The sequence below is a fragment of the Catharus ustulatus genome, chromosome 4 (genome assembly GCF_009819885.2).
Source record: "Catharus ustulatus isolate bCatUst1 chromosome 4, bCatUst1.pri.v2, whole genome shotgun sequence".
NCBI lineage: Eukaryota > Metazoa > Chordata > Aves > Passeriformes > Turdidae > Catharus > Catharus ustulatus.
In genome coordinates, this window is record NC_046224.1 from 72,687,070 (window position 1) to 72,748,017 (window position 60,948).

The 60,948-nt window shown below is 43.0% G+C and overlaps 1 long non-coding RNA gene across 1 annotated transcript; it reads right to left on the reverse strand.

The window, feature by feature from the left end:
• Positions 1–33,179: 33,179 nt before the first annotated feature.
• On the reverse strand, positions 33,180–43,160 carry LOC116995395. Its single transcript, XR_004417719.1, has 6 exons — positions 43,080–43,160; positions 41,483–42,116; positions 40,878–41,001; positions 38,151–38,360; positions 33,603–33,881; positions 33,180–33,456 (listed from the first exon to the last, which is right to left on the reverse strand). It is a non-coding gene; the product is annotated as an uncharacterized LOC116995395 (long non-coding RNA).
• Positions 43,161–60,948: the final 17,788 nt, after the last annotated feature.

A 60,948-nucleotide genomic window follows, 5' to 3' on the forward strand; every position in this document is an offset into this window, starting at 1 on the left:
AACAGACCTGGAGACCTTATCCTGAGCTCCTGCCTTCCCTGTTCTGGGAAAATTCCCACACAAATCAGATTCTGCATGCTCTGTTCACGTTTCACTCATCTGTTTCCAACACAAAAGGTCCAGTTTGCTTGGCACTCTGTTTCCTCTTAATCTGCAGTCATCATTTTCAGATATATGAAATCATGCTGATTTCCAAAGTGACTGCATGCCACGGCAAGAACATGGGCTTATAAATCGCACTGAAGGAACAAACAGGAGAAAAGAACCTGGCCAGGGGAATTTTTCCATATTCCTAAAACATGTGAGTCATTCAGCAGTTGTTCTAAACAGCATCTGACAGGAGTGCAACACTAAGGTCATGTAGTTAAAAACACACAGAAAAAACCAGAGATGCTTGCAGCAGGAAATTCAGTATTTCTTGATATCTCAGTACTTGCAATAGCCCTCAGAACTTTAATGTAAAAGGCCCCAAAAACCATGAATGGATTTTACCCCCACATCACTCCTGATAACAGGGTTGCCTACATTTTGCAAATAGAGAAACCAAACTAAGAAGTCAAAAGAAAAACAAACAAAAAAAAAAAGCTTCTTGAAAGCTACAGAGAGGATATGATGAATTAAATGTGATTACAAATCTCTGGAATCTGGCGCTTTAAAGCTTTAGGAAAACATGAAACGGGGCTAGATTTACTTTTCTCTGAAAATATCAAACTTCCAGAATGAAAAAAAAAAAAAGAGTTTACTTATATATCTGCACCTTCTATGATATTGATGTCCTTTTTTTCATGTAAAGCTCCATATATTAATCATGATATTAATCACAATCACGATGCTGTTGAATTGGAGAGCATACCAAATATTTATGTGGTTTTGCTGCTGATTCTTGCTTATTACAAGATCACAGTCCCAGCCCTGTTGGTTCCTCTGGTGTTGCCCAAATTCCTATAGAGCACGAAGAAAGACAGGCTTTGTCCAGGGAACCCACAAAGTGTGGTTTCAGTGGCTTTAGTGTCAGTCCTGCCTTCAGGAATGGAATATATTCACTATCTCAACTCTCTGCTGTGTTTCTGCAGCCTTAGCACAGCCTCCAAGTTTGTCTTCCTGTTTCTGAAGTTACAAAGCCTCCCACAGCTTTAAAATCACTGCCAGGGTTTTTTTCAAAAACTTCTAGCAAAAGTAAAAATCAGAAAAAGCAACAGCAGGTGTCTTATTCTTGATGTACAGCTCATTCCTTTGTTGAGACAAAAAGTATCTGAGATTCTTCCCACCTCCCTGTTGCAAAGGCATTGCAATCCTCAGGTTTGACATTCATCTTGGCCAGGGAAGCCATCTAAAAATGTTCCCTGTGGGGAGAAAAAAACCCAAACAAACCTGAAAGCAAACAAATAAAGAAGCACAACAAGAACAATAGCAAAAGCCCACAAAAATTCCCCCAAAACAGTAAGAATATTAAAGAAGCAATTCTTCCTGCTGTAAAATACTATTTCAAGAGAGGAAAGGAAGGATCAGAGGGCTGGAGCACCAGGGCTGTGAAGACTGTGAGAGGGCTGGGGGTGCTCAACCTGAGAGAGAGAAGGCTCTGGGAGACCTTTCAGCATCTCTCAGTACCTAAGGAGGCCTGCAGGAGAGTTGGAGAGGGGTTTTCCAAAGGAAATGTAGGGATGGGATATGCAGGAACGGCTTTAAACCCAAAATACCAAGTTTAGATCAGAGATAAGGAAGAAATTCTGTGCTATGAGTGGGGTGAGGCCCTAGCACAGGGTGCCCAGAGAAGCTGTGGCTGTCCCTGGATCCCTGGAAGTGTCTAAGGCCGGGCTGGATGGAGCTCTGAGAGCCCTGGTTCAGCCAAGGTGTCCCTGCCCAGGCGGGAGTATGGCACTGGGTGACCTTTAGGATATCTTCCAAACCAAACATCCTATGTCTTTTCATCCAGGCATTTCTTCCTGTGAGTTTGACAGCAGACTGATGACAAATTCAGATTGCAACCTTAGGCAGCTAATATGAGGATTCATCAATCCCTCCCCAAGAAATCAGGGGGAGGTTGCAGATGCGTATTCTAATCTGGTCAATCTTCCTGGTTCCTGCAATTGTGCTTTTCAACCACAGATAGAGAGAAAAACAAAACAAAACAACAAACAAACAAAGTAGAGGACTGGAATCATTTCATATACAGCTTCTCATGAGAGATGTCTGGATCTATAATTTGCTTTTTTTTTTTAAAAAATGCATTATCCAAATTCAAAGTTGCAGAGTGATTGCCCTAACCAACAGCACGTATGACAGAACCACCAGGCAAATCTTTAAACTTCACCTGATAAAATGAGAATAAACATCATTTGAACCTAGAAATTCAAAGTGACTCAGTCTGGTTCCTTTTTTAGCCTTAGCAGGCCTGAATATTCCTCGGAGGTTCCCAGCTTTACTGGAGTGGTGTTGCTCCTGTGTTTTGGCACACACTGGAACAGGGCTGATGCTCAAGGGCAGCCTGTTCCTTTTGGGTTCCCTACCTGGGAACTGCGGGTATTAGCAGGCACAGATGCAGGTGAGCAGGCAAACCCACCTGGGGAGGATGGGATGAAACAGCGGGAGCTGGTCAGCCCCTGGGAGAGAGAATGTCCGGGATGGACAGCAGGGATACCCGGGATGGACAGCGGGGGAATAGCCTGGATGGACAGCGGGGAATGTCCCGGGATGGACAGCGGGGGATAGCCGGGATGGACAGCGGGGAATGTCCCGGGATGAACAGCGGGGAATGTCCCGGGATGCCCGGGCTGGGAGCAGCGAGTCCCGGCTGCCCTCTCGTGGGTCCGCCTGGAACAGGATGAACGCGAAAAATCCACTTAAACTGCAAGCACAACACACGGAATTGTTGAGTGTTTGTCCTAAAGATGTGTAAAAAACAGGTCTCCAATAGCGTTTTGTTTATCCCACCTCCAGAGTTCACAGCGAGCGATGTTAAAGGACCAGAGTGGCTTCCACTAAAATTAAATGCAAAATGGTTTGATAGCAGTCTGAACAGGTTGAAGCCTCATATGTCTTCCCACATTACAATGCAAACTGTGTATTCAATGTGTTATAAAATAAACCAGCATGGAAAAAGCCAGGATCTTCTATGTGCCACCAGAAATAATTGAGTTTACTTCTCCCAGCAGCAGGGATAAGGACAGATTGCTACAAGGATGCTGTGTTCCTATATTGACAGGTCTCAGCCAAAAACCTAACCCTGGACAGGCTAAATCCCAGAGACCATGCCCACAAATCTCTCCTGGAATCACAAGATCAAAATCCAGCCATTCAGCATTGAGGATCTGGAGGGGAAGCTGAGCTTTCCAAAGTAAGGAATGAGGGCATGGTGACAATTAGTCGTAACTGGCAATCACAGAGCTTGAAGCTCAGTGCTTCAATGGACAGGATCAGAATGCTTCTATCCCAACCAATCTACTGTTTCTCAAAACCACAGAGTCTTAGCTCACAAGCTCATGGTGTTTGTGTCCATAGGAACATTTGTTAAGTCACAGAATTGCTCGGCTCACCAAAGCAAATCAGAAGAATTAGAGCAGAAAAGCACTCCCGAACAAGCTGGAGGCTCAACAAGAATATATGGTTTGCAAATACTGTGCTGGCTTTCTGCTATTCCTTCAGAGAACATGATCCTTCCACTTGATTTAATTACTTCCTCACAAAATCACTTGCACTGCCCAACAAGAATGGGCATGGGGTTTGTACAGCCAGCAAACCTCAAGCCCCTCCCATCACATGTCTTAGTGCTGCAAAGGGCATCCTGAAAAAAAGCGTTACTCCCTTTTTCAGGGCATCAGGGAAGCAATTTGACCCTGGCCTGCTCACAAAAGGTAGGTCTGGATTATATGACTGCCGCTATCCGCGTAATTGGGTGAACACGTAGGGAATGATGGTTCTATCTCTTGGAATCTCTCACAGTGTGCCACCTCTCAGTTAAAAGCTGTGCAGTACCAAACTCTCCATATATTTGGTGGTAATTTTCCAGTACACTTTCTGCTGTGAAGCCATAAGGAAGGGAAAAAACCAGAAATATCCTCTGCAGCAGCATTCTAAGGGTGTAGAGGATGCTGAAGGACCACTCCAGGGCTGATTTTCCACCACATACCCCCCCAGCTATCAACTCACCCTTTGCAGATTTTTAATGATGTGCAGCCAGCAGTGCATGCCTACATTATGTATAACATTTCAACCCTTCCAACCCTACCTTGCTCATTAATCAAACCACAAAAGGCGCAGGATGGTCCCCAGCACCAAAGCAGCAGCAATGTCTGCCCTGGAACCTGAAAACTTTATGCCCCAGTCATCATGTTCTCACTTTTCTCTTTGGAACCACAGTAAATATATCTTTTCAGACCTTTCACCCTTCCTCTGCAAACCTTCACAGGATTCTTCTGGCACCACAGTTGTGAGAACAAGTGTCTGTCCACAACTCTGCCTTAAATTCACCTAGTGCTTATTAAAAATTACATTCTTGACATCTTGCCCCAGTGAAATGATGTTTGACAAGACAAAATTATGTAATTAGGATTAGGTCTGTATCAGGCTTGGTTCCAGAGTGGCTCCACAAATTACTGGGATATTGTAGGAATTAAGTGAGGTTATTAATGCCTGCATGAGCATGGACTATGTGTTCAGATAACATTAAATCCTGGATGTGCTCAGTTACCAATCCCATCTCCTTATGTCCCTGTTTTACAAGAATTACATTTGGTTAGGGCATCCCTTCTGTTTCCTCCATGCTCCAACTGCATGATGCTGGGACAGATGTATAGGAAACTGGGAGGGTGCTTATTTTGGAATTTTTTTACATAAAATCTCAAATTGTGGGAGCATATGACACTGAGCAGCTTATTCACTTTTGGGAGCATTTAATGACTTATGGTCATAGAGATGGCAGCCACTGCAAAAATCAGAGTTCCACTATTGTTATCACTTATTTACCCAGTTCTCAATATACCAGTCAAAGTCTTGTAATGCTCTTTTTCCTTAGAATCACACTTCCTGAAAACAAGTAATGATGTATTTGCTTAGTGCAAGGTTAGGTTTCAAGTCTTTGTACTTGTAGGCAGGGGGTTGAAAAATGAGACTTGAGGGAACTTTAAAGGCTGTATAAAAACACCCTCAAAATTCAAATTAAAAGAAGCAAAGGCATTCATTATTATAGTGTTTTTGGTTTTTTAAGCCTTAAAACTGAGCACAAAAGCACCTCTGCAAAAAGAGATAAAGTGCTAAAACTACAGTTGATAACTTGAACAAGCTCATGAATAAGATTTTAAATCTACATAACTACAAAATATTAATAGTTATCAATGATGGAGTGGACAGAAATGCTTCCCAAAGGAAACTGTTGCTCACAGCTCCATTTTGCACACCAAGCACCCCAAGCTGGAACTGCAAACTCGCTGCTCCTGTGCTATCCATGACTTTTCTGCGGGATACTTTCTCTCTCTGAAGGCATCACAGCTCCCTGATTTCTATCCTGCCATCTCCAACAAAGGATACTGACGGATGGAGCAGATTGATTAATGGAGCCTGGAACAAAAAATATAAGGGGTCATAAAAAACAAGCCTTAAGCAGTGCCCTGGAACAATGCAACAGTTTTGAGCTATTTAACCAGCTGACCTAAAATAAACCATGGATTTCAGGATGACTTGACAAAAAAAATAAAGGTTTTTGGGGTTTTTTTTCCCCTTGGCAAAAGTGATGCATTTCCACAGAAAATATCAATTTTGCTGTAACCACAAGTGTCTGTCAAATCACTGCAAGGGAAAAGTTTCCAACCGGCGCTAATCATTAGTCACTTGAAAATGTACACTAAAACAAAGGACATTTTGGTGTACATCTGCAGCCAATCAAGAGATTAATTTGAAACAAAAGACGTCCATATACAGTTGGAAAAACAAAAAAACCAGCCAAAGTGTGCAGCTGCCAAGAATGCTGCCCCGAGAGAGCATCTGAATGATACAGAGATATTTTGTTCCACACTGATCTTGGAGAACCTCCTTGACTGCCATGAAATTCTGCACTGTATCTTTGCTTTTACACTTTTATCACAGCTCTGCAATGCTCAGGGCTACCTAAACCTGTGACCACCCAACTCCAGCTATCCTGTTCCTCAGTGGTTTTTGGCAAAGATTCTATTCCGTATATCAATCCTGGAAAACAAAACAAAGGGAAAGGGAGGAAAGGAAAGGAAAGGGAAAAAGTACCACTTCAGAAGAACAATTTTAAGGTTCTCAAGGAACTGTAAATGGCACCACATCCTAGTCCTTTTGATGATAGCCTTTTGCTTGAAAAGCTACATTAGCCATCCTAAAATATTAGCTATGAAAATGTAAATGCCTTACGAAAAACAAGTCCATTGTTTGAAAAAGCCAAACAACATAAAATATCCCTGCTGGGAGTTCAAAATTTCTTCCTTGTGCCTGTCATTTTAATAAAACAGAGATCTGCTTAACTAATAACTAAAACAACTGGCAACCTCTATGTTTACTCAAATTGACCAGCGATATGAAAACCAGTGTGAAAATTTGCACCAGCCCAGTCAGGAAGAAGGAAGATGTGAAATATCCATCTGAAAGCTGCAGTAGCACCCCAGCACACTGCACACAGGGAGGCTGTAAGAGTTTGGAGGGACATGCAGTGCACAAGAGGCCAGCAATATTTCATTTAAAACTGTTGCCTATGTGGATACTGCGAGAAATGGAGACTGAACTTGAAAATAGATGTCATTTTCCAGAGGACAGCCATCATTCTAGCAGGCAAAAACAAAACTCCAAAGGTAATGTAGTTTCTAAAACAGGTCCTATGAACTGCAAGAGATATTGAAAAATGTGGCTCTCACTGAAATGGGAATTATCCACACCAGCCCAGGCTTTCTGTGGGATGTGTGGTAGTGCAATACAATTTCACTTCCGGGAAGGAGGACAGTTCTTCACAGGAACATTATAAATTTCAGTTTCCTGGCCTGACTGTTGACATGTTAATTCTGAGAGATAATTCAAACTTGTCCCTCAGTTTGGCAGCTTTAGAGAGCCAGTCCTGAGGATGTTTGTCAAGATCTCTAGGTCTAAGCCACTCTCCAGTGCTGCTGATGGGTCTGTAAACCAAAATCACTGTGCCTGGATTTAACTCCTCTTCCAAGAGCTGCCTTCTTACCTCTTCCTCTCCTTTCTCTCCCTCCCAAACTCCTGGGATACCCCAGCTCCCAGTTTCACTCCCCATGGCCCCTGGCACCCTGACCCTTCACTGGGTGTCTACTGTGCCTGATGACACCAGGAGTGGGAGCTCAGGGAAGAGCCTGATGGTTCTCCCCATCAGCAACATCTGCATCCCAAACCAGCTCTAGGATCAAACAAGCCAGGCTTTGCCACTTAGCCAGGACTGCAGCAGTTTGGGGAGGAAGAGAAGGGCTTGGGAATAGAACACATTTACAAGAACACCTTCCAAAATAGCATTCTCCTCTATAACCTGATTGAAATCATCATCACACACTCAAGCATAGTTTGTGGGTTGCACTCAAAGCAAAACATGCTTCCAGCTGTGAGAGATAATTACTATTTATTGACTGGCTTTTGAGGACTTCTATGCTATATTTAGTTTTAGGGCTGTTTGGGGTTTTTATTTGCATCAGAGGCATTGAGGAAAAAGGCTGTTGCTTAGAGCAGTCAGCTGCCTTCTCATGATTAACCTCTTGTTTCACTTCAGAATATGTTTCACCTGCAAATGTGCTGGGAAATCAAAATTAATCCTGGGCAAATTCCCACAAGTGCTCTGTTGAACCAGTAACTGCATTCATCAGCATTACCCACTGATAGCCCTTTGTTCCTGGGTAGTGGTGGGGGTTTTATTTGAGTATCTGCACAAACACCAGGAAGGACAGCTAATGATAATCATCCTGCTACAGAGGGTTGCTTTTAGAAGGGGCTGTGCCAGCTGGAACCTGTGTTCTGTCCAGTGTTAAGTGTTCCTACTGCCTTCAGTGACCAGCACAGCTGCTCCAGGGCAGAATCAGAAACTAAAAAACAAGCAAGAGTTTGACCCCTCCATCTCCTTCAGCTACAGTAGGGCTACATTCTAAAACTAAGAATTTCTAAATCTCTGCCAGGAGCATTTTCTTGAATGTAATTTCTGTTACCTTTATTTCATTTGGAAGTGGTTTCAAGTGGGACTCAAGGTCTGTGAAGGCACTGAGGCAAACTGACTGTCCATGCTCTGCTTTCAGTGCTGTTTCCACTCTGATATGATGTGAGGACAGTTGCAACTGGAATGCTGCAGAGCTCCAAACTGAAAAGCTCATATACATATATATATGTATATATGACCTACAGCTCTAGTGTCACAACTTTGGGCAGCTGCAGACACACAAAAGGGAAAAGAAGAAACAGTGCATCAAAAATAATTAAAAGGTTTTGCTAAATATTCTTTCTTAAATCAAGATTTTTTTCTTTGGAACTGGGCCTGAACTTTAAGTCACCTAAAACTGAAGCATTTCATTTTGAAGCAAACAATGTCGCAACTGAAGAGCTGAAAACAATTTTTTTTCCCCCCCTTATTTTGTTTTGTTTCACTGAATGGGTCCAAAGATGTGTTCAGAGAAATCCAAAACGGTTCTCATGTCCCCCAGCCTGTTTAATATATTCATTAGGGTCCCAAATGGTCTCATCACAGCATGCCAATTGCAAAATTCATCCCCTGTCTTTACAGAGAAGTTATGGAGAACACATGACTAATTTCAGAATTAAAACAGCCAGAAGAAGGAGCAAGATCAAGCAATAATAATGTTAACTATTTGTAAAAGTACAGGACCACTGGGGATCAAAGAGGGCTGAAAAGCTAAGATTGCCCATGATTTTAAGGATTATTGATTATTGGAATGTACAGGAAGAGACAGTTTAATATGTCCTCCTTGTGAATTTGGGGTGTGGATTCGGACAATATATTGTAAAAATATCTCTTTAGAGTAATATTGCTATCTGAAGGGTAACCTCACAACAATCCACCCCATTTTCTACATTCCCATCCCTGTATGCAGCCAGGAAAATACAGAGAAACAATACAGAGTCAATTTAGGACTCCTATGGGAAGATTAGGGTCATTAGACAGGTTTTTTTTCTGCACTGAATGCAAAGATGGGAGCAATAAAGAGAAGAAGGGGTTACAAAACAGCATTCTTCATTTTAAAAGTGTCAAACAAATTCATTTTGCAGAAGGTTTAAGCATCAGACAAGCAGGGACCTGAACCCCCTCTTAGCATTGAGACTGTCACCTGGGTTACTGCAGGCAGAGGGGTTTATTATCAAACTAAAATCTCAATTGTAATTTCCCATCTGCGGGTCCAGGCAGCACTCCTGTCCACAAACCAGGTACTGCTTTGAAAAGGATTAAATTCTGTCTCCTCTTGAATTTAATGGAAGCCTTTTTTTTTTTTTTTAATAACTTCAGTGGGAGAAGGACTAGACCACTGATGAAAATCATATCCTAGGGCAGAGTGAGATCAAAAGATTCTTAACACTTTGAAAATTAACATATTATTAAAATTACTGGAGACTTTAAAATTGAATTCAGGTTGATTTGCAGGGTAAGGGTAGCCACTGAGTAATGCACCCTAAAGTTTGTAATTCAGGAGAACAAGCAGACAACAATTTTAAGGCAGAACATGCCATTTAAACAACCACCTTGTCTGAACTCAGCCATGCTTGCACAAGACTCTGCCACCCAAGGGAATAAGAGGAAACTTGAAGTCACTGGGAAGCTGGAGGAGCAACGTGTCCCCTCCCAATACCAATTGCTGTGGCAGTTGCTGCAGCAGAAAGAGCAAAATCCTTAAGGCCTATTCTTAAAGATACTCCTTAAAATTCACTCCAATTTGTTTTATCCCTCCATAGCAAAACTTTAAAGGATAAAAGAAATAGTCATGGGGTTGGGTTTTCTCCTCTCTAGTGTCACAGCATTGCTGAGTGCTGGTTTTCCAGCCACAGCTGGTGGCATCAGAAGAAATGAGCCGTTATTTGCTGTGGCCCAAGGGATATCAGGTGGAGCTCAGCCTTTCCCACCCAGACAAAATGCTGTCACTGGTGCAGGGGCAAGATGCACTGCAGGACTGAGAATAAAATGCTGCAGTATAACAAATTCCTCCCACTTGCTCTCTTTTTGGCAACCACAGCCTCTGTTTTGCTCCCCACCTCTAAAATCTACAGCACAGGCATGCCCAAAAGGAACTCATTAAAACATTATTAGACTTGGCAGTGCTGGGGGTCTCAAAGATCTTAGGGGTCTTTTCCAACTAAATGGTTCTAGTTTCCTGCGATTATGAGCATCACACCACATAAAAACTTTAAACTTCTAGCTTTGAGCTAGAAAAAAAATTAATTCTAAATATTCCATGATATGCTCTAGTTTTCATTTGATAAAACTTGTAGAGAAGAATTCATGCTATTAATCCAGTTTTCAGTAGGAAGGTGTGCATATCATCACCAGCATCCTCCTCTCAAATCACCATCAAATGAAAAGATGTTGAGAACAATCTATTTTCATGAGGAGAGGTCAAAGCTGAACTTACAAGTGAGAGTGCCTGTGTGTGTCTGTAGGAGGAACAAGAGAATGGAGAGTTGACTTTACTGCTTCATGCTGCATCTTGCCTTTAAATAAATGACTTGTTCTAATTCACAGTGAAGTCAACCAAACAACTCCCATTGTCTTAAATAATTCATCTAGTCCAGGAAATAATTTCAGAACTTTTCAACACCACTAAATTAATTCAAGAAGATGAAGAAAGAAAATAGATTACCCAAGAAAAATATCAGAACTAAATTCCATCTTCTGGTTTCAATATGAGTGCATAAGATGCTGGCTTGTGACTTTGAAACACTGGCTGCAGTTCCCTGGGTTCTTTAACTTTACAGAACTGAACTTAACAGAACTTCAATACATCAGTGATGAGCTGGGGCAGTTTTTTGAAGAAAAGCACACCCACAGCACATGGATCCTAGTCCCTGGGGGAAGAGACTGCATCCCATCACATCAAAGGCTCCTGACCATGAGACTGCTGTGCAAATTGGAGCTGTGTCCCCATCCCCTCCGTCTCCACACGTTCTCCTCATGAATGCTGAGGCTGTTCTGCACTCCACATGGAGCTGATTCCAGCAGATAAACCCTGAGTGAATCCTGCTAGGAGCCACAGAGGGAATGCACAACAGCAAACTGTTCTTCCATAACATACAGAAGTCACTCAGGATGTGCATGACTACACATGAACAAAACACCTTCACTTGCAAATGCATCTGTAGGACCCCAAGTGCAGGAAAGGAGTCACTCTTAGGTTTGGGCACCTAAATCTCCCCCCGTCTTTTGAATTTATCAGGCCAGAGCTCAGTTTTTCCCATGGGGAATGGAGATACCATGGTTTCCCAACATAACACAAGTGACACAAACACACCAAAACCTCTCCAAAATCCAGACACGCAAACAGGTGTTAAATTTACATCAGAGAGAGAAATAAACTTCAAAGGTGCACATCCCTGTTTCTGTGTGAACCTCCATGAACTTCCCCCTTGGATTATGCCTTTCTAGCTGTGTTTACAGGAACTTGAAAAATGATTGTATGGAAGAACACTACGGAAGAATACTATTTCTTAAGGGCTTCAGTTTGCAGATATTATAATGGATAGCTTTACAGATATTTTAATGCTTCTCTGACTAATGCTGTATTTCCTAGTAAATGTATAAATATATCATTGTTAAATAAGCAGTCCTCTAACTTCTTGTAATTACACACAGCTGCAAAAACCTGTTTGCTCAAATGTCAGGAAGCAACACAGAACTTTCTGCCTTTTCAGATTTTCCCATAACCCCAGGCAATTTATCCTGAAGCTTAAGATGGAATATGTATTTTTCTTCCTTTTCTTTTATAATTAGAAATCAATTGTTATTTTTAAGCTTTTATGGTGCATTCACTAATAACATACTTATGTTTTGGCCTTTCCTTGGAGATCTTTGACTAGGCAAAGGTTTCACAAAGATTTTCCCTAAAGCAAAAATGGTTGCAGGTCAAGGTTGACAATCACAGGTGTCAGCTTCCCATGATACCCACAAGTTCATTATCTGCAAATAACTCTGCTATCTCTGCCAATTTAAATCATTGTGCTGCCTAAAGTGTCTGAAGTGTATGGAGTTTCCAATGAAAAGAAAAACCAAGCAGGGTCATAAACCCACGGAAGCCATTTAGAATGAAAGATGGCCCTAAATTAAAGCCCTGATCCAGACTCTTGGCTGCAGCTGAAATTCAGATCCAAACCTATTCACTCAGAAACTAGTGATGAGAGCCATACAAACACTTTAATACCTCTAAAACATTTCTATACATATAACTTCTTTTCTGGCTTCTTTCCTTGGAATGAGTGAAATCAGGATCCCAAGTTCAAGCTCTCTAAAAATCTGGGAAATGTTTTATCCACCTCCAGACTCTGACAGCGTTACCCTCTGTTTGAATTCTGTGCCAAATAAGAAGTGAAATGTCTTTTTTTCCAAGCAGACAAATATTTAAATACTCCAATGCCACTGAAAGGAAAACAAAATAAAGGGAAACCAAAGATCCTAACTAAAACCCCCACTTCTTTAAACTCACTTAGAAGAGTGTGCTAGATCTAGTCATTGAATAAGACTAATGGGAAGTCTTATTTCCTGCTACTCTGCAGGACAGATTCAGTTATTAAAAAGAGGTTCATTTAATTAAATTCTGATAGTTCATTTATAAGCATAAAATTTAGGAATAAAGAAATCTGAAGACAAGGATAAGCTCTCATCTGTTTTACATAAAATGGTCTCTGGGCCAAAAGGAAAAAGCTATAAATGTTTATAAGTTTAGTTGAGCTCTAGAGTTTTAATCTCACCTGATGAAGGCAAAGCTGTGAATTTTGTCTCAGAGGATACTCACATTTTAACTACACAAACTTGTCACTGCCCATCTCCAAACTGATATCTCTGCCACAGAAATGCAGGTCAGACCTGGGAGGATGTGAAGGGAAAAGGGAACAGGAAAAAAAGCCCGTGAGACTGCACTACTCTAATCCCAGAGCATCCTTTTCACTACTCCAAAAGTTCATGCATAATGCTCTCTCCACACAGCCCAAGAGGATATGGCTGACAAATTCCAGGTGCAATGGAAACCTTTGGAAAGCATCTCAAAAACCACAAATGCTTCCACAGACTCTGACTCTTGACCTCAGTCTTGCCTTGAGAAAGCTGAGCAATCACAGTAAGTACCAAATCAAAATTAATTAGGATTCATTCTCCTGTGTAAAACTGAGCAATAGGAAAATCACAATGGTTTCCAGCAGCTGAAGTACATTTTGATCACAGGGGCTTTCTGTAATTGATAAGCCAGGCACTCTTCTTGTCAGATGCATGGGGAATACAGTGGCTGAAACAAGTTCAAGCTTGTAATAGTCACTATTTCAACCAAGTTCTTTCCTCTCTTTGTATTCTGTTTTTGAGAGCAAGTTAAACAGCATCTTTGTGCTAATATCCAGGTTGTCAAAGGGAGTTTTAACTAGAGCAGGGGAGCTGTATTCTAAAGCAGACGGAGTCAGCATAATTGCCAGAGAAGGAGGTGGGTGCTCACGTTTCCTGACACACTCAGGAGGGCAGGCTGCAGCATTCTGCTCCTGCTGCAGAGCTGGGATTTGGGCCAGGCAGCTGCAAGAGTCATCTTGAGAGGACAGACAGGCAAAATGATGCTGTGCGAGGGGAATATTGTGTGACTTCCACAATCTGGTGCAAACACAGGAACAATGCTACTTCAATGCTATTTTTCACCAGAGAAGGAAACTGGGCTTCTTTCCCCAGATGCTGAACTTTGAGTCTTTCCTCTCTGCTTATCAAAGCCCCAGGGACCCAGGACTGCCTACAGCTATGAAAGGTCTGCTATTTGCAGTCCAGCCATAACAGGATTTGAAGCTCAATGCATTAATGAGCGTGGTGAAATACAGAACATTACAACAATGGGAGTCCTAGTCCTTTTCCTTCATTCATTATTTTAATCACAACCACTTTCTTGAACAAGCTGGAGCAAAGGCTAAGCTTCCCTGTTCCAGGGCCAGTGTGTCAGTCCCAATTACCCCTTGCATAAAATGACATCAGAGCCATGATGTGTTTCTGTGAGCGTCCATGCCAGCCATCTCCTCAAGGCAGGATGAACACATGCCACCGCAAAAGCCTGTTTTGCTCAGATGTAGCTTGCCTCAGGGAACAATTTGTTGGGCAGCAAGTTCCTGCAGCTGACATGGGCTGCAGTGCTCAGAACCCAGCCCTGACACACTGCCTGGACCAGGGACTCCCACAGGAATTTTCTACCACCACACTTGTTGTGGTCACAGCAGTGATGCATGCTCTTCAACAGCCCAAAGCCCAGCCTTGATGTTCTGGGCTCTCCCCACACCCCAGCCAGGCAGGCACAGCTAATTGGGCAGGGCTCTAATTAGGCATGGGCAGGTCTCAGCTTCCCGGTACAGCCATCCATCTATTGACCAACTGGGACATTGAGACACCTTCAAACCTTCAGCTGGTTACCTCACCTGCTTTGGAGTCCAGAAAAAGGTGGAGTTTATGCCATAATGTCCCTCCTAAAAGTGTCTGACTTCAGGACACATGCCAAGACCCCAAACACACACCTTTGGCTCAGACCTACCCTTGTTTCCAGTAAAGCAATGCAGGCATGCATCAGCTTCTCCCAGTTCAGCTTGGAGCTGGATTACCTTGTTCAAGTTTTATTTCAGCATTGCCGCACTGTGGATGCTGCAAACTCATGGATTTCATCCTCAGAGCACCCAGATGGGGATGGGCATTGCTGTGTGTCCCAGCAGCCCAGGACAGAGGCACACAGAAGTTCTGTCAGCTGCCACTGGGGGAACGAGCAACTTGTTCTTGCAGAAAGAACTTAATGTTTTATACAGGGCAGGGTTCCAGGCACTCCCATCAGCTGCCTGGCTCAGGGATTTTGATGCACCTTATCACTGCTGCTGTACTTCTGGGTGCCAGCTGTGGCACTGAGTAATTCCTGGTGTGTTAGGATGACCTGGAGAGTGCACCTTTCACCTGAGCAGGGCAGTCCTCGACACTGCTTTTCAAATTTTATTAATTTCAAGATGAAATCTTCATTACCCAATTCTGTTTGAAGATGTCCCCAAACTCCACCAAAAGCCTTAACAACTGCAGACCTCAGCCTTTCAGGTGAGGTGAGCTGCTATGGGTGAGTAAACATAAACTGACCCCCTTCCATAGGCTCATCTTAACCAGAACAATTGTGTTGAAGCACTGCCTTATTGAAAATGCAAATTATATCCCTTCAGCTGCACTGAGAGTGGGAGAACATGAGGGAGAAATGAATGCCCAGTCAATCCTCCACCACAAATAAGCTTGTTTTAAGAGTATGCCAAGTGCCTGGGCTCCCAGGAGCAGCTCTGGAAATGCATCAGCACCCAGCCATGGGAGCAGTCTGGCCACATATTCTGCACTACCAGTTGTGTCAAGAGCCACAGCTTGCTGCTAAGAAATCTAATTTTTCTGACTTTATGTGTTCTGCTTGATTTTTACACTGTGGAGAAACAGAGCATGAGCTCCCTAAGATGACAGAAAACTTTGCTTAAATTTCAGAACCCCTGAGGACAGAGAGAGAAGTGCTCTCCTGCACTGCCCTGATCAGCTGAGCTCAGCTTACTGCAGAACTCAGCCTGTCCTGCCATTCAAGCCTTTGACCAAACTCATCCGACTCCTGGCACATGGCATCTGCAAACCAAACTATCTGCCAGCAGGTACAGCCCCTGATTTTCCTCTCTGGAATGCATTTTCAAAAATCTTCCAATGTACTTTATTCCCTTATCAACCTAGAATAGAACCTAGAAACCAGATAGGCAATGGATAGAATAAACCTTGATTTTGAAAAATGAATCACACCTTGGTTTCCTATAGCATCCAGTCTCTCATAGGCATTTCTTCTTTTGCTTTTAGTATTCTAGTATTATTTATGTTGGGAAAAGTATAAAGAGAGGCATAAAAACAGAGCTGCAAAGCCTGTGAAACCCACATCCAACAGGTGTAAATGCCTGGAGGAAATTTAAGGAACTGAAGAATTAGGACCAGAGTGTTCAAGTCCTGAATGAAACAGAAACCAGAGCTGGCTGGGGGTAGGCTGTGGGATGAACTCTCCAAAAACAGACAGTAATATTAGCTGCATGCAGGTGCACCTTCAAAACCTCTGAATTTTTACCAAAACAGAAAATTCCATTGCTCAACTCCAACAGGAAAAAAGAAACCCAAGTCCTGTGCTCTGTCACAAACATGGAGATATCAAATTTTCAATGGATGAATACAAAGGAAATAACTTTTTCAGTAGAAACTCCTTAAGTGGGGAGATTTGTTACCTGTTGCAAGCCTTATTTCAAACATGACAAGGAGAGAGGTGAGAAGTCAGCATAGGATGTAAGACAAAAGCAATTTGCCTGCTCATGGATCAACAGCTCTGGATTTTCACCAGTGACCTGATGAGCAGCCTACCCAAATCCTCTCTGGCAGGATGAGAGCCAGTGCTGCTTGAGCTTTGAAGATATGATGAGAAAACAGGACACAAAACACCAAAATCAATCAGTCTTTTGTAGGTGAGGCTGAGGAGTAACCCTGAAATTAAAAAAAAAAAAAAAAAAAAATCACTTGTCAAGTGGAAAAGGCTTCTGCTGTGTGCTAATTCAGACTTTGCAGGTAATCGCAGGAAATCTGAATTCTGTATCAAGGCTAGAGGAGCTTGCATAAAAAATTCTGCTCTAAGAGAGATCAGAATAAAGCTCATTTAGAGAACTTATGTATGTGTGATTGGAGAGAAGCCTCTTTTTTAACTGGTAACTGATGAGCTGAATCCTGTGTCAGGTTTTGAAATAAGTATGGAAAAACAATGAAGCAAACTTAGCAACCCTAGGATAAACCCCTGCTAAAATCTCAAAGCAAAAAGGAAAAAAAATATGGAAGTAACTTAGGTCAGCTTTAGTGCATAGGGAGAACAAGTGCAATACAAAAAAAATAGTTTTTTTGTAGTATGTTTTCCTTCCATGTTAAAGTAATCACTAATTAGCTCATGTGATTGGCTTTACCATCATGTGTGTCCGCATCCCAGATTTATAGCTGGCAAAGAATTCTTCTTTCTTCTGTAAACTTGGACAGCTGCAGAAACACTGACTAATATGAATTGAAAGGCAGTCCTGGGTAATGAGAGGGGCTTGGAGAGAAAAAAGTGCTTTCCTTGAATGATGTCTGGGGAGAAGAAAACACTCCAGGAGCAGTGAGTCTGCTCCAGAGCCTCTGGAAATATCCTTCCCTCTTCCTGCTGGAGGCTTGGCTACCAGAGACAACAAAGATTTTGCTTCCCCTGCAAGACACAGAAGAGATTATTCCATGATAAGGAATAGCACCAGTGAGGACCTTGTGGAGAGAGATAAAACAGGGAAGCAGCAGAGCTGAGATCTTAAAACCAAACACCTCAACTTGGTAAAACCCTTCTGTGGTTCTTGTTATTGCTTCAAATCAGGAGCACAGGATGGAAAGTGACCCAATTCTGGTGTTATTGGAAAAGAAATAATGGACTCGTGATAATGCTACAAAGGGGGATACATGCATTTTATTCTTTAATTTTGTATGGGTTCAGTTTCTGGATTTACCAAACACAATTTACTTTCCCCTAATAAAAACTGTTTCCTATCTGTGTATGCAGGAGGCCCCAGGGAGGATGTGCTTATTTATTTCACGTTTCTGTGCCTGATTTAGAACACATATGGGAGGCAGCCTAAATATTATGATTCTGACCATTTTTGCTGTCATTAACCACTTGAAAACTTACAATTACAATGACAGACATCTGTCCAAATGGGATGCTATTTCCTTTTAGGAAGTTGTCCTGCCACCAGAGGGAATACATCTAAATCAAGTGAAACCATGCCTGTACAACTGCACATCAGCACAGACAGGAGCCAACATCATTGTCCTACCCCATCCCTGTGGATTGCTGCAGTGCTAAAAAGCATCAGTGCCTTGCTCCTGCACCTTCCCAGTCTGGCTGGAGCCTCTGGGTCTAAGGGAGCTATGAAAGCAAGTGGAATTCCACATGGGAGGGCATGGGAATGCAGGGCAGGGACACCCAGGGCTCACAGGGAACAGCAGCTGGGATGAGACAGCCAGCACCTCTGGAAATGGAATTCTGTGTGGAACACCCATCTCTGGAAGTGGAATTCTGTGTGGAACACTCACCTGAGCTGGGCAGGGAACAGCAGCTCTCCTGTCCCTAGAAATCCCTCTCAAGGTATCATCTCACAGGTTGGAAGCCCTGGCAGCTGGTGGTGAATAAATCATGCCCTTTAATCTCTTTAATTCAACCTTGCTCCTGCCTCCTTCTAAACGAAAACACTGCGTTTCCTTTAATACCAAATGCATCAAAGTGTGCCATTCATAAAAAGATTCAATTAAACATATGGAGCATATCCTGCTGTGACCCACATCTCAGTAACAATGGGATCTTTTTATTTTTGTGGCAGTGGGACTTGTTCAGGCAACTTTTAGTTTTCATTTTTTTTTCTGTTTTTCTATTTAAAACACACAATTCATCCCATTCAGAAAAGCTGTTCAAATCTTTAGGAAAACCTTTTTCAAACATAAAATAACCCTCCAGTGCAAAAGTAGTAAATACAACTATTTATTTGAATGAGGCTGCCAAATCATATTTTTTCTCCCTGAAGTAGAAAAATAAAGTCCTTTTTCTTCCTCTTAATGGAAAATATAGGGAAGTTTTGCTATTGGCCCATTAGATCAAAAAGAATAATGGGGAAATGGTTCAAATGAGACAGGTTTTTCTTCCCCAGGCTTTTATCTCCTAAATAATTATATTCAGGCCTGAATATAAAAGACTAAAATGTTAGTTTAAGAGCCGATTTTGCAGAAGTATTTTAAACACCCTTTGCCATCTTTGATTTCATCAGTCTGAGACGGGAAAGTGAGCAAATGAAGGAAACTACTCACCTCAACAAGGAACCCAAGATCATTACCCTGAGAGAAAAGTCCTCAAATGTGCTGCCTCACCTTCACATTCATCTCTTGCACAGTTTGAAACCACAAAAGTGGTTGTTGTGCTGTGCTGAGATGTGCTATCCCAAGCAAATAGATTTCACTGGAAATACTCAAAGCAATCACTGAACATTTATCTTTCTAATGCTTTTGCTGAAGCACAGGACCATTTAATTAGGAAATCAGATAGAATCCTGGCTCACTGAAGTCAGTGGGAGTCTGCAACTCTGCTGGTTTAATTCAGATTTCACAAGATTCTTATTTCTGCCGGTCAGCTGAGACTGAAACAAGCCCTGCAGTGCCAGGGCTTTACCCTCCACTCTCTTTATCAAGTGTCCATTTTCCTTGTGCAGAGACAGAGTTCAGCTGTGCAGGATGCTGAGTTTGCTGAAGGATGGTCAAGAATCTCTCACAGAAATTAAGCCAAGTCTTACCACATCCCAGCCTGCATTCAAAGCAAGCCCCAAAGGCTTCTGTCCTTGTACTGCAAATTTAGCACCAAAAAACACCTGGGGAAAGCATTTTGTCACTAAACACAACAAAGCCTTAATGCCTGTGGGCATATGATCATTTGATATGCCTACAACAAATAAAAATATTTACAGAACTAAAGCATAGCTATTATGAAATATCTGACAGCACTGGTGTTAAAAAGTGTAATAAAAATGGATCAATTTCTAACAAAACTAAACCAACATCATCACAAAATATTGCCACCATGTTATTAAAAATGCATTAAATAGGTTTTTTTAAAATCTAGAAAGACTCATGGAAGTGACATTTTAGAGTGCGTAGCCTAGGGCTCAACAATAAGAAAAGGTGAAAGGAAATTCAGTCTCAAACCACCCTTACAATGACACCGAGTGTTGCAAGCGCATCTCAGCATTACCTGATTAGTTTTGTTCCATGTTACTGTGGATTAATTGAAAAGGTTAGTACAAAAGGCTGTGGAAAGGACCTGCTACACTTCTCAGTTGGACCAAGACACGTGAGAAATGACTGCTGGAGTTTCTGTTCAAAAAATGAGCCTTTATAAAGTTAATGAGTGAGGTCTTGGAGAAAAAGATCATTTATTGCCCCCACAGGTCTGGAAAACCCTGCTGGAGGCAGGCTGCACTGCCCAGCACCAGTCCCAGGCTCCTAGAACATGACAGCAGCCCTAGAGCCTACTGAGGCTGCCCCAGCAGCCACAGCACCACAGCCACACACTGGCAAACTTGCCATCATCAATTCCCATTTTCCAAAACAATTTGACTTTCACAGAATGGGAGAAACAGCTTAGTTCTGCTTGCTTCTGTGGTAAGCTGACACTCACCTTGGACTACATGAACACAGGCAATCCATATTTAGGGTCTTCTATAACATTTTGATCATCTCTTTTGAACACATTCACCACCAGCCAGTTACTGCTACACACGTGTGTGCAACTACCACTCTGCTCTTTGCTAATCAGTATTTTAAGGTCATCTACAGCATTAATCCTGCTTCATATCTCATTAAACTACCATTCTCTTCCACCCAAAATGTTATGTTGATCTCCTAAACCCCTCTGGCTCCAGCTGTAATTCTCTTCCACCACGGATTTAGTCTGTTGGTCATCGTTACAGCAGCACTTGTTTTAATAAAAATAGGAATGAATTAGTTTTCAGTTAGCAATTGTACCAAAGGACAAGGCAGTGAATAGCTAAATAGACATGAGCATATAATCATTCATCTGAAAAGAGTAGTGTGGACTATCTGCTTGAAATCCTGACTAAACTTGCATTGATTTATCCAGCATCAACAGAACAAGGCAGAGGAGTCCACTAATCTTTTATAAGACAGATTTCTACCACAGGCTTAATGCAGGCCCTCAGCATTTCAAGAAAGAGGCACACCTGAAGCCTGAGAAGCACAAGCAGCTGTGTTTGACTCCTTTGGGTGGGGGTTTGAGCAGTGCCGAGGTCCCAGCAGAGCAGCCAGCAGCGTTCCTGCACACCCTGCAGGGAGTGACAAACCCCAGGAGGGGCAGGAGCTATGCCCCAGCTGCAAACAGCTGGCTCTGCACCTCCAGGGCACTCCTTGGACTCAGGAGCTGTAGCTTTGCCTTGCTCCTCTCTGCTGCCTTTATTGCCACTGCCAGCAGAGAAGACACACAGGGCTGGATGGACTTGGCCCAGTTCTGTCATTCTCACTCATATAAAGTTTCACTGGGAAGATCAGGCTGCAGAAGAAACCCTACTTTTCTGTATAATCACTCAGATGAGTCAACAGCAGCTCTCACCATGTACCCAGGGTGGCATCTTTATTCATTAGCCCCGTCTCCAGGGCCTGTCATGCTAAACCCAGAGTTATCATCTTGCCAATTATGATTTTTCATTGTTGTATTGGGATTTTTACTGAGTCACACAGTGCTGACATGAAAGCAGTGTCAGCCTAAACTCTGCACTGTGAATTCTGGTTAATTAAGATATAAGGTTGTTGCATCACAATCTCTTAGCCAAGAGCAAGCATGAAACAGCAAACAATCCCCCACTGGAAATGTTCAGTATCAGTGAGAAAAGTAGCACAGCATAATTTAAAAACTCTGCACTGGACGGGGCACAGTGGCAGCAATGGGCCTTTGAGAACACGGCGAGACTCTTCTGTGCAGAAATGTCAGTTTGGAGCACTCCAAAAAATATTGTAATACTGAAATATCTGGCTTGAAAGAGCTCTGTAAAGATAGAGAAGGTGACATTTTTAAATGACACAGACCTAACATTGGCCAGCACAATCTTTAGATAACTGAAAAATCTGAATTTGAAAATAACTGTTGTATAAAGCCATATTTAGGTATGTATAACACATTTTCTAGGAATGTTAATTAACTGCTGAGTTACTTTAGCAAGACAAACTCAAAAGAAGAGTATCTAAAATACAGGCTTTTCTAAAATACAGTTTTTCTTCATTTCAGCTGCCATTTCACTTCCTGATTTGCCAGGCTTGTCAGATACTTTCTCTCTGTTCCACATCTTGCCCATAAATTTATTTCATATGCACAGTTTTCTCTCTTGTGCTCAGTCTACAAGAATTAAACACATTTTATCAAAAATGGAAAAGCTATAATCAAACACAAGAGGCCAACAAAATCTTCCCCTTAATCTCTCTTTGATTCTCTGCAATTTCATGTTCCAGAACTTTTTTATTCATCCAGCACAAAGCACAACGTTTCGCATCTGTGTATGTTTGTCGATCCACACATACATTTATGAAAATTAAAAGCAGCCCTACCATCAGAACTGAGTAGAAAAAAACGTTTCAGAAACTTACAGAATCTTTTGCAAATAATTGGGGTGCCTGAATGAAAACTTCTTTTCTCACCCATATCTAGGTGTTAGTGGTTTCCATGACAAATTTTTGTTAGCTTTCCATTCCTTCCAGTGGGTCTTTGAATTGAAGTTTACATAGGTTATTATTCAAAGATCAGCTTGAGTATTTGATGACAAAAGAAATAACCAAACCAGCAATGACAGCTTATGCAAACATATAACTGTTACCTCTCTGCCTCAGTAACCTCATCAGAGCACATCACCAAACACAGCCAAGGGGAGAAAAACCTTGAGCAAAATCTTCCATGAGAGGGAGTCTCTAATAGAAACTTGAGCCACAGCAATCAAAATTAAAACTGCTGCAGCTTCTCTGTTTTGCAGCCAAAAGCCTGTGGATACCTTGGGTGTCACAGGTCTTCCTCCTGAGTCACAAAATCCACTTTGATTTCCCCCAGTTCATCAGGGGTTGGCTCATGAGAGTACCTCAGTTTTCAATTCAATGGAGAAAAAAATATAACAGAGAAGAGTTTCTGTACAGAGTAATGGAGGATTCAATGTGGGTAAAGAATTCTGCAACTTCGCTCATTACATGACATTTTTTTAAATTTTCTGCAGACAGTGGTGGGAAGAAATTTGTTACCATAAGGCATCTTATGCTTCCAAAGGTGAAGACTGATAAAAAAGTTCTGCCATGTCAAAAAGGGGAGATATTCCAGGAGAAAAGTCCAACCCAATGCCTGGAATTCTCAGGAGAGGCCAAACTTGCTCAGATGATCTCTTACCATGACAGATATGTCATTCTGCAGTGGGATATCCCAGGGATTTAAAACAGCTGAGGCTGGGGCTTGGGGGATAGGGTGGGTTTAGATTTTGGGGAATTTTTTGGTGTGGGGTTGTTTTGTGGATTTTTTTTGTTGTTGTTGTTTTGAAATGGAACATTTGAAGCGATGTGCAATTCAGATTGGCTTGAATAAAAACATGAACCTGTAAAGCATTCACAATTGGCAAGGAGGCTGGGGTGAGCATTCAGACAGCACAGCTGGGTGCCTGAAAAGGGAGAATCCAATCAGCACTGATTGCACATGGAAAAAATCCTACAAAGATGGGGGGAAAAAGGATACTGGCAATTTTCTATCCTGCTTAGAACAGGGAAATAAAAACCTTTTGCTGACCTCAGGGGGAACAGTAACATTTAGAGATTCAAACTTGAAAGGGGAAAATATTTCCTCTTATGCTTGGTGCTAGACTTCTCTCAAGAAGCATTTGGACAGATGAACTGGAGAAAGGAATGAAAGCACATTTGGGAAAGCCTCAGCTTGTGCCCAACTGTGCACATCTGTGACTGTGCACACAGTTATGCACTGTGTCCTGTAGCCAAACCTCTTCTTGAAACTGAGTATGCAGATCAAGCAATACACAGCCAGACCAAAGTGGAGAGTTTCAAGTTTTCTAAAACCCAAAATAACAGGAGTTTCAAACCCGAAACAACAGCAAGCATTGCCATGGGACAATCCTATTTGCTGTGGGTGCATCAGACACACAATTTGAGGTGCGCAGACAAAGGGCTCTGACCACACCAGAAGGACAAGACAACAGCTCCTCCAGCCAGAACCATCCAAACAGATCTCAGGGGCATTCCAAGTGTTTTTTAGTATTATTCAGTTCTTTAATTGCTGTACAACCAGGAAACAGCATTGCCCAACTAAAGCAGTGCCTTAATGCACCAGGGCTGTGCCACATCTTTGGGTCAGGGGTTGGGGAGAGGTTTTTGTTACCTGGCTGAGCTGCACTCCTGCTGTTCCCAGGAAAAGTCCTTAACCCTGAGTGCAGGGATGCTGTCCAGGAGTTTTCCCTTCAGTCCAAAGGCAGAACACAACTGCAGCAGCTCTGAGGGTCTTTGTTGCTACCTTTGCCATAGATCATTTCCCATCCTTATCAGATGGGCCATCCATTGTGTTCTGTTCCTTCTGCTCTCTCCATCGTCCTTATATCCAATCCAAGTTTCTTCCCAAATCCTCAGAACACCTTGGTGCTAATATTTACATTTGGGGCCCCAAGCAGAGACCAAGTTACTCATTTTTCAGTGTCCCACTGTTTGGCTTTGTAAGCCAAAAGCAAAAAGAGCTCAATGAACTACCCCTCCTGCATGACCAGTACGGCAGGAGCCCATTCCAGAGCATTTCTGGGATCTGGTTTAGTAAACTTATGGAAAAGTTTGGTTCTACACCTTATCCGTGGGGAGAGAAAAAAAATACAAGTTCTCTTGTTCAAAACTAGCAGAGCACAGAAATGCGAGATGGATGAAATTGCTGTCTCCCATTTGTTCATTGGCCATTCCAGAACAAACAGTCCCAATCCTTCCAAGGGCAGCACAGGGCTGTTGTACCACCATGGCAGTGAAGGAAATGCCAGATATTTAAAAGGCTTTGGTGAAAAGAAAGCAGTGTTAGGTGAAATGTGGAGGTGCAGGTTCATATTTCAAACCCAAGTGGGGAGACACTGCCACATTGGATTTTACTACAAAAACAACTTCAACAGAATATTCTGAGAAGAATTTGTACTCTTGTCTGCAGCCAGAGGAGCAGCTCAGTCCCACACGCACACAGAAATTATCTGGGGGAGAGGAGATGCTTAATCAAGAGCCAAAGAAGAGAAATTCTTCCCCAAAAATCTTTCAGCCCTGGCACATGTAACCAGAGCTAAATCACAGCTTTAAACAGATTTCTATCAACCATTATTCTCAAACAAAAAGTTTTAAGTTGGTCAGTCAAACATTTTCTGTCATAAGACTTCTTCAACAAGTTTAGGCTTTCTAATAAATGCTGGGGAGGAACTAGAGAAAGAAATGTAGACTTGCTACAGAAAAATACATACTGCATCTCAAACTGGAAATCTCTTTTGATAACATGTTGTAGTTCAGGAACTTATTGTAGTTCACACTGTCTGAACTGGGCTCCTCAAACAGATTATATCTAACTATGCAAAAATTTCACAATTTTTATTATGAAATCTGTCCAGACAGATTGGGAACATAAGAAAGCTGATCTACAACGTCCAACAGTTTCTTTCCACAGTGTTTTCAAACTGAATTATTTAGTACACAGGCAAACCTGTTCAGTTTTTTTTTCAAAAAAAGACAGATTTTTTCACCATATTCTCTGTAAAAGACAGTGACTTGTTGAGGACAAAAAAAAAAAAAAAAAAAAGGATTTTTTCAGATTAGTTTGTCCCACAGATGTTCAGCTGAAATCCATGCATTACTGGGAGAAAAACTCATAAAGATTTATAAAGCAAAGTCCAAAAGGTAGTCTGCCACAGTCGCAGCCCAGGCCAAGTTGATTATGTGCTTTTAATTATTTTAATCATCCCTTTGCCTAAGTTCAAGGGTCCAGGCTAATCATCTACACCAAGTTGCTTATCACAGTGAGCATTCATCATTTCAGGTGTTTGGTGTTATGCAGCTGAGATGCTGTAAGGATGGGCAGAAGATGAGAAGCTACTTACATCAAAAATGCAAGTTTACAAAAGGGTTTTTTATTGTTTGGGAGGGGCAGAGCTGTTTGTGATTTTTTTCAATAGCTCATCCACATCCACTAAGCTTTTTAACATTTTAACATTGGCTAACAAACTCCACAGAGGTCTTGTAGTCTTTAAACTCATTTTATAATTTAATACATGAGAAATGTTTGCTCTCCATTTTTCAACAGAACTACTACATTTGATAAATGTGGACCAAATACCCTCTTGTCTCAAAATGTCAACTAAGCCTGAATATTTGAGTATGCAAGTCTCTCTTTCATTAAATACAATCAAATTTAAAATAAGAATAAATTTGGTTGTGGTATGTTAAACCTTTTGCAAAACTGTGTTTAAAGTTAATCTAGAGGAAATGTTTTCCCTACCTGCAGTTTTGCTTTGATTTCACAAGCCTCCTGTAGCCATATTTTGCAGCATGCATAATTAACATATGGAAGGCCTCAGAACATATTACTACATACTCTAAATATAATCAGCCATTGTGGATGATGTCATCTGAAACTAATTCAGGGCCCTCACAGCAAGGCTGCACTTTGAGCTCACACCATGCTGGCCATGTGTGTCCAATCTGTCCCTGTCTCCTGCCTCCCCACAAAGGCTCAGGTCACCTCCTGTGTCACCTTCCCTGCCCAGATGCCCCTGCCAGCTGAGCTTCTCCAGCAGTGCTGCTCTCCTGCAGCAATGAGAAGAGCTCAGGCACAGCTCCACATCCACCAGAGAAACCCCATCGAGCTGACAGTGGGGTCTTTCTCCTCCTGCCCTTGTTACCTTCCTGTCTGCAACACACAGTCCGGGGCTTTTGTGTTATTTTACACCAGAGAGCAGGCTCCTTTGGGCCAGAATTCACAGACTGGATACTTGGCTTGCTTCTGACCACAGGCACAGATAACCTTGAACAAAACCAGCTTCATGATTATGGCACCATTCTCAGTTATTTCCTTTGCTACCAGATCTGCTTTTTGGTATTAATAGCAGTTGGTGAGTGCTTGACACTTTCAAAAAGCAATTGTCCTTATTAAGTAAATAAATATTGAGTGAGGAACTTATCTTTGGAGACTCATTTTTTGTAAACCTTGGCCTTACTCTGGCTGCTTTTGTTTTTCAAGCTAAATGAATTACAAGTACTATCCCACTGTTAATATCCACAGCACTGAATGCCAGCATCAACATGAGATTCCATTGACAAGCTGTGTTTGGGTTTCCCCCTCCCTCTATCAAACATGCCAGTGCTTTAAAAATGTCCTTGAGTAATTGGAATTGCTCATTCAAAATGAAACTGCTCTGAACTTTCCTCTGTGCTGCAGATAATTAGTTCTGGGCATCTCGTCCATTCTGCCTCTGGGCATTTCCTGCAGATGCCACTCAAAATCCCAGTAGCTGTGCTTTTCATGAAAGTCACAGCAAACAGCCATGCCAGCAGCAGTAACAAGCCTGCCGACAGCTTCACAACTTTGCTCCATTCAAACAAGTCCCATGCTTTTTCAGCAGAGCTTTTCTCTCAATACATTTCTCTTCCCACTAACAAGGGCTTTGGAGAACACAGCCTTGATAAACAAATCCCACACCCCCTCTTTAACAACATGGAAGAAATGTTCAACCATCTCTAAAGCTTTTCCCTCTCACTCTCGAAAATATGATGCCGGTATAAATGAACAGAAGTTTTATTACAGTACCTTTTTTTTTTCAATTTCCCATCTCTTCCCATTGTAGCAGGTAGCAATAACTGAAACACAAGAAGAGCTTTTTGCTCTTATGCATGGAAGGATATTAAATTCTAAAGATTTTTGGCACAACCAGATAAAGCTGAGCATAACCTAAAATAAATTTAGTGTTACCCAATCCAAGGTAACCCTTTTTTGATAGTGGCTATAGGAGCTACACCCTTTTATGACATCCCAACAATCACTGAAAATAAACTGCAGCAATAACTAACTTTTCTGATGTTGCATTCTGACGATGCCAAGGCTTAAAAGAACCCCAAACACGTATTTTCTACCAAACATAAAGTAACAGCTGTTTGCCAGCAAAGGTTAGGGCTCCATCCTGTTAGACACCAAGACACAGATTTTACCCCACCCAGGTTACACTCTGAAGTTACAAAAGAGAAATTTTTGGGGATAGAACACATAATAGTGATTTTACAGTTAAAAAAACCCAAACACCTATGGATCAGCAACTACAATTATCAGCATCAAATCTGGATGATTAGGTATGACTACTTTTATCTGGATATTAATGCAACACTCTGGAAGAGCCACCACTAATTATTCATCTAAATATAAATCTAGGCACCACTGAAAGAAATTCAGATACTTTCTCAGTGTACCAGATTTTGTCTGGAGTTGAAAGAGAGATGCTGGCAACATTTTGTGCTTCTGCCACAAGCACAAAGTCATTTCTTCTCCCTACAGTGAGGTTATTAGGCTTTTTTTTGTGCTCAGACAAAGGCTCTTTAGCCTTAAAACTCCTTTGCTTTTCTGTTCACAACTTCTACTCAGCATGAGTGGATGGAAAATACATTGATTTAGAATCTGAAGTGTTGGCAGGAAACAAATCCATATTTTATTGCTCTAATCCATTCTAGACTACATTGGAAGCAGCCTAATCTACCTTTCACCTGCAAATCCTAACCTGGAGACTCCCACAGCAGCCAAGGATGCTTAAAAGGGCTCCTCTAACAAGATCATGTTTTCGTTAGACAGTGAGTTGCCATCATGAAGAGGCAACAGACTTGTTAATGGAAAATGTGAAAAACTCCTCTACTGGTCTGCATTGGGATCATACACCTACAATAGATCAATTGAAAAAAATCCAAACTTGCAAAAACATAAACACACTCATCTAAGTTTTAAAAGCCAATTTTAAGTTAAGTCTGAACTGTTAAGAAAAAAAAAACCAAACAAAGAACCCTTGAAATAGAAATGGAGATCAGGCAGAAGATACCACACTAAAGACAAGGTAAAAGCAGAACCATAAAGACATAAGGAATCCTTTACTTTTTCAAAATTTTACTGAGTCTGAACATTGCCAATCTCTACAACAATTGCAGTAATAAAAAAATAGGTGAAGAAGCATAGAATAAAAACTAGGCCACTCTTTAAAAAAAGTATCCAGATCAGTTATCTCCAGCAAATCATATGTTATGGGGAGCTATAATGCCATAACAGAGAGCTAGCAGTGTTCTCATGGAAAACTGTCACAACTATTCTAATAACAATGTTCATGACATGCAATTAGTCATGAGATCAAGGATACATAAATACATGGTCCCAAACCACAACACACTGTCTGGAACAAAATGTCAGATGGAGAGATTGGTAAGATCCAGGACTGGCTCTAAAGAGTCCTCTTGGCAGCCCTGAATGCAACAAGAGGGAAGCACAAGGAAGGCCAGTATTGTTCTAGTTTATTGAACTTTTTAGCACTGATGCCTGAAACGTCACAGAAGAGGTTTACAAGAATAGCAAGAGGAAGGGAAAAGGCCCAGTTCATTACAGCTGAAGGATTTTTCCATAAAAGGCAGAAAGGGGTATAAGGGGATGGGATGGTGCTGCCACCAAAGGCATGGGAAGGAGTGACAAACTTCTAAGCCTGAGCAGCCAAAAATTAAGGTAGAACCTGAGGAATAGTTGTTCAAACTTAATATCAAGGTTGGAAGGAAATCCTGCAGCTTGTTGAGAGAGATGGAGCTTGGCACAGCCAAAGTGGGATCCATTTCCACAGTTCCTGAGCCCACAGAAGACTCCTGAACAATGCTGGAACAGCACTGTCCAGGCACACAGACCTCACTGGAAATCTTGGCAGAGTGCTTTTTGGGAGCCACAGAAGGGAATTGAAAGCACACTCACAAATTCTCCTTATTTTTTCTTTTCTTTTTTTTCCACAATATTTGTTATTTTGGATTCAGGTTCAGCAAGAAGAGAAACAAGCAGAAATCAAGTTTCAAAGGAACAGCCTGAACTGGGGAGAAAATACAACATAGTTTCCAAAGAAACCATATCAACAACCTTTCCATTTCGCGTATTTGGATGAATTTCACTGAGAGCTGGAGCAGAAAGGCATTCTTCAAAAGCCTTAACCCAATTCTCTCCAAATTTGGTCAAAAACGTTCTTTAATTGAATCACATTCAAAGAGGAACAAAAAGAAAATAGGAAAAACCTCCATAAACTCAATTACCACCACCACACATTTCAAAGTCAGCTATCTAGGCTGCATGTTTAGTTTTTCATTTTGCAGCACAGTGGGTATTTACACTATCAAAGCCAGAGTCAACAGTGCTTGTTGTTAGTTGATTTTTTCTCCTCTTCCTCCCCCCGTAAAAAAAGGGGGCTGGTCAAGGCTGTGCTGGTCCAAGTCTGCAGTACAGACTGGGAATCTGTGAATCCATTCTCCACAGGCAGAAAGAAGGGATGAGGAGCACTGGAGGAAACAGAGCTGCCACTTCCAAACAAAGCCCAGGAGCCAAGGCAGCCAGGGCTGGGATGCTGCTGCAAACAGGGGCTGTGCAAGGACCTCCATCTGCACAGGCAGCAGGGCTCCTGCTCTGGGAAATGCCCAGAAAAAGAGCAGGCTGTCCCAGGGGAGCCATCCATGGCACACATGCAAGGCAGCAGAGCCCAGAAGGATCAGGACTCAGCATGGCTTTGCTGTCTCCTCTCCCAGTTCTCCTTTCTCTAATTCTTGCCCTGCCCTGCAGGGGCTCCCAAGACACAAATCCCAGGCTCCTTTGATTTGCAGAAGTGTAAATGCTTTCTCTAATCCCAGCTCCTTTGAAAAATGAGCATACTTCTATCCCCAGTCTATCCACTATCTTTCAAAATAATCTTGACAACACATACTGCCTGATAGAATTGAAAGTGTCATAACTGTTTTTTTTACAATCGAGTTATTTTCACAGTCAGGACAAACAACTCCTCAGAGCTGACCTCAGAGCTCGCTCCCAAGTTTTTTGAAGGATCTCTGTTGGTTTCAGCTGTGAAGAATAGCTCTGCCCTGGCTGCCAGGGCCAGCAGCAATTGCTCACAGCTGTAACAACTGCAGCATGCAAGCAGTGTGAAAGCAAACCACTAATCCCAGGCCAGGGCTGTGCACTGAAAGCAGGGCACAGAGGGAGCCTTGCAGGAGTCTTATTCCTCTAAAGAAAGCACTAATAACTTCACTGGGCCCAGCAGGAGCCAAAGCAAAGAAAGCACTGGTCACAGCTCCTGCTGCTGCTGCTCCTTGCCCTGCCTCCCCTCCCATCCTGCAGACAGCAGCACTCCTGTCTGGACCACTCCCAAGGACTCTGCAGGGTCAGCTATGCTGGAACCCAAACAACTCCTGCTTTAAACTGTGGATGCCAGCAGAATGAGCAGGAAAATCATCTCTAACAAAACCTCCCTTACCTCTCCAGCTTTTCTGCTGATCAGCATTCAAGCACTCAGTGCTGCTTGTCAGAGCCCCAGTCCTCCCCAGCCAGGACTGCCATGGGAAGCAAGGAGGAGCAGGGTTATTTCTGTGGCTGTAATGAAAACAATATCCAAGGCCCTAATGAGCTGAGGAGTAAAGCAGAGGAACCCAGAAAGAGAACAACTGGATGCCCAGCAAGTGCTTCACTTTTCATAGTTGAGCTTCAAAAATTGACCCTGCTCTAGCAGATGTGGATCCACCAAAACTCACATAGTTTCTTGAATTAATCAGAACATTAATTGTTATTGCCCTTTCCTTGTTCCTGAATGTTAATGCCATTGACAGATTAGCAGATTTATGTGCAAAAGCAGGTTAATTTTTAAAAGTGTAGACCCACGTTGCTCTTGCAGAAGTGTAGCACATAGAACAGACCTGAGTGTCAGCACCAGCACACACACTGAGGGAACAGGCCATGTGTGAAAGGACAGAAATTATACAAACAGCTAAAAAACCACCTCAGGCAGGTATTTCTCTACAACATGGGAGGTATATTTTCCTCCATGACATCTTGCAGCTACTACAGTTAGAGGATTCTTCCAGAAGATGATTTCACTAACCCCTTGATGTCATCAAACCCCTTCCATTTACCTCTGGACACTAGGAGAACAGAAACAATCCTGTGAAGCAAGCAGCCCACCCACACCCCACCAAGGCAGAGGACTTCACTCTCTGCCTTCAAGCAGTAAATCATTTGTTCCACGACCCAAACCCCATGCCTGCACTGCTTACAGTAAATCAGTTTGAATATTTACCTATTTGACCACTGTGATTACATTATCTCTATGTGCTCTTATCCCCAGTGAGAGTCTGACAAAGTTCTTTTTGTTTGCAACTGCAATTGTTTTATTTGCAATATGGGAGAGCTGAAGATCTGCTGTAATAGGTTCACATTATGCCAGACACAGAAAAGAACAATAAAAGCAGCCTCTATCCTAAAGATTTCCCAGGTCAAAGTAATTTTCCCAGTCCTTCCTTTGGGTTTAATTTTTGCCATTAATGAAATCCATTTATTATACCCTTTTCAGATACTCAATTTTTTGTGTCTTCCACTATAATTTCCTTTTCCTCTAGAAATGTACCTTTTGTGAATTGACCATACAAGTTCCCTGTATTCCCTTTCCTCAAAACTGTCAGAAATATCTAAAATTAAAGTCTCATTTTTCATAGCTCAGCAATTGGTAACAGCAATCAAAACATGATCTTCATGAAGGATGGAAACCCTTAATCTCATCCCTTTTAAATCTGCTAATGGTTTCAATATTTCCCCAGATACCATCATTACTTCTGTGATGGTCAGAGAACACCAATTGTGTTTACACCCTTGCATAATACTCTCAAGAAGGAAGGAGTGAGACAGAGAGGGAGTTTTTGCCAGAAGATTTAGTGGTGGGACAAGAGGGAATGGTTTAAACTGACACAGGGTGGGTTTAGACTGGGTGTTAGGAAGGCATTGTTCCCTGGGAGGGTGGGCAGGCCCTGGCACAGGGTGCACACGGAAGCTGTGGCTGCCCTTGAATCCCTGGAAGTGTCCAAGCCCAGGCTGGACATTGGGGCTTGGAGAAACCTGGGATAATGGGAGATGTCCCTGCCCAGGATGTGGGGATGGAACTGAATGTCCAAGTCCTTTTCAACCCAAACCATTCTGTGATTTGATGATTCATTCTATAACTCTGTGAACTTCTGGAAGAGTACAGAACTCTTATTAGACCTTCAGTCCAGCAACAACTAATTTGCAATAAAACTAGAGCCAAGGGACCAGGTAGAAGATTTTTTCATTGTTCTGAAAGACATCATTTGGTATGTGAAGCCACCAATTAGTTTGTAATTGCCAGCAGAGCAAAATACCAGAACTATCTGTCTCATAAGAGAGAAATTCCAGCCTTATTTTGTTAGGATTCTCAGAACTCAACACTTACAACAATTATGATGTACAAAAGGATAGGAAGCCATCTCCCACACAGCACATGGGGTCACACATCTTCTATTTCAAGTGGTTCTGTTCCCCCAGTGATTCTCAGGGAATCCTCAAAGACCGTTGATGACTCATCCTGTAAGAGTGGCTGAAAAATTTCCCCCAGTTAAAAAAGAAACATGCATAGGTACTGAGATATCTCAGGGCAGAACACAGAAGGGACCTTGCCCAAGTGAAGGGCTGGCTTCTCAGTCCTTGTTTGTTAGTTACTTGCATTTATAGGCTATTACCCACCTGCAAGACTAATTAATCCATGAGGAAGGGAGAAGAAAACTCCACGGAGCAGCCAAGGGCTCAGGTTTTTGAGAGACACTTGTGTATGAGCCCGCTCTCAGAGTGGCTGAGAGATCCTGAATTGGATGTGCAGACGAGCTCTCCCTCCTGTGCACCGAGTCACTGAGAAGGTGAACTGCTGGGGCTGGAGCAGTGCAGCAGACACTTCACATCTCTCAGGTACACAAACCAGAGCAAGGGCTGGATGTACAGAACGTGACTGACGTCATCACCCAAAATCTGAAAGCACAAAAGGCGTCAAACACCGGCAGCCACAGATGTGCCTGCAGCCCCTTGGCTTTTCTGAAGCATCAGGAGTCAAAGACAAACCTCTACACTTGAAAAGAGCCCCTATCAAAGGTCCAAACACAGATGATGACTAACTTCCTCTTGTGAAGAGAATCTTAAAAAGAAACCAGAAAAAAAAAAAAGGAGAAAAAACAGCTGAAGGGCTTGCAGCACTAAATTTTGTGGATTTATCTGACCTTTATAAAAGCACAGATCAATAGGTCTGACAGAACTTCACAAAAATGAAGGTAAAATATTCCTCAAGAACAGTAGAATGGAAAACTAGTGCAAAATTATCCTAGTGTTGCCAGCAAAACCTGCTACCTGGGGGAAGTCTCATCCAAATCACAAGATGCCTTCTGTGGTCCTGCCACGATACATCTGGGAGTGTGAATGGCTGCTGATGTGTTCAGCACCACACTGAAATATGCTCCTTGTCACAAGTCTTCTGTAGCTCTGCTTTGGTTTTCTGAGGAATTCTGACACAGAAGCCCTGCAGAACTTGCCTGAGAGCACATTGGGATGCAGAAGGCATCACACACAGCACTGACACAGACAGTCTCAGACACACGTCCCCTGTTGTTACACTGAGCACTCAGATTTCTAAATGCTGAACTCAGGATGGCACCTACGGAAAATCAGTGCTCATGTTGGAGTGCCAGCTGTGTTTAGTGTCACCTAGAGCCAGATGAGGCAGGGAGGTGACTTGATTGGAGCTGCAGGGAGTTCAGCCTTTCAGGAGTCACACAGGCAGATTTTCTAATGAAAATGTTATCACTGAATCCACCTCTAATATTTTGAAAATGCAGGATGAACACTCTCATACCAAAAGCCTCAAGGATGTCTTTTCCCCAGAGACTGCATCAAGGGTGGATCCACTTGGTTCCCTCAAGCACTGCAGTCAGGCACAGGAGCAGAAAAACATGTTAAAAAAAGCTTTTGCAGGAGCTTAATGTCCTCAGTCTGCTTTTCTTGGAGAGGGCCAAGGTCTATACAGGTGTATGCCAGATGGGCATGGTTACACTGCTTGTGTTGACAAGCACAATATTTCCAAGAGTTTTCTTGTTTTTCTTGGACAACCTTCTAGAGGATGCCTAAGATTTCTGCCATATACTTCATTAAATTCTGGAAAATTTTAAACTTCCCCGTGGAAGCCAGGAGAAGATGAGAATATTGCAGCTGGGACTGGATGTTGTTCTGCTGGAGTTTGAGGTTTTTTTCCCCAAAAATAGATGTAGAGGCAAACAATTTGAATAGAAAATAAAAGCTCTGGACCATCATTAGGATTGATTTGCTATAGAGGAAAGTGCCATAGGAAGGAAGGTACTGTTTGTGCCTCTGTACCAACACAAGAGTGATTCCTTGCAGCAGAAATGAGCCTGTTCCTGCAATGACCCTTTGCCTCTCCCCACACCTGGCAGAAGCCACCCATGTCCATAACACACAATTTTTTATGCTCCAAAATGGCTTTGTCTCAGAGGGAAGATGAGCATCATCTGCCTGTGCTTGGCACTCAGCTAAAGAGAACTGAGGCTTCACTGGCAGAAGTGAGGATCCTCAAACAGCAAACTGAAGGAATTTTAAAAGTTCTCTTCAGAATCCAGCGAATTTTCTAGCAAAATTTCATCCTTGTCTCTCAGCAGGGCACTGAGAATGTTCACAGATGAGCAGCATTGTTCCATTTAAACCATAGAGAAAAAACTTCTACTTACACATTTAACCTTCAGTTCCCAGGATATCAGAGATGCCTGGAATAGAATTTAGTTTTCATTCAGGTTTTGTGTACATATTTTAAAATTCATACCAGGAATCTCTGTAAATGCAGATAACTGTGTGTTTGCCAACTTTAAAATTCAGTGTATTAGGTATTACTGTTCATAAAAAAGTATTCACCAAGCCTGCCCATACTGAGCCTTTCTTTTAGAGCCCCAGAGAATATTTCTTCCACTTTCTGATTAGTACCTATGGATGCATTCTAGGTTCCTTGGCCTCTTTTGCAAAATTTGGCAATTACTCAATTACTTACGATTTTAAAAGTAGATATTCTTTCTCAACAATTTTCCAATCTCTTCTCTTAAATATTTCTTGCAACCTAAGCAGCTGCTGACAGTTGCTGAATCCCTGCATTTCTTAGAAATTTATTGTAGCAATTCACAGTTTTCAGATATCCTTCTGCACTTTTATAAGACCTAAAACTTTCAAATACATTTATTAAAATGGAATACTGACAACTCAGTGATTCACTTTAAAGTGCAGATTTCCCAAAAACAAATCTTAAGCTGCCAAATCCAGCCCTGCCTTAGCCAGCCTCTGACGTTTTCCCAAGGATATGACTGCCAAGATATGTAAATTGAGTCATTTTATTCTGTCTTTGTCTTCTAGAGTTCAGATTCTGATTTCTCACTGCATTTATTTGTAGGGCACACCCCTGGAAATAAATAAATAAACAAACAAACAAACAAACAAACAAATAAATAAATATGACCCTCTTTTTTTTTAGATGGTTCCTTTGTGTTTACTTGTTCCTGACTGAGCTGTCACATCTCAGATATTCGTGAACCACCAGCACTGATTCCAGTATCTCTTTATCAAATCACTTAATGACTCAGTGAATATCTTCGAGTTTCCTTATCACCAAGTCACTAACAGTGCTGTTTACTGGAGATGAGAGAATGCATCCAGGCTGGATGCTGACATCTACAATAGACCAGTCGTTGAAGCAGACCTCTGTGCAACTTTTTCTGGCACATCACACTGCACAATGTTCCTCAGTGGATTATGGTAGAAGTTTCTGAAGAAAACCCACGAGTGTAGGACTGCTTTCCTCTCCCTTCTGTTTGATGGCTGCTTTGGTGCAGGGATTCTTACAGGAGAAATGTATGCAATTTATGCTCCCCCAGGCTGAAACTTAGGTCAATTCTTTGTAAGGTTGTGTAACATCACATGAGTAGGGCCATACTTCACTTTGATACATAGGTGGTGACATTTATTTAACCACAGATTCCTCCTGGTCCCTGGCTGAGGAGATTCTTCAATACTATTTTCACTGAAGTTGACTGGTTAAAATTACCCAGACTCCCACAAGTCATTTGGAAAGCTCAACAGTGTATTGATAAAATAAATACACTGAACTTGAATACTGCCTACCTGTAGAACTGTAAGATATCTGCAAACAGCGTGCTTGCATTGCTTTATCATCAAAATAAGCAGGTTATCAATATTTTTATCTTTACAGCATATTAATTTTATCCCTTGTAAGTCTCATGAAAAATTACCACATCTGGCATTTTCCTTGTTATCTAAGACAGAAAATCTGAACTTCCCAAGACTTCGCATCTCAAAGTAGCTTGTACAATATTCAGCTATGCCTTCTCCAAAAGCTCTTTTTAAAAGCACCTAAAACTTTCAGAGCACAGAAGGGACATGGGAAGCCAAGCCCTGCTTTCAGAACGTCTGGAGCATTCAGAGGCTGCTGGAAGACAGCAGCTCTCCTTCACCCCAACACCTCAGGCACACCTGCAATGCTCCTGTGCTCAATGCCTCGTGCCAGACAAGAGTTCTACCTGTGTCAAATTGTAATTGCTCGTTGCTTTGTGAATGTCATTGTAATTACTACACTCACTCTGCATTTTAACCTTCATGGTGAGTGGAGAGAAGCAGCTTCTGCTGAGAGCTGATTGTGGTTTGACAATATCTGTCAGTTCTCACACCCTGGTTGTGCATTTCTTGTCCTGGAAGAAGACAACCAGATGAGAATCACTCAAGCCAACATTTTTGTTTCCTTCACTGGATCTAGAAGCAATTCAAGTCCTGTTGTTGATTTGAATAACTTTCTGCTGAGAAATTGGGTAAGGCTGGGTCAGGGAGTGGCAGGACATTGGCAGAGGTGAGACAAAGCTGATTTTCAAGAAATGAATGCTTTGGACAACAGCAGCAAGACCACCAGCAGAGCCCAGATGACAAGGACAGCTGCCAGGCACCAGGATGCTGACCCCAGCCTCTGGGAGGAGGTCAGGCAGGGGCACAGCATGCAGGTCCTTTCCTTGTTTTCCAAAGGGCTGTTGAGATCTCTAAAGCTTCCCAGGCTACAGTCAAAAATTTCATTTTGCTAAGCCTGCTGTCCTGCTCTCCAATCCCACAATTCCCAAGGATTTTTCTGATCAACTCCCATAGTGAAGGTATCTTTCTGCGGTGAAAGGATAGGAAGGGCATCACACTTACTCCAGAACCTGCAGTTTTCCACAGTCTGCAGTCCACAGTCCAAGAAAAGGATCAGGCATTGGGCCAGCACCCAGGAGTTTTTCTGCACTGAAGTATGTTCTGGGGGAGGAGAGGAACAGAAACGTGCTCAGGTTCATCTTCAGCAGATTGGTGTGGGGCTCAAACAGCTTCTGTAAACAGGGCTTAGTTGAAACAGCTCCCAAAGACTACCTAGGAGAGAGCAGAATTCCTCTTGGTTCTGATTAAGACAGAGCTCAAAGCCTGTGATTTATCAGAGTCTTTGTGACTTGGCCTGGTCTGTCTTGTTTGACATAAATTCTGCTCCTTGCTCCTATTTTTCTTTGATCCTGGCCTGCCTGGAATTTTCTTTTTATTTTATCCCTTGCTTATTGCATGATTATTCTGTCACAGAGCTCATTGGTGAGTGAGGTTTTTCCAGGCACTACTGCACAGGGGTGTAAGTAAATTCTCAGTGCACTTGTCACCTCTGCTACTAGCACAGCCCCTACAGCAAAAAGCCAAGTGGCACCAGGTCCCTCCAAGCCTTCACACCTCTTCATGTGCACACCTGGCAGTTTTGCATTTTCACTGCTCCTGCCTCACACTTTGATTTTTTCACTTATGGTGAATATTTACACTCATTCAGGAAAAACACAAGTATGTATTTGTATTTTTTTTTCCCAGAAGTGCACAGCCTCATTTCTCACTGTGACACTGCCTTCTGTCTATCACTTGTTCTGCATTCCCATTTCACCATCTGCCCACTGCTAACCTATGCTTAATCTCTGCAGCATCACCACCCTCTCAGCTGAAAAGCAGAAAATATTTGCTTGAATTCATTTAATTAGGAGCTGCGCCATTCAGGGAGCTGTACCAGAAATAGCTTGATTTATGAGCTGGCAGTTTAAGTAGCCCCTTAGCAGCTCTTAACAACTGCTGCTGATGCAAGATTCCTCTGTGGGTTCAGGACCATCCAGGTTGAGAGTGAGCCAGGTAGCTCCATCTCATGCACCAGAGTGGCAGTTCACATTTGGGGAGTGAATCTTAAACACAGTTTTATGGACAAAGCCAATTAAGAGATACAGCAAAAATCTACTGTCAAATGTCTGTCTGGAAAAAAAAAAAAACCTAACACCCCACATCCACAGTTTCATTACCATTTTTACATTAAATGCCAAGCAAGGGCAGGAAAGTAAATATCTTCACTGTGAACACTTTGTACTCACCTTTCCCTGCTGATATACTGAATTATGGGAGAGATGGAACTTATAGTCTCTGCTTCACTGTTTAAACGCAACTTATGAACTAGTAGCTGTTTCCAGGACAGCCCCTGCAGTGTGCTTTAAGATGCAAGAGAGGCAGGAACAACTTTTGCTCCTCATTTTCAGATGATGCCTGCTCAACATGATCCTTTGCCAGCATGAAAAACAAAACAACCCATGGAAGGTGCTGGGTGGTGACACAAAGAGCACAAGATGAAATTCCACCTCCACTCTGGTGATTCCCCCATCATTAAGTCAGGCAGGGTCACACTTAATAAAGTACAGTAATTTCACGAATACAAGCCGCAGCAATTTGACAAAAATTTTGGTGGAAACCCGGAAGTGCGGCTAATAGTCGGGGGCGGCAAATATGTGAATAATTTTCTGACATTTACAACCCCAGACGTGCCAGTCAGGGCACCGAGCCAAGCACCTGCCAGTAAAAGCCGGCATTCCGCGATTGTTACAGTGTTACTGTGTTGCCCTGGCTCCCTGCAGGCAGCACGGGGGGCGGGGAGAGAGGCGGGAGAGCTCTCTTCTTCCCTCCTCTGCTGCAGCCCAGGGGAGGACGGGTGGGGGGGGCGCGCCGCCATTGCCGCGGCCCGGGGAGCCGACGGGGGCCCTGCGCCGCCATTGCCGCGGTTCGGGGAGCCGACGGGGGCCCTGCGCCGTCATTGCCGCGGCTCCGGGAGCCAAAGGGAGCCCCGCGCAGCCATTGCCACGGCCCGGGGGGGGGGGGGGAAGTGCGCGCCGCCATTGCCGTGGCCCGGGGAGGGGGGGGGAAGTGCGTGCCACCATTGCCGAGGCTCGGGGAGCCGACGGGAGCCCCGCGCAGCCATTGCCGCGGCTCGGGGAGGAGGCGGGGTGCTTTGTCTGCGCCCGCCGCCGGCGCCACGGGCACGGGAAAGCTCCGTCCCTGCCCGCCGCCGGCGCCACGGGCGCGGGAAAGCTCCGTCCCCGCCCGCCGCCGCTGCCGTAGGAGCGGGGGAAGCTCCGTCCCTGCCTGCCACCACGGGGCAGCGCCGACCCGGGGCGACCGAGCCCAGTGGCAGCGGCGGCCGCGAGCGGCAGCACCGGGCTGGGCCACCTGGCCCCGTCAGCAGCCCCTAGCAGGCCGAGCCTGCAGAGCCTTAGCTCAGCCAGTAAACCCCGCCCTCCCACGGTTCTGTTACTAATTGCACGCGGGTCCTCGCTGCGAACGACAGAGCGGCTTATATTCGGGTGCGGCTTATTTATGGACAAAAACCGAAATATTTGCCAGCACCCAGAGATGCGGCTTATACTCAGTGCGGCTTGTATTCGTGAATTTACTGTACATCAGGAACAAGTCAAGCACTGTAATCCCATTTTTCCTTCTGCACACCTCCCAGTGCCCATCACTGTTTTCCAAGGGCAGGAGCAGGGTGAAGTGGGGTTACTAATACAGGAAAGGAGTGAGCAACTAAGGAAATAGTTCTTTTCATACCTGCGGAGGCTCAAGGCTGGGGAAGAAACCCTCTGCTACTGCCATGCCTCTAATCCAGCAACAGAAAATCCAGCACATGTAAGAGCTCACTCAGGAACGAGATCCCAAAAGCTCCAGCACAACCCTGGAGGACACAAACCACTCTAAATGAATAAAATGATTTTGAAAGGTCTAAATTTAAAAAATACCAAACTGTAATGACACATGTACAGGCAAGATACATCCTAAAAAAATCAGAAAGCAGAAAGACACATAAATTTTGGGATGGGGACTATTATCTTTGTAGAAATGGAAATAATAGCAACCCTATGCCCAATGGGCAATAAAACATTATGGAGCAAGGCACCAAGAGGCCACAGTAACTTGGTTGATCAGGGGAGTGAAAGAGATGAATGAAAAGGTCACTAGGTATGAATAGAAACATCTGAGCACTCTGAGGGTTTCATAATTTATTAACCAAACAGAGATGCTGGAAGAATGGATACTGGAGAAAACAGAGGCAGAGAAACAGAGAGCAGTAGGAGAAAGAAAATATAGTGACTGAGTAATTCTCCTTACAAATACAAGTCTGGAGGGGAAGGGGATGTTGTATGGTTTAAACTCACATAACAGCAGGCGTCAATGCTGTGCTTCCTGTAGCTGGGCCAGCAGCAAAGAGAGGAGAGGAGCCCAGCCCATGTGCTGGGGCCATGCACGTGGGCTGCGCTGAGGGAGATGTCAGGAGAGCACAGAGAATCCATCTGATGTGCCATGTGCTCGGGTAACCATGCAATTCTCTGTGAGCAGCAAGCCAAGGAACCGTGCAAAACCCACAGCTCATTGCTCTCTTCTTTCCTGAGGCGGAATCAACTTTTTTTTTTTTTTAATGCAGTGCTTAGCTCTTTGAGCCATTCATATTTCTCCCTCTCTTCCTTTCAGCTGGTCTCCCATTTATTTATGAATTTGTATTGCATGTGAATGGTGGCTGTAACTCATTCATACATTCTGCATGGATGGGGCTGCAGAAAGGAGGCACAATTATGGACACACAGATCCAACAGTGTGCCAGACACAAAGGTGGCCTCAGGTCTCCTAACGAGAGCAGAGAGCTTTCCAGAAAAGCTTCCTGGCTGCCCTCCTCGGCCTCAGCCAGGCCAGCACCACAAGCAGAACCCACAGCTCCAGTCCAGCTTTGCAGTCCCAAGGCCCTTTTTGGGCAGGATCCTGATGTTCACCTTTTGTTCCATGTGCTCTCTCCACCTGAGGGAAACAGAAAAGGTGCAATATTTTTAAAAAGCTTTAGGATGAAGAAATCTAAGAATCTTGAAGATGTAAGGATGAGGAACAATAGGGTTGTGAGTTGTGTAAAGACAGGTTTTAGGAAAATGTGCTAAGTAAAATAGTAGAAATAAGTAAGTTTAATAATGAAGTTTTATTTACTGTTTTAAGCCGTTACAAGTAAGCATTGTTTAAAGCAAGATGTACATGTACTTTTATTAATTGACATGAGCAAACACTTGTCAGCTTTTAACATTATGCTATTGGCTAGAAAGTTTTTAAAAGACTTTGTTAAAAGAGAACTTGGTCTGCTGCGGGCAGCTGAAGCTGTTCCATCTCCCTTGCTTGGTTCTGTAAAATGAGGCTGAAGATTGTGATGGAATAAAGCTTTGGGACAGCTGCTCCAGCATTCCCATTGCGTTGTTTGTGTACATAGATATATATATATATATATAAATGTAAGCTAAGAGAAAAAATACGCCAGGGAAACCCAACATCCACCTCTCATGGTGGGATCCTCTGTGCCAGGCAGGTTTCCAGCTCTCCTTCCAGCAGCAGATGGGTCAGAGATTTATGAGGAGTTGTGCTGGGTTTTTCCCTATGAACATTCTGTAATTCAATAAGTTTATGACTGAAATTAAGGCTAAAAACAGTCTTCATTGTTGACTGGAAAAATTTAAGATTTTATAACAGTATAGTGCTGCCTTTCAATTGCTTTTCATGTCATAGCAGACTCAAGGTTTTAAGGGCACAGTCACAAACACAGAGTGTGGCAGATAACACCACACTTGGATTTATGAAGATTTCCTGACTGGAATGTCAGCTTGTTTCTTATTTAAGTATATATATACACATACAGACGCCTCTGGAGCTTTTAAAGGATGTTATCTGTGACCACACACATACAGAGATGTTTGAATTCAATGTTTTTAAATGTTTGCTTACCAGGTGGTCTTATTTTCTCTCTCTCAAGGAACAAGGCACACCTACAAACAAAATTGTCTCATAAATTACAGTGAAGTTGCTTGTTTCATTTTTTTAATGTAAGGAATTAGCTCACATGCTCATTCCTTATACAAAAAAAAAAAAAAAAGAGGTGTGCACATGTCAAAGATTTCCAATATGAGTATCCTACAGGAAAACATTGCATCTGGGAAGCAGCAGGAATCAGAACAGACCAGACATCTGTTTGGTTTGCTCTTTTCCTTTTTTCTCAGTGCAGCAGTTATGCACTTGGCTAAATGACTTGGACTCCCAAAAGAAGAGCTCTGCATCTGTACAGTAATATACTGAACTCTAAATTGCTATCAGGGAAGGGCTGCCCGGAACGGTGTTCATAAAAACAGGGATCTGCTGCTGGATGGGGCTTGGAGCAATATGGTCTGGAGGAAAATGTCCCTGAATGATGTCTAAGGTCCCTTGCAGCTAAACCACTCCAGAATTCCCAGTCCTGTAGGGTACAGGATGTTCCAACAGGACGTCTCTGGGCAATTTCCCCCAGAGATAACTTAGTGGAAAAGCACTGGTCAGGAGCATCCCTGAGGAGTTAAACCCTGCTCAGTGAGGAGCTCTGAACAAAGCTGGGTGTAAAACCTGACACAGGAGGCAGAGCATCACACAGTGTGAACGCTGCCAGGCTGGGCAGTGTTTCATACACAACAAAACGTGAAGGAATTCCACCTGCAGTGAAGTAGCTGCACAGACTCCTGTCTGTTTGAGAGCCTGAGTGGCCCAGGCACATTCTGAAGTGCTGCCCCTGTACTGCAGCAACTCCAAGCCCTGCTGGTGATGGCACCAGGACACACACTCTGGGAAATCCCATCTGGAATCAATGGATCACAGCTAGGCAAAGTCAGATCTCTCTGTTCCCACCTGCAAGGGCACAGCCATCATCTACAGAGGGGAGAAAAAACCGAGTTTGAAAACATGAATTATTTGTGTGCCAAAAGGACTTCAGAATTTTGCAGCAACACTGATGAAATAAAAACAATTTGGCTTTGCACAGGACAGACCCTCAAGCATAGATATGCCTCTGCAGTAACAGAAACTTCCTGTCTCTAAAACTTGATTTTGTTTGCTCTCTTTCCTAGCTGCTGACTGGATGCCTTGACAACACAACAAAGTTTGATTTCATTTTGAAGGTTTTGCATTTCATGTAACAATAACCAGATCACTCCCCCTGATACACAGAAAAACAAAATTGCTCAGAAGAAAAATCCCGCTTCTCTTGTTTGGCACCAATTATTCACCATGTGAATTACTCTGGAAAGCCTTAAAGCTCAAAATCCAGAATATTCATCAGTATCTGTGAAATGATTCCACAGGTACAATTAGTTGTTTTCAGATACAAGATGAACTAGTGATTTCCTCCTCCAGTGAAGGCCAGAAACTTTTTGTCCTGACATTCATGAAATGTAAGTTACACTTAAAATGGGATGAAAGGCAGGAAAACAAAGCATAGAACACAAAACCAGGGCATCAAGATCAGTGAGGACAGGAGAGGAAGAACCTGCAGAATTAACTTTGATGGAAAACCCCAAGATTGTCATTAGGTGGAGAGTAACAGCTCCTATAGCTTTTTAAACCTGGAACCCAGCAGAAAGATCCAACATTTGCACTCACAGACAAGCAGAAGGTTTTGTACTATCTATGTTATGGCTCTGAAAAAAAACCCACCTCCTTTCTGGTATCTTTGAAAGAGCATTTTTAAAAAACCTAACACCTAAGGCTCCACTTCAATAGATTTTTGCCAGTAGACCCCAGATTGTCTGGGGAATTCTCTTGGAGCAATTGAGATGTAGGGAAATGCATGAACATAAAAATTCCATCTGGGCAAAGTTTTCTAAAGGAGTGGGATCCTAAGCTGCCCACACAGTACTGCTGCACCCATTAATATTCTATTTGCAACATGTAGTATCAAATGATTCACAGATGTTTTAATAATTGATTTCCAAGCCTATATAACAAACTCAGTTTCAATAAACTTGCAGAATATGCAAAAAAACCCCACTTTTAACCGTTTTAGAAATGAAAGTTTCACAGTAACTCTGATGTTTAATTTTTACATACTAAAAATAACACTATTAAAACTATGATAGTTTCAGAGACCATGACTCCAAATTAAGCCCAAGACTGAACTCCGGGGTTTGGGTTTTTATTTCCCAAATGCTGAGAACAATTTTTCCTCCATGTCGTCTGAAAGAAGCAGATTTTTCCTGCCTCCAAACAAGGCAGTCTGAGGGCTCAGAGAGGAAAAGATGGATTAAATGTTGACTGAAACACTTAAAGGCCTTCAGGAATAAACAGAAATGCCAGGTGCTGACCTAAGGTTCCAAAAACCTATAACAATAATACAATAAAACTGAAATATTTCAAAGTCTCCTAGGCTTTGAGAGATGTTGTAATCATGTTGTTCCATTTTTCTGTTTTCAACACTCACATACTTGTCCTTTGGACATTCCTCATATGAAGCTCATGCTTCTATCTGTTGTTTGCAGCAAAGTCTCTAAGGCAACCACAGGGTTAGGCAAGCAGTTTCACTTTGTGCAAGATAATAGGTAATTCAAAACATCCATTTTTTCAAAGCAAACCGAAGTCATCTACACATCAAAATCAAACACTGAAGCTGATTAAGAGTCCAAGAAAAACTAATCACCGTGGCCAGTTAGACAACCACAACTCAATCCCAAAGTGCTGGAGCTGCCACCAGCTCCCAGGGTCAGGGCTGAAATTCAGGGGTATGTAAAGCACAGCCTGCTGCCAAACACCCATCCACTGCCCCCATGGGGTGAGGAAAAGGCTGATGAGCTGGGGGTTCATTGCCAGGGAATAGCAGAGCTGCATCAACCCCAGCTCAGCCCCAGGAGCCCTCTTAGCACCCACAAACACAGCAGGTGCCTCTCACCCACTCCAAGGTCTCTGAGACACAGCAGAGACCCCTCAGACAAAGCACCTGATAGAGCAGCCACCATCCCCACTGCTCTGGAGGGGAGCCCTGCTTTCCCCTCAATCCAAGCCAAAAAGCAAGGGCTTGATTCTGCTAAGGCAGGGGCACCTATTAATGTTCAAGAACATAGACACAGACAAGAGACATGTCCTGAATTTGGCACAGCAAGGTTAACTCCCCAGCATAGAAAAGGGACCTCCTGCTGTCCTTTTGGATGCAGGGAAACAGAGGAAATTACACTGACCACACTCCACTGTCTGCACGCTTATTTGCCATGAGAACAGCTCTACTTCAGAATTCCCAGTTATTCTGCAATTGCCAAAAGATCAGAAAGCAGAATTAGACTAAGGGTCTCAGGGCCCTAACAAAAGAACCCTTGAAGGGTTCATTATGTACTTGGGGCCCTGCAGAGAGACCTGGAACCAGTAGCACAGAGCTCAGAAGGCTGAAAGCAGGGATGTGCTGTGGCCAGCACCCATCTCCTCCTGCAGCAGCTGGAGGGGATGCTGATGGCACCACCCAGCCCAGAGTATCTGCAACAGAGTCCAGGGCTGGAACCCATCCACAGGGTTTAGATTTACAGCCCCAACAAAGCTTCCTACTTAGCAGCAGCACTGCTGCACAATTTCAGTGAACACAGTGCTTTCTGCTGTTGTCCACTATGCAGCCATAATGTCTCCAATATTGCTGCCCCGAGCTCCTCTACACAAGATTATGTCAAGAAAAGGGTAGTTTATCATCAAAAAAAAGCCCAAATTGATTGCCGTGTTCAGCCTGGACAAAGGGGATGTTTGCTGTGCCTCACACCCTGCAGGGCAGATTTTCCCTGTGGTCCACACTCACAGCAGTGCCTGGAGTAAAACCCCACAACACACTGCACTCTGGAACAGAGCAGCCTAAATCAGAGCCCTGTAGAGCCTTGCACTGCTCCTGGACAGCTCAGGACTTGTTCCTGCGGCACCTCACCCCACTGGAACTGGCTCAGGTCCCAGACTAAGAAGGATCAAGCCCCTGACATTTTCTCCATTTCAGCATTTCCCTGCTTCTGTGTACTCAGGTGTTACCAGTTTCTAATTCAGCTGGTGACTGTGCTTAAAGCTCAGACAGTAATCCCAGAAACATCTGAGACACAGGAAAACAGCAGCTTTGGAGGCCAGTTGCAACACTGGAAGTGAATCCTGTGGGCCCCATAAAAATACTATTGTCTCTGAGCTCCAGCAGTCAGAAATCAAAATACAGGATGCCCCAAGTGTTTGCAGAGTAAAGAAAGGTCATTCAGCCCACCAGCAACAACACTGAGGGAGCAGCCAGCACAGATTTCACCACTAGTGCTTGTCCCTCACAAAGGGGAAGCCCAGAATCTGTGGAAAACTCCTGTCCATCATGTGGTGAACACATCCTACTCTGTCTCCTCCTCCCACAAAAGAGGCACCAAGGGTGCAGCCTGACCTGTTATTAAACCTCACTGTGCCTGGAGGTGCAAGAGCAGAGGCAGGCTCTGGGTTTTGGCAGAAGCTTCTGAAACCATCACCACTGACCTCCTTCAGTGGAGCACAAGGGGCACAGAGCCCACAGTTTCCCCAGAGCCAGGGGAGCCTGCACAGCTAAATGAAGATGGAAGATGCACCCATGTGGATGGATTATCTGATCCAGTAGCACAGATGGCTTAATCCCACAGGGATGCTGAACATACCGCTCTACATATCTGATATCCCTGCTGTACCCTTCACAGTGCACCAAGAACACCACCCAGGTCTGATGGAGAGTTTCACAAAACACCAAGAACACCAGGTTCCCAGGATATCTGGACAGTGTTCAGTGGCAGTAGGCGTGGTGGCAGTAGGCGTGGTTTCAGAGGCTGCACGTCAGAACCTGCTCAGGAGTTGTACAGTAATTTCACGAATACAAGCCGCACCATTTTGACTAAAATTTTGCTCCCACCCCGGAAATGCGGCTTACGCTCAGGAGCAGCTAATATGTGAAAAATTTTCTGACATTTACAACCCTGAAAGTGCCAGCCAGGGTGCCGAGCACAGCACCTGCCAGTAAAACCCAGGATTACGTGATTGTTAAAAATTGGTTACTCTGTTGTGCAGCGGGTGGGGCCGGCTCAGTGCCGTCAGCGTGGAGCTGGGGGGGAGGAGGGAGTCAGGGGCTCCCTCCTTCAGGCAGCGCAGTCCGGAGGAGAGGCAGGGGGCTCCGTGCTGCCATTCCCACGGCTCGGGGGGGAAGTGGGGGGGCTCCATGCCGACAGCGCGGGTGGCGGGGGAGGGAGGCAAGGGCTCCATGCTGCCATCCCTGCAGCCCGGGGGGGAAGCGGGGGGCTCCGACCCCACCTGCCGCCGTGGGGCAGTGCCGGGCCAGGGTGAGCGAGCCTGGCGGCAGTGGTGGCCGGCCCCGAGTGGCCCCGCCGAGCAGCAGTGCCAAGCTGGGCCACCCCGCCCCATCGTCAGCCCCGAGTGGGCTGAGCCTGCACGGCCTGAGCTGAGCAGTAAACCCCACGATGCCGCAATTCTGTTACTATTTGGCAACTTTGCTGCACGTGGGTCCTCGCTGCGAATGACAGAGCGGCTTATACTCAGGTGCGGCTTATTTATGGATAAAGAACGAAATGTTGCCAATACCCGGAGGTCCGTGCAGCTTGTAATCATGAAATTACTGTACTTCAGCTGTGCTACACATAAACCAGAAGTGCTCCAGAGTTTCAGCAGTGCACAAACTTCCCAGCTGCTGCCCACAGTGTTCTGGAGCACATCATGGTGCAAAAGCCAATTTGGGACACCCAGCAGCATTGAGGTGTCACATTCAGTGGATAATTTAGTGCCACAGGGAACACCAGGTTGTGCTTATACCATGAGACAGTTTGGAAGAAAATAACCAAACTAAGTGCAGGCTCTACTGCTGTTTACAAATCCTGAAGCCTGAAGAACAGAAGGATTAGTGAGAAAAGACCAGATTGTTACAGCACTACTGTTGGTAATGGCAATAAACCATAGTTCGCTGATGTTGTTCTGGTTCCCTCACACCACAAAACAAGCATTACCTTATTGCAGATTTCCAAACCATGGGCTGAGCAGGGTGATTCCTTTTGCTCAGGTCTGGACAAATTCCTACCCACTCTTGGAGAGGCAAGGTCTGAGCATGTATTATTCCCCCCACACTGGTTTTCTTTCAGGAAGATGATTCATCTGGTGGATGAACAGAGAAGGAGCTGTAACAGGTGAGAGAATTGTCTTCTCAACTTACACAGCACCTGAGACACAAGTAGGTGAGAGCACAAACCCATCTTATTTAATTTCACACTGCAATATGCTGCCAACCACCTGCTCTTGTAGCTGCAGACACTTTGTTATAACAATTTTGCTCTGTGGTAAGTTGGAGCTGTGTCATTGTAAAATACAGGCATTTCCTGGAAGCTCAGAGTTAAACATTCCTGAGGATATGTGACATGAAACTAGCTGTACCTGTACCTTCAGTTAGATATACACATGTATAACTCAAACATATATGTCCATGTACAGAATCTCCTCCTGCAGAGTCCCCCTCTGAAATGAAGCAAACCAGCCAGTTTTGAGGAAAGCAATGCTAGAAAGCGGAGAGAAAAGAACCAGACTCCTGCAGAGCACAGAGAAACAAAGTGGTCAGGTACAAACACTGCATCTTCTCCCCATGTGAAGGAGAACAGGTCACGTTTCCACATCAGTTTTGGGATGAATTCTCATCCCTCCCCTTTGAACACACTGCCTTTGGGAAGGGACAGCACACTGGGAGCAGGGAGAAGAAAAGGAAGGGTGAGCAGCCATTCCTCCTTTGGAGGGGAGAGGTAAAACCCTTTATTGCCCGTCCTCTTGGAGCCAACCCCGGGCAATGCTGAGAGCACTGGCCCTCAGGTTATTTATTCAACAGGAGAAGCATCTCTCCCATCACACTAGTAAGAAAAAGGCTCCTTCTGTTCCTCCATCCTGCCTTTTTCCTTTATAACCCTTCCCCTGTAACTCCAGATGCCATCATTTTTGGGCTATCATTTGGGACTGGTTTTGGTGACAAAACCCAGGTGCCATGAAATTCTAGACACTGCAGCATGGCCCACCAGGATTCCAGCCATGGTCACAGAGGAGCAAGGTCTCCTACAGGATCTGCAGCACCTTTATGCAAATACCCCACAGGTCAGAAAATGCAACACTTAGGTAGGTGGCTGTTGTGCACAGATGACTTCTGTAGCCCCAGTTGGAGCCATTACTCATCTTAGTTTTTTTACAAATATTTACCTTTTCTCCATTCACTGCAGCAGCACAAACAGGAACACATGACTCTAGCCTTGGAGCAGGCAATGAATGTACAAACTTCTCACTACCCTGAGAAGCGGTGTACAATGAATGTAGTGGTTTGTTTGGTATCTCACTCTCTGTACCCCTGCTTCTCTGGAGTACTTGGAATTAGGGAAAAAAAACAAACAAAAAACAAACAAAAAACCAAACAAACAAAAAAAACAACCCCCCAAAAGAAAACAAAAAAAACCAAAAGAAAAAAAGAAAAAATCAACCAAAAAACCCCCCAAAAACCCCAAATCAAAACAAAACAAAAAAAGACCAAAAAAACCCCAAAACCCAAAAACAAACAAACAAACCCCACAAAAACTAAACTAACACAAAAAAAAATCTAAAGAAATTGGAGGATTAAACAAAGAGCAACAGAGGAGATACTGTCCACTTGTTGTCAAGAGAGCTGGGGTCAAAAATGAAGGTCACAAATCCTGAACAGAAGCACAGGGAGACAAATGCACTCCAAAGGAGGTCAATATTCAGAACACCACAGTACAGCACTACTGCAGTTGGGGCTTCTGCACACCTACACTAATTTCTATTTGAATAACGGCTTTTCTTGAAAAGCCTCTTCAGTGCATCTGAAGAATGGGATGACTGGCATGTCCTGTTAGCATGAAACAGAGGTATCATTGTCATGGAGCTGCTTTAAAAAAAGTAATTTCTAGACTGAAAGAAAAACAGCTGGAGTCACAGTTGGACCAGGAGCAACCAAAGCTCTTGGGCTTGCATCCACAAATAAATAAATAAATAAACAAACAAACAAACAAATAAATAAATATAATAAAAGCAGCAAGCCCAGACCTACCACACCACCTCATTTGACATAGTCCACACTTGGGTGGCCCAATTTGTAAACCAACCTTAGTTTTTACGACAGTAGAAAGCACTAAATCATGCTCACGAAAACTGGATATAGCTCCCATCAAGACAGGAAAAAGAAACAGAACATGAGCAAGTGCAGCACTCAAGAAGGAAGGAGCTGAATGAAAGAAGACATTTAAATTTTAACTTGCTGCGGGCAAAGGGCCATACCCCACTCCATTTTTATTCTTTTTGGCACTTTCCCCTTCTATTGTTTGAAACATCCAAGCCTACAATAATAATGGCAATGACATTCTCCTGCTCCCCACTAGAGAATCTCAATTAGTCCAGATTTGCAAATGTCAAGCACCTGGCATAGTCTGGAAAAGAAGGACATTTCCTGCTGACACAGGCGCCAGAAAAGTGGCTCCCCAGGCTTCTCCTCCTGCTCAGGGTGTAGGCAGGGCTCCCACATTTCACCACCACTGTTAGAACAAGGGCTTGCATTCTTCCTGGAAGAACCCACACCTGCAACAGCACAGCCCTACACCAGAGCATCCCCAAGACATACAAGAATGAACATGCACACCTGTGTACATGCCATTGTTTTTGGAATCTGGACCACACTCCTGACAAAGCCTAGGACACAGGCAGGTCCTACACACTCAGTTCTCTGCTGATGTTTCACGTACAGCTGGTCATACATTTAAAAATGAATAAATCATACACTGCTTTGGGATCACAAATTGGTAACATGCTTCTTTTAAGCCTACTTCCAGAGCTCCCTGGAGCACATTTACCACTGCAGGGCTAGAGGCTCCCCTCCCACTACCATGGCGCACAGCTAAAAACTGTAAAAACAGAACAAAACCTAATCCCAGAGCATTGCAGAAGATGGATTAAGTTGCTCAGATATAACAGGAACAACAGATTTCATGTTCAGACCTTGACTTGCAAATTAAGCTGGATTTATAAGAGCAGCCCTTAGGGTTACACAGAGCTTATCTCTCACATTAATTCATGTGAGACTAAATGCCATGAGCCTGTCAATTGCACCTTTTCTGCTGTATCCCTGGTTTGGAATAAAACTTTTCTACTTGTCATTCCAATTGCTTTCAGCTGCTTAAACTTATCACCTGTCAGAGACGGAATTCTGGTGGATCTCACTTCCCTCTCCCCTTCCACACTCACACAAGCTTGTGAAGATCCTGCTGTTCCACTGGTGCTGCCTACCCAAAGGCCTCATCCCAGATCAGGTCTCAGGTGCCTGTGAAAAAAAGCCTCTTCTCCACACAAATTCCCAAAAAAACCCACCTGGTTACAATCATATCAGCTGCAATTAATAAAATAACATAATTCAAAAGCTTATATAAAACATCACTAATGAAGCTGCACAGAAAAAAAAAAATCATATAAATGAAACTAATGGTATTCCACCAGAAAAATAAGTATTTTCTATCCAAGGCATCACATCATGCCATCTCCTTAATTTGGAAGCTCCTTTTTACATAACAATGGCTTTACACTTTGGAAAAGAGAGAAATCAGGAAAACCATGGATCTAACCAGCAAGGACTACAGCCAGGTTGGGGGTGAGCAGTCTGACACACAACCACAGCTCGTGGCTCTCTGAAAGCAGAGATGGAGATAGGAAAATTCCAGTAAACAAGGTTTTCACTACAAATTAGGCAGCTGTGGACTACCAATCCTGAAAAAGCTGTTACACTACTACCTTTAAGGTGTCATATTTAGGAACAGACCTGTTCCAACAGCACCCAGTAATACATAAGATGTCTACACTAAACTCAGGTCTTAAAAAAAAAAAAACCCAAATCAAAACCACAAATTAAAAAAAAACCCCAAACAAACCCACAGCCCCTTAAAAAATAAGGATTATGAAAAGTCAAGCATACAAGATTTGGTTTTTGCCTGCTGTGTGAGGTTTTTCAACTGTATTACTTTTAAATTTCTCATTGATTTTCTGAATTTCTCCATATTATGACATACATAGGATGCTGCTTTGAACCTAAATGCTGAAAAGACACTGATAAGCACAGCATGTGTTCTGTATAGATAATACGTATATGTTTAGTATTATGTGTAAATAAACACACAATATCCTGTTCTCTATTCTATCAACTATATCCTATTACATATTCCATAAAGAGACCCATCCCTTTAATTGTTAGTAGTTTTAAGGATTTATGGTTGTTTTGGAAAGCCCAGATGTGTGTATACTCAATTAAGTAACACATAATGTCACTTCACTGTGGGAGATGATGAAACCCATCTACCTGAAAACCCTGTCCTCAGTTTAGCTCCTGACTTCATTGATGTGACATGTAACTGCATCCATCTCACACAGTGTCCTTTCCAGGTACTATTCTGTTCTAGTTCCTCATATTTTGTCTGCAGTAAAAGGAGCAGTTAGAGTTTGATGCTTGCCCTAAGGGGAGGTGCACAGAACTGGAGCTAGATGCATGAATTGTCTGTAGCGGGATCAGTGTGCCTGCACCTTCCAAACACACCCTGTGCCTCCTTCTAAGAACCCAGACACAAAGGAAAGCTCTGTGTTGTGCTGCCAGTGCAATCAATCAGACAAGTATCACCCAGAGGGAGGGAGAGACATTTCTCACAGAGCAGCATGCTCAAGTGTGGCTTCTCTTCTTCAGCCTGGCTTCAAACCTTATTTGACCTTGTGGTTTGGTGTTGTACTACAGGCAGATGCAATTTCCAGTGCCTCATATTTTATTGGTGTGTTACAACCAGGAGCAGCCTGCTGGTCATTACTACATGTACTCTTACTCATGCATGAGAGCCTGCTGTCTCTCATGTACACACACACTCCAGGCTAAGTCTACTTAATCTATTACTATCTCAAGGCTGGAAAACAAAGCCTGAGCTGATTACAAAGTTTTTCCTTTCACGTAATCATCTCAAAGGCAGCCGCCTGATAAAACAGGCTTAGCACATTCAATGCTTTGTTAATTTAGAAATACTAGTAGAGCTAACTCCAGCATCAGCCCTAGACATGCTGTACTCTCTGTTGCTAAAACAGGACTTTCCGATAACTTGTGTTTACTGAAGGACTTGCTTAATGCATCAGCCCCTGGATTTCTCATGGAACCTTGCTAATAATAGTGAACAGGTCCAGAAGACTGGAGTCATTTGGGGTCGTTTATCTAACAGTATTAAACAGACCAGGAATGCAGCAAAACCAGTGATCATGCCAGATCCCGAAGTTCATGCAGAGGTAACTAAGAGTCCCCTGACTGGTAGGACAAACAAGGGCCAGAAATAGGCATTAACAGCAGGACAAGCTGCCTTTTTAATGTGGTTTGTGGGCACATTTCCCCCTTGGTGATGTGGAGGAGGAATTTCTCCAGTGATGAAGAAATCAGAGATTTCTTTAGTCTGCAGACCTTTGCTGTTTCCTCCTTTAACTCCAAAAGTGTTCTTTTTAAAAGAAAATCTACACATCCAATATGGTATGGTGTACAGAACTACAAGCTGCCTTTACACTGAGAAAAACAGAGCCTGTCTGCATAACAAGCACAAAGGCATCCTCATCTTCATCCCAGCCACTTTCCAGTCTGGTATCATGCCCTCTCTCAGATACACCTGAAAGAAAAGCCCTGCTGCCACTGCAGAAAATCAACTGCAGAGAATTCACATCATGCATCAGTGTAAGACCTTGGGGAAATTCACTTTCAGACCCAGATGAACTGACAAAAGAGGCACATCTTCAGAGACTTCCCAACAAATTGACCACAGAGCACTCAGATTATTACACATTAATTCTCTCGGGTACAACTAGATTAACCTGAATAGTTAAGATAGTTGCTCTCATGTACAGCAGATACAAAGTCTATCTCTGTCTTGGAAAAAGACCTAACTTTCTGTAGTCACTTCTTGATAAAACTCGTCTGAACAGTAAACAAAAGGACCCTTTTCTTTGTGGAAGACTTAAGATAAAATGGGTTTTCTTTCATCAAAACTCTATTTTTTCATTTAGAAAATAGAGGGGGAAAAGTTGTGTATGCTAATCAATAGAAACAAAAATTATCAGATGTAGAGCATGGGAACAATAACCAAGTGTTGGGTCTCAATTTACTTTTTATATAGATTTCTGAAGTCAATTGTGCATCAAGTCACACAAACCCCCACATCACACTTCTGTGGCATTTCAACACCTGTTAAGTGTGCATGGCTGCTCTTTGTAATAATTTTAAAAAGCAGCAGGGAGTCTTTCTGATTGCTACAGTGTAAGACTTGTGCTGGTGTGGACCAGAAGCTTGAAAAGACAGATTTATAGTCAATCAGCAGAATTCGAGCAGGTATGGACATGAAGAAGGTTGTAAGAATCATTTTCCTTCACTCCTCGCTTCTCCCCATTCTTAGTTGGTGATGTTAATCTCAGGACCAAATTCCACCAACTCTGGCAAACACGTGGTGCCTAGGTGAGGTGTGCCTGTGATTGCCAATGCCAGGAAAACCCCAAACCCACTGCCAGTGAGTTCATTAAACATGCAGTCATTAACAGAACTCAGATTTCTGCCTCCAAACCCCTTGTGCTCACTGGGGTCCTGGGAAGCCACAGCACAGCTGGCCCCAGAGAAAGGAGTCAGAGCAAACAGAGGATGGCAGCTGCAGGGCAAAAAGGGAAAAGAGTGCAGTAATGTTGAACCAGGACAACCCACACAGAAGAAATTGCTGGACACTAACAGAAGGTGCCATGAAATGGTTTTTCAGTTCTACCACCACACCAGGTTTGTCCTGAAAAGCCCCCAGATAGGGATGATGTCTAAGCACTGGTGATCTAACAAAGGTCAGAATAGAAGCAAACTAGCAGTGTCAGAGTATCTTTCATGCTTTTTCCCTGCCCCTTTTCTGTTAAAAAAAATCCCAAACAAATCAACAAAAAGCCCCAAACCAAAACCAAATTAGCACAGCTTCTTTTGTAGTATGACCATAAAAAAGCCCCCAAACTGAAGCCAACTGATCTTCAAAGGAGGAAAGAGGAAGAAAGTGCACACAAGAACAGAAGGATATGTTGACTTTTGGATTTATACTTTTAAAATATACAATCACTCAAAACACACATCATCTGTCCCACTGACAGCTAAAACTTTGTCCCTTGTTATAAAAGAGACTGATGAAGTGCAGATGGCAGTTTGTGTATTGAGCTGGCTGCTTCATAAACTGTAATTATGGTGGATATGAAATGGATCATCTCATCCATCTGGAATAAAAAATGGGATAATCACTTCGAAATTTATTTTTCTTTATAGGACTGCAAAATATCTTGCCTGTCGCTACTCTTTGGCATGGCTCAAGTTTAACAATGAAATATAAAAGAATGTAGAGTTCAGATTATCTTTTATTTACAGAAGTGATAAATTAACCACTGGAAAGATAAAACCTACCAAGAAATCATTTCTCCTCACTGACCTCATGCTTAGGCACTGTTTGGAATGAAATCAACTTTGGAAAAAGTTATCCGTAATTGAAAACAAATGGTGACCATGCACAAAAAAGATACACCAATAACTGACTTATAATTTCAAGAGTTTCCTAAGCTCCATGAAAGCCTGAACCTTTCCTAAGCAGGCAGCCAGAATAGTAACACACTCGCCACCACTTGCCAGATTACTGTCATGTGTACAGCACACTCAACCAATGGATTTGTTTGTTAAAAGAAAAAAGTAATAGGAAAAACATGCTCCTTTTGGCTGTGCAAAGCACAAAACAATAGATCTCACTAGGAAACACACCAAGGACCATGGAACACACATTATTACGAGTCAAATCACCCCTTACACGAGCTGACCTTTGGCTTTGTGGCACTGAGGCAATCTGGGACTTTGCTTCTCAGCATCTGTGTGCTCACATTCAGGAGCTATTTCAGGGATGAATCTGAAATAGCTACCAAGTTACAGAACTCAAAACCTAAAGATTATTAGGTGATGCTTTTGGGGGCAGGGAGGAAATCCACATGGTGAGTTAATGCACCCTTCCACTTAGACAAAGATGCTGATTTAGAAAGCTAGTATATAAGGAAAAAACAACTTGCACTTGTAGAGTACAAACATGACAATCTGATTTCTTCTGCAACTTCTGATGAGTACCTTGCTAATACCAAAAACCCTCAAAATCACATGGATCATTTGAAAACAAGTTATTTTGCACAAATGGGGAACAAAATAAATATATATCACTGCAAAAAATTCCCCAGAACATCTCAGTCCAGTTTTCAACTGTGACTCATTTACCCCATCCCATTGTTATTTGTAGGTTCATAATCCATCCTTGCCTTTCCCATGATGGCAGAACAAGTAAATAAATTCTATAATTCTGCTTTGGCAGTGTTTTGCACCCATTCTGGACAATTATTGAGCTAATCACCACCACTGAATTTGGCTCAACAAATTCTTATGTAGCTGTTTCCCAACCCCTCCTTCCCCCAAACACATGTTCATTCCCTACCAAATGAAGAACTGGACCTGCAGGCAGAGAAAAGAGGCTGTGTAAGAACCCTCCCTCTCACCATCTTCACCTTGCCATAGCAAAAGCAGGATTTAAGTCTAGACTGAGGGGCTGCCTCTGTATCACACTTACCTGCCATTACTATCATGCATTTTTAGTCTTCACTGCTGTCTAGAAACTGGAAAGTATGACCCAACAGCACACAGAGTACTGAGCTGTACCTGGAAGTACAAAGAGCTCGAGCCTAACCACCAGAGTCAGAGAGCACCACAAACTTGGCAATGGCATTACTGGAATCCCTAGAAAGCCACAGAGGGGGGTTAGAACCTGGCCACTTTCCCAGCTGAAGCTGAATGACGGACAGGAGCACCCAGCAAAGGGTGTGGGATGACAGAAGGCTTAGGGTCTGCAGTTCCTGGGTGAGGTGTGGGGCACAGTTTACCCACTGCTGTGTCTCCTCATGTAGCCATGCAAAACAGTTCTTGAGGTGGCAGCTTGAATTTCAGGCTTTAAGCATAAACAAGAGAGACACTGCACAGAACAGAATCATGGAATAGTTAGGGTTGGAAAAGATCTCTAAGATCCAACTGTGAACCCAGCAATTGTTAACCACTAAGCCATGTCCCCAGGTAATACATCCACATTTTTCAAACACTTCCAGGGATGGTGACTCACCCTGGACATGTCACAGCTCTGTGCTCACTGCATTATCCTGCACCACTCATGCAGCCATGCCAACCAATTCCCTTCCTTGCTGGGAACAGAACCACGTCCCACTCTCTCTCATTCACTGAAGGACAAAGGTTATGTAGGTCATTGCTACAAAACAGCAGATGCACAGCAAAGTGTTGGGGCATCAAAAGCAATTGGAGACCTCAGACCAATCAAGAAACACAGCAGAAAGCAAAACAAGCAACACCACTTTTTCGAAAAAGTTTGTTTGTTTGTCCCAGACTTCTACAAATACTACTAGACAATTCTAAGGGCACCTGCAGCCCTGAGTTTTGGAAGTTTGATTTAAACCTACCTTGTACAGGGTTATCCATCTTACTGACAAAAAATTCATTTTCCTGTGAAAGGGTTACTCAGATGCAGAAGAACCCATGGTTCTGATTCCAGCAACATTATTCATGAAGTGGATAGTAATCTGAAAAGCTTTGCAATTTACAGGAGCATAAAAGTTGTTTGGTTTGGGTCTGTTTGTTTTTAGCTCATGCTGGAACTGCCCAACTTTTCATTTCAGGAAGGAAAAAAGCCCAAACACCAATAACCTGACTACCTAAACAATTTACATTTGATATGCAACCTACTTGAACAAGAAATACAGAATTCCTGCCATGCCCTTTAGGAAAATGATCAGGCAGTCAAACATGCAATCTTGGGCATCACTGGCAAAGAAAAGGTAATCAGAGAAGAAAGGGCCCAAGCACTATAATTACCTAGGCACACTTTACAAAATGTGATAATGCTCCATCTTTTCAATACTTGGCTAATAACTTCATTCAAGAATTTTCAGTCTTAGGGGTAAGTTTTATTAAAAGATAAGGCAGTTTCTCTTCTCCTCTGCAACATCTGAGAGACACGGCAACCAGAAAAGCAGTGAGAGCTAGAGTGAATTAATGCACAACTGCATCCTGTATCAACAAAGCAAAGTGCAAACAAGGAGGCTGCTTTAGAAAAAGCAAACACATTCAGCAGTCTCAGCACCAAGTGATACATTCATTTGTGCAGTTTAGTGTGGTAGGTTGCTGCCACCTTTTGGTTACAGCCTCTTGTGAAATTAGATTTGATCCTAAACACACACACACACAGTGGAAATGTACTGTGATGTGTGGAATCTGAGCACCTGGGAGAACAGTAGGGTGGGACAGGAACATCACTTGTACTTTCTGTAAACTGGACAGTGTGTAGCTGCATGTCTTGGTATTTATTTGGCATTTACTGTCTTCCAGCTTAAAATAGCTTTGAATCTGCTGCTGCTGAAATCAGGTCCCACTGGAATGCATGCAATAGTTACTAAATTATGAAATACTTTCTATGATTAAAATCAACAAATATTTTAGCCAAGAAGAAAAAAAAGGGGGGGGGGAGGGGAGTCCAAGGAGATAAATACATCAGTAACTACTGTGAGCAGTTTGTACAGCTTGTAGTAATTACCCAGATGAGGCATCAGCCAAAGTAAGCTTTTGTTTGCACCTTTTCTTCACAGCAATTCACTTCTGAACAAGAAGAAATGCAGGTTAGTTTAAGACAGAGGCCACCTTTTATCCACAAACCAGCTCTCTGAAATTTTTACACCAGACACACGACAGTAACCTGCATCTGCCCATTTTAAAAGCTATTTGTAACTTATCAATGAGACATTAAACACACCAAGAACTACCACCATTATGGATTTGACCTACAGAGCCTGCTACACTTCCAGCAGCAACCCATACAGCTCTGCCCATGAGGAAAACTCTGAGCTCTGACTGAAACATAAATCTTCACTCCTCAAATCAATGACAAACTCTCAACAACTGCAGAGGAAACAGCCACAACAAAACCAACAGATGAAACACAGGAGTATTAAAAAACCTTCAGATCTGTGATCCTCCTTTCTTAAGGCATACAGCCCCATCAAATGCTATTTGACTGAGGCACACAGGTGCCTGGGAGCGAGGACACAGAATTCATGGATGACTGCACAGCCCAATGGAAAAGCAGCAACACCACAGGATGGCTCTGAGGACAGAGGCAGAAGACAATTTTACTAAGGAATTATACCTGAACTTGCTCACTGTCAGCAGAATGTCTCCTGACATCCTTTTCTGCTTTCCTACCTCCTCACTTGCTTAAAAAGAAAGAATCCAGCTGCAGGTAACTGCTAATTAAATACTTGGGCTTTCAGCTATAGTTGCTGTATGCATACATCCGCTCTGCAATAAACAATTTTAAGTGTAATTGACTTATTTTCCATGTTCTGGGAGAGAATATTTATGATATGAAGAGAGAAAAAAAGCAAGCAGGGTCCAAGCCCCTCATATTCACTAGAAAGTAAAAGCTGCAAAGTGTTTAAAATTAGAACTGTTTAAAATGCTTTTATTGCTATGGGGGAGTCTTGAATCTCACATTCCAAGGCTTTGCTCCCACAACAATACATTTACTAATTTTTGTCCTCGAAATTATGCAAATGCAAACATTAATTTCAGTGCCTAGATACGTTTAAGTGGCTCATGTCGAGCATTTTGGCTTAAATGAATCACGAGCAACATCAT